General features: G+C 40.5%; 2 protein-coding genes across 2 annotated transcripts in view; both read right to left on the bottom strand.

The window, feature by feature from the left end:
- Positions 1 to 13,550: 13,550 nt before the first annotated feature.
- On the bottom strand, positions 13,551 to 42,936 carry CRTAM (cytotoxic and regulatory T cell molecule). The gene is made up of 10 exons (XM_008569212.1): positions 42,845 to 42,936; positions 32,386 to 32,532; positions 29,244 to 29,396; positions 27,372 to 27,515; positions 26,191 to 26,352; positions 21,156 to 21,236; positions 19,050 to 19,142; positions 17,013 to 17,159; positions 15,391 to 15,477; positions 13,551 to 13,681 (listed from the first exon to the last, which is right to left on the bottom strand). Exons 1-10 carry the CDS (start codon positions 42,888 to 42,890, stop codon positions 13,551 to 13,553), a joined length of 1,191 nt encoding a protein of 396 aa, XP_008567434.1. The 5' UTR covers positions 42,891 to 42,936.
- A 13,044-nt stretch (positions 42,937 to 55,980) lies between these two features.
- Positions 55,981 to 72,089, bottom strand: part of UBASH3B (ubiquitin associated and SH3 domain containing B) — a 19,089-nt gene continuing 2,980 nt past the window's right edge. Inside the window, exons 3-10 of the mRNA XM_008569220.1 lie at positions 69,902 to 70,034; positions 68,437 to 68,557; positions 67,683 to 67,805; positions 66,042 to 66,134; positions 64,462 to 64,606; positions 60,071 to 60,177; positions 58,569 to 58,678; positions 55,981 to 57,384 (exon numbers count right to left, since the gene is read on the bottom strand). Coding sequence (XP_008567442.1) covers positions 57,247 to 57,384; positions 58,569 to 58,678; positions 60,071 to 60,177; positions 64,462 to 64,606; positions 66,042 to 66,134; positions 67,683 to 67,805; positions 68,437 to 68,557; positions 69,902 to 70,034 — 970 coding nt within the window. The 3' untranslated portion in view covers positions 55,981 to 57,246. The remainder of the gene's footprint in view (positions 57,385 to 58,568; positions 58,679 to 60,070; positions 60,178 to 64,461; positions 64,607 to 66,041; positions 66,135 to 67,682; positions 67,806 to 68,436; positions 68,558 to 69,901; positions 70,035 to 72,089) is intronic.

The raw sequence follows: 72,089 nt of genomic DNA, 5'->3' as shown, positions 1-72,089 counted from the left end.
AAGAGGTTAACTGAAAGCATTGGTTTATTCTGCCCAATATATTATGGTAATTATCTCTAGAGCAACTGCAAACATGCAAACAATACCCCAGCAGAAAGATTTATTCCTCATAGCACCTTCCAGAATATGTTATGGAATCTGTGTTGAATCCACCTTCTCATTTAATGGTCAATGGAATTTGATACTGTGGTTCTTCAGACTCTTCAAGTGCTTTCTGCATTATCCAGAAAAGATTTTATTCTGCTTTTCTGAAGGTATGATTCAGGAGTCTATCAGCACAACAGCTACTTGCAGAGACTGAGCTATACGCAGAACATGGAACATACTGAGCTTGCTTTTCCTCCTTCCTCCTCTGTAATGGCTGTCCTGATTATTCTTACCTGGAGTGACTAAAGGCTGGAATAATAAACGTGAGTGGCAGTCAGGGTCCAGTTAGGAAACAGACATCATGCCAGTTATTTTAAGAGAAATAATTTAATATGAAGATTTGTTAACTGAAAAGTTGAAAAGGAAACACGAATATCAGGGGAATTGTAACTACAGGAAGTAGCTTCCACTCCTCTGGCTGGGGGAACGCAGGGACGAACTTGGAATTCACACTTAGAAGCTTGGAGGAGGGGTCCACAGAGCTGGGATCCAGACCTCTGAATAGAAGGATATCTCAAGCTGGTGGGTGCTGTTGTCTTTGAACAGGTATCATGAAGCTGATTCTGGGAGTGCTGGGAAAACTGGAATCAACTGCTGCTGTTGAAACAAAATGAGCTGCTGGGGTGAAATGACACCGTCAAGGTGAGGCTGAGAGGAACAGGATGCTGCCTACAGTCTGGTCCCGCCTGTGGTGTCCTTCTACTGCCCCCTACTGGCAGAGCTCAACAGGGAGTCTGCTGTCAAAGGACAGATGGGGTTGTAGTGGTTGTCCCAGTGTCGTAACCAGAGTGTATGAGTGTGTTTGAAACTGAGAGACAATGGCTTAATAAGCTGCACAGTAATACTCTATCTTCAGTATTCTTAAGGATTATGGAGTGCATACACACAAAATAAAGCCATAAAGTGTGTTGTTTTTCATGGGCCCTTATGGTAATAATGTTGATGATTTACATACAAATAGCACTTCACAGGTCTTGCAAAGTGCTTTTGCATGTATTATCTGTTCAGGATTCAGCTATCAACCTGACTCTGAACTAACCAAAACACAAAGAAGAATGAGAAAAACAAGTCAATAGTGATCAAAATATGTTAGTAATACTGAACTGATTTTACTCCTCTCCCACCCCGCTCAATCCATCCATTCAACTCCCTTTTCCACTTTCTTATACTGTTATTCAAGCTCTGATAGCCAAGGCTTTTCCTCTACCCCTTTTTCCTTCTTGGTCTAACTCCTACTCAGTCCACCAGACCTAGTTCAGTATTATCTCCTCCAGGAAGAATTTTCAGACAGTCCCTTCACACTGTCCTCATGGTTCTTGGACTAACTAGGGTAGTTCTCAACCCAGGGCAGTTTTGTTCTCCAGGAGACATTTGATAATGTCTGGAGACATTTTATTGTCACACTTGGAGGAGCATTACTGACATCTAGTGAGTAGAGGCCTCGGATGCTGCTAAACATCCTTCAATGCACAGGACATTCCCTGCAACAACAAAAAGTTATCAAGTCCAAAACGTGAATAATGCTGAGGTTGACAAATACTGTTCTAGCCTAATGGTCCTTGGTCTGTGGTCCCAAGGCACCTAACTGCATGCTTCTAGTTTTATACATATGCTTGTACAACATTGCATTGAAATTACCTGTTTATGTTCCTGTCATATCCTTACTATACTATAAGCTCCCAGAGAACAAGGATTAGCATTGTGTATGGCACCTAATAGATGCTCATTAAATGTTGAAGAAAAGTCACACACAATACCTTACACTTTAGCACTTGAGTGGAGAGACAAGTGTAGCCCATCAGGCCCTTTAACAAAATTGATAAGTAGCCCATCAAGCCCTTTAAAAAGAATATGCTCTTATTTGGTAGATAACTAGGATGATCAGATCATTTATTATTAAAATCCAGGATACACTCAAGAATTTTTAAAAGGATGCTATTAATTAATTACACCAGAATAATGGGTATAAGTTGAAATTGCCCTGGATAGCCAGGAAGTGTGGTCATTCTGTATAGAACTAACAAGTTTACTTGTCTGGTTCCTTCACACATACATTTAATTAGAAGCAACAAATTAGAAATGGGTCAGGGAGGGCACTCTGAGAGCAGAGATAAGGAACAGTACCAGCAAGTGAAGGGACAGAAATATCACAAAAAGATGACATGTTCAAACAAACAAAGTAACCTGGGATCGTTTGATGTAGGGAACAAAGAACCTTATACTTGAATATCCCATGTGAGAATCACAGTACGAGGGTACTTAAAAAAGTTCATGGAGGGGCTGGCCCGGTGGCACACTGGATAGTGCGCCGCTTGGGAAGCGTGGCGGCGCTCCCGCCCGAGGGTTCGGATCCCACATACAGACTGGTTCCCGCTCACTGGCTGAGCGAGGCGCGGGAGCAACACCGAGGGTTGTGATCCCGTTGCCGGTCCCCGGTCCGGTACGGGGGCAACACCGAGGGTTGCGATCCCGTTGCCGGTCCCCGGTCCGGTACGGGGGCAACACCGAGGGTTGCGATCCCGTTGCCGGTCCCCGGTCCGGTACGGGGGCAACACCGAGGGTTGCGATCCCGTTGCCGGTCCCCGGTCCGGTACGGGGGCAACACCGAGGGTTGCGATCCCGTTGCCGGTCCCCGGTCCGGTACGGGGGCAACACCGAGGGTTGCGATCCCGTTGCCGGTCCCCGGTCCGGTACGGGGGCAACACCGAGGGTTGCGATCCCGTTGCCGGTCCCCGGTCCGGTACGGGGGCAACACCGAGGGTTGCGATCCCGTTGCCGGTCCCCGGTCCGGTACGGGGGCAACACTGAGGGTTGCGATCCGTTGCCGGACACGGAAAAAGACAAAAAGACAAAAAAAAAAAAAGTTCATGGAGAAATAGAAGTAAACGATAAAACAAATCTTTCCACTAACTTTTCGAAGTATTCTAGTATTACAGCAAGCACAAAGATTAATATTCATAATGATTAATTTTTAAAAACATATAGTTTAATAAATAACGGTTTAATAAATACTGACTAGAAAGGTAAAAATCATGTAACATGTTTTATAAAAATTTTTATCCAAAATAATAAAATGTTTAAAATCTCAGGGGATAAACCCTTAATCATCCCAAAATATGTATTTATTTAGAATGCCTCAGCCTTGAGAATTACAGAGAACTGAAATTGTAATAAATATACGTTTGTTTATATGGACAATGCAACTCAACAGACCAAAATACAAGTAATTCTGATACCCTTCTCGAAAAATGAGCCAAGTGCTAGGGAGCCCCAGAGGAGAGAGGGGAATTTGGCCTGGCTGAGATCAGAAGCTTTGAGAAAGATGGTCTGGAAGGGGGGTTCTCATAGACACAAATTAACAAATGATTGATGACAGCCTTTTTTCTTCTTTTCTGTTTCCTTGGTTTTCTCTCTTACTAATAATTTTAAAACATTTTAAATGGAAATTTAAAAACATATTCACACTAGAAAGAAGAGTATAATGAATGAATGAGCATGTTGCCTTCGCCCACCTTCAACAAAGACCAACATGTGACCAGTCTTGCTTCTGTACATACTGGGCTGCATCCCCACCAAGTTATTTAAAAGCAAATCCCAGCTGTCACACAGTTTAATCTGAAACAAAATTAACAATAACTCCTTAAGGCTTAAGGGCCGGCCCGTGGCTCACTCGGTAGAGTGCGGTGCTGATAACACCAAGGCCACGGGTTCGGATCCTATATAGGGATGGCCGGTTTGCTCACTGGCTGAGCGTGGTGCTGACAACACCAAGCCAAGGGTTGAGATCCCCTTACCGGTCATCTTTAAAAAAAAAAAAACAAAACAATAACTCCTTAATATCATTTAATACTCAGTGTTTAGACTCCCCTGATTGGTCTCTTACATGTCATTTGACTGGTTGGCTGGTTTGAATCAAGACCCAAACAAATTCTACAAAGTGATTTTTTTTTTTTAAATAACAGCTTTAATGAGGTATGATTCACACACCATACAATTTTCTCTTTTAAAGTGCACAATTCAGGGCTGGCCTGTGGCTCACTCGGGAGAGTGTGGTGCTGATAACACCAAGGCCACGGGTTCGGATCCCCTATAGTGATGGCCGGTTGCTCACTGGGTGAGCGTGGTGCTGACAACACCAAGTCAAGGGTTAAGATCCCCTTACCGGTCATCTTTTAAAAAAATAAATAAATAAAATGAAGTGCACAATTCAGTAGTTTTTAGTATACTCACAGAGCTACCAACATCACTACTATCTACTCCTAGACTATCTCCCAGAAGGAAACCTTGTATCCATTAGCGGTCACTCCCCATTTCCCCCTTCCTCCAGCCTTTTGCAGCCACTAATCTACTTTCTGTCTGTATGGATTTTCCTGTTCTGGACATTTAGCATAAATCAAACCATACTCTGTGTGTGTGTGTATGTGTGTGTCTGTCTGGTTCCCTCACTTAACATGTTTTCAAAATTTATCCGTGTAGTAGCATGTATCAGTACTCCATCTTTCTTTCTTTTCTTTTTTTGGTGGCTGGCCAGTCTGAGGATGTGAACTCTTTGACCTTGGTGTTCTAACACCGTGAGTACTCCACTTCTTTTTATTGTCAAATAATATTTCACTCTCTGAATATACCACATTTTATTTACCCATTCATCAGTTAATGAACGTTTACATTGGGGTTGTTTTCACCTTTTGACTATTATGAATAGTGCTGTGGACACGTTTTTGTGTAGATGTATGTTTTCATTTCTCTTGGTATATACCTAGGAGTGGAATTGCTGAAATATATGGTAACTCTTTAACTTTTGGGGTAACTGCTGGGTTGTTTTACAAAGTTGTTGAACCATTTTACATTCCCACCAGTAATATATGAGGGTTCCTATTTCTCTATATCCTTTCCAAAATTTGTTATTGTCTGTCTTTTTTTTTTTATTATAACGATCCTTACTTGTGTGCAGGAGCATCTCATTGTGGTTAGTTGGCCTCAAGGTACCTGTCCTCTTACCAGGTTCTTGACTCCGCCACAGGAAAGAATTCAAGAGCAGAGTCACAGAAAGTGAGAACAGGTTTAATGTAACAAATAGTAGATACAGATTTCACAGAGAGAGTGCATGCGACACCACTCCAGAGACAGGGCCCACACCAAGTTTAACACAGAAGTAAGTTCAGTACAGACATCAAGTCTAACACAAAAGCCAGAAAATCGTACTTTAAGTTCAGTACAAAGTGCAGCCTGGCTCAAAAGAACGAGCAGCTGCTTGCTAAAAGTAAGTTTGACACAAAGTAAAATTTGACACAAAGTAAAATATACACACCTCAGCTAATGAAATGCACATTGCCTCCGGGAAAGTGAGTGACGACCAGTCCCCCCACTGGGATTCGGCTTTTATAGTTTATCTAATGAATATTCAAATAAGGGTGTGGCATCAGTTATGCAGCATTTAGTCTTGCACATGCTCAGTTGGTCTCTTCCTGGAGCACATTCATTGGTCAGATCCTGTCACATACACCAAGCATGTTCAAGAATATTCTGTGCTCTCTATTGAGCACGCCCAGCCACTTGATTTGCATAGGCAGCCCCTTGTCTCATTTTTCCCCTGTTGGTGCTGAAAATAGGTCTAATTGGCAACAGTAACTTTCCTCCAGGAGAGAGCTCAGAGGAGGGGGCCTGAGACCTCAGGGAGTGGCTGGAAACCTAGAGGCATGTTCCAAAACCTGAGCCCAGGGAAACTGAGCACCTCCTATATCAATATTGAGCATCTTTTTCTATGCTCATGGTCATTTTTAAAGGAGTTAGTGTCTGAACAATCTCTAAAGGTGATCAACACATGTTCAAAGTATCATATGAACTCTTGAGTTTTAATGTATTTAACGTGTGGCAGGTGATTGATGAATTTGTGCTATGATGAACTCTTGAGTTTAATTTATTTAATATGTTGTAATCTTTACTCTTTTTGATGCTCCAATTGTCCATCTTTGGCCACTGGAAGTACCTAAAGGGAGTACACAGATTGGCTTCTGGGCCCTTTAGCACAGCCCCAGAAGAGTCTTTGATAGCTTTCTCACTTTCTGCTATAGAATGTTCTAGGCTCATCTTATACATTTCTTGGCCTATCCTGGAATTAGCCCTTTCCCCAAGGACCCTTGGATTGTTTTAGTGGAAATAATACCTAGAGACCACAATCAGGGCACTTAATGGATGCTTATTTTATTGCTACTGGAAAGGTTATCGTCTCCAGGCCTTTTCTGTGGAAAAAGTTAGAAAATACTTTCTTGTTTCTTTTTTTTTTAAGAGAAAAATACATTATGAGTGTATGCTTTTGCTTCCAACTCAAATTTAATATTACAGAGTCTTTACTTAACTTCTTTGATTTTATATTTGTGTCTCTTTTCTCTTATGCTGAATATCTTGGTTCCAATAATATTCACATAATCATCTATACGCTTTTTCCTAGACAATATACAGTATACATTCAAAATGTCTGTACCAGCATTGTCACTAACAATGTGACTACTGAAAACAATTAAGATTCATTCCCACTTGTTTTTGTCATTAGGATATATTCTGCTGTATGCAGTCAAATGTGTTTAAAGTAACTTAAACTAATTCTCTGTGTTGCAGGAATTTTTAAAAGGAATTTTAAATTTTGATTTAATTTTTTTTTATTGCTTATGTAAACCATTCACACAGTTTCAAAGTTAAAACTATAGATCTAGGTACATTTAGAGAAATCTAACTTCCATCCCCACTCTCTCCACTCAGTTTCCTCTCAGCTCCTATAGACAATGATGTTTGTTAGCTTTTAGTTTAGCCTTCCATTTAAAAAAATATAATCCAGTATGTATGGATTATACATACCTTTTTCTCAGGATAAATTAAACCTAATATACACTTTCTTCTGCACCTTGGTTATTTTTCACTCAATATATCCTGGAGATCATGGTATAGACATATAAAATAAACTGCCTCATCATTCCTTTTCATAGCTGTCTCGTACTCCACAGTGTGGCCAGCCAGGCCCCTACTGATATTGAGTTGTTGCAGATTGTTCCAGAATGAATAGCCTGTGCACATGTGTATCAGTCTGTTTTTGTGTTGCTATAACAGAATACCTGAAACTGGGTAATGTATAAAGAACAGAAGTTTATTTGCCTTACGATTCTGGAACAGCTGCATCTGTCATGGGCCTCAGGCTGCTTTACTCATGGTGGAAAGTGGCAGGCAGCCGGTGGGTATAAGCAGATCACATGGCGACAGGAAGCAAGAGAAGAGAGAGGGAAGGTGCCAGGGTCTTTTGGGAACCAGCTCTCTTGGGAACTAATAGAGCAAGAACTCCCTCACTACCCCCACCCCCCAGGGAGAGCGTTAATCCATTCACGAGGGATCTGCCCCCATGACTCAAACAGCTCTCAACACTGCCACATTGGGGATCAGATTTCCACATGAGTTTGAGGGGAACACGTCCAAACTTTATCAACATGTCAAATTATAATTTTGCTGTTTACCTTTGGGATAGATTCCTAACAGCGGGATGGCAGGGTGATAAGGTTACTGCCAATGTAATTTTGCTGGATGTTGACAAATTTTCTTTCAAAGAGGGTTTATTTTTTTGCATTCCCACCAGCAACATAAACATATGAGAATGCTTGTTTTCCTATAAACTTGTTCACAAAGCATGTTGTGAAAAGATTGGATTTTTGCCAATATGATAGACAAGAAATAGATATTTCAGTACAGTTTTAATTTTAAATTTTGATTTAATTTTTTTTATGGGTTGGTTCTGATTGTTTTTCTCAAGTTTTTGGGAGATTTTTATACGTTAGAGATTTAACCCTCTGTGATATAAGTTGCAAATATTTTTTCCCAGTTTGTTATTTGTTTTTTACCTTTTTTTTTCCATGAAAAAGTATTTACTTTTATGTTGTCAAATTTATCAATTATAGCCATCCCACTTGCTTTAGGATTTTGAGCCAATATTAAGGAAGTTTATTTCACTCCCAGGTTATAAAACTAGTAACCTATTTTCTTATAGTATTTCAATGGTTTCATTTCATACATTTTAATCTTGCATCCTTTTGGATTTTTTTTCTGGTTGATGATATGAGAAATATATCTAATTTTACCTTTTATATAAGTAAAAAGTTGATCATTTCCCACTGATTTGAGATGCCACCTTTATCATATACAAATTTTTTTTTGTTATATACAAATTTTTGTTATAACATCAAACATATTCCTGTAATTGTTACTGAGATTATTATGAAATGAGGTGATAAAGTTTATTGAAAGTCGTCAGTCCCACTGAGTCTTTCTGTAAAATCTTTAACAACGCTTCCTTCTTGCCCTGTTGGCTTTAAAGTTAAAATTCTGCATATCCATTTTTCAGGGTGTTCTCAGGAAATAAACTTAGTGGCCTAAAGTCCACTGTCTGAAAATAGTACAGGTAGAAAACAATGAATCTAAGGTAGAAGAGAAAAACACTACCACTTTAGTACATATTTACTATGAATCTAATACTAGGCCTGCATTATCTTATCTCACTTAATCCTCACACTAATCCTGAATGCTGAGGGTTGCTATCCCCTTTTTACATATGAGGAAACTGAGGATGCAGGAGGCTATTCTAAGAACAAAACCTTAACTAACCACAATTTGGGAGGAAGGAAATAGAGGAAAGCAAAAGAGAGAGCACGCCTCATTTTACGTAGCATATTTATTTAATTGTTTTATGTTTCCTTCTGCAAAGGATAACTCAACTTGAGAATTTGGGCTGAATAACTGAGGCTCACTAGGGTCCCTTGAACCACATTTAAAGTCACAGAGTTCCAAGTTTTTACTAAAGGGACTTTCTACTTTTCTACAGGGACTCACATTTTGTTCCACAAATTAAGAACCAATTCAAATAAGTGTCCTGTCTTAATTAAAAAGTGTGACCTATGGGCCTGGTGGTGCACTGGAGAGTGCTCTGCTTGGGAGCGCGGCGGCGCTCCCGCCGAGGGTTCGGATCCCATGTGGAGACCGGTTCCCGCTCACTGGCTGAGCGCGGTGCGGGCACAACACCGAGGGTTGCGATCCCGTTACCAGTCAGTAAAAAAGACAAAAAGGAAAAAAAAAAGTGTGACCTATTGTTTCATGGAGTTGAAAAGACCTGGCAGAATTATTTTCTCTTTTTAAGTGTCAACACAGAAAGTTCCCACAATGTTAGGCTTCCCTAGAACTAGGCAAGCTATCTTTCTGTAATAAACTGTGAGGCATTTGGGGAGAATATAAAAGTTTTTGCTGCCTTAGTTTTGGGTTGCTTCTGTCTGAAAACACGACATAGATCAGAAAAGGTAGGAAAAAATTAACATATTTCAACAGGTCTAGAGTAAAGATCAGTGAGGGCAGATTTGCTCATGAATGCATTACAGGAAGGAAGAGAGCTTCTCTCTTAGAAGGTGCGATGTTGTAAAAATAGAACAGATCAAAGCCCCGTTATAAATACAGCAAATTACCATGACTACAACCAAGGAAAGTAACAGGAGATTCTGCTGTTGGGTTGAATTACTGGACTCATTAATGACCAGTAGTTCCAACCACCTTCTTCTATAGGGAGCCTCACTACTCATGGGTGCTCAGTCTGTTGGGTAGTATAATCTTTTCTCTGTTATTTTCACCTAATGATAGGTGGTAGAGTTGATGCTGGAGCCAGAAAATTTAGGTTTTGGTGGGTTATTTTTGAGTTGTTCAAGGGCAAGTAATATAAGTATCCTTTTGACTTAGTTCTCATAAGGAAACACTAAAAGGATCATTAAATAGAGATTTCTCGCTTGTGCTTTGGCTCCATCTTGGAATGAGCAAGAAGAATTGAGCGTGAAATGCCTTCTCAGTGATTTATGTTATATATAAGGGAAGAGGCAAGATCCTGCTTTGATCTCTATAGGAGCCAGGAGACCAAGGTTCTAATCCCAATGTTTTACTAATTAGTTGTGTAGTCTTTGACAGCCGATCAAACCTCTCTGGGCCTTTGTTTCGTCATCTATAAAACAAAAGAAGTGCTCCAGGGATGGCTGGTTAGTTCAGTTGCATAGAGCAAGATGTTAAACACCAAGATCAGTGTTTCTCAAATTGTGTTTCTTAGAACAATAAATTTCCATTAAACAGCTGCTTTATAGTTTAAAAGGCATTTGGGGCATTTTGACTCCCATCCGGGAGTTGAAAGTAATTGAAAACCCAATTCACCTGGCTTAAATAATAGTGGGATCTTTGTCTCGCTTAACAGGAAGTTCTGAAGTATTCAGCAGCTTAGCAAAACCATTAAAGGACTCAGTCTCTTTTCTGTGCTATCCTCACCACAGTAGCTCAGATCCCTTGATGGGGATAAAATGGCGGTTCCAGGCATCATGTGCAGTTATGACAACATTTTGGGGGAAGGAGGGTGTTTTCATTTTAAGTGTCTCTTTCTATCATTAAGACAGACTTTTTCTAGAAGCCCACTAGGAACTTCCATTCATGTTTGAATGGCCACCAAGTTTTATGTGCCCATACCTAAACTAACCATTGGCAAGGGGAATGGGACCACCGTGATTGTTTCAAACTGAGATAGGAGGGCCTCAGTTTCCCAGAGTCTGGGCTCTCGGGCCGCTCCTCTGAGCCTCAAACCACTCCCCTGGAGTTCAGGCCCCTGCCCTGGGCCCTGAGACAGAAGAGTTACTGTTGCATGTTGCACCTATTTTCAGCACAACAGGAGAAGATTGAGACCACAGGAGGCAAACTTGCTCAATGTCAGAGGTCAAGCACGCATGCTCAGACTAGGAGTTATACACAAGAGTATTCACAGGTTGCATGAAAATGTTAGGTAGCCAACTACAAAAGCTGGAAGCTAGAGCGAAACAGGGCTGAGGCTCATTCTTGTGCCAGCTGGCACTTTGCCTGTGAAGTGTGTATTCCTTACTCTTGCTATTAAACTTGCGTTCGCTTTCTACTCTGATTCTACCCTTGAATCCTTTCCTGCAGAAGAGTCAAGAACCTGGTGGGGACACTGTGGAAAGGTCAGTGACCTGACCTCTCCAGGTAACAAAACAAAATTTTGGTTTGGGTTTTTTTTTTTTTTTTTTGAGTCATTCAAAAGAAAGTAATATAAGCATGCTTTTGACTTAGTTCTCATAAGGAAACACTAACAGGATCATTAAGTAGAGATTTCTCACTTGTTCTTTGGCTCCATCTTAGAATGAGCAAGAAGAATTGGGCATGAAATGCCCTCTCAGGGATTTACATTATTTGTAAGGGAAGAGGCAAGATCCTGCTTTGATCTCTTTAGGAGCCAGGTTTTCAATAGGTAGATTTAAATATATACACACACATACACACATATACACACACGCACACGCACATGCACATAAATTATCTTATATTGCCTAGCTCTGTCCACTGAGAGTACTTGAGAACAATGATACTACTAAAACAATGAGCACACCTAGCACCTGGATCTTGGTTCTGAATACCATTTTCTACCAAATGGAAGTGGGGATTCTTGGAAAAATAGTTAATTCCCGGGCTGGGGCAGGGAAAGTTTAAGATGAGCCTGGAATATCTCATACCAGAAAGCAAAAAAGTGCTCAAAGATTGAGGAGGGTGTATCAAAAGGACACAGACGCCAGCTTCCACAATCTGACCATCAAATTAGCAATACATTAATTTGATAGTAACATTTTAACCCATTGAATAACAGAGAAAACCCTGAGTCCATACAGATATAAATAAGTAAAGGAATAACTTAAAAGTTTGGTGAGAAATAGGATATTTGCATAGTTTTAAAGCACCTCCCCACAAAACAGTAACTCATTCAGGAGAAAAGAGTAACTTGACAGTGGAGAAGTCAGGCAGACAGCCGCCTTAATCAGGTGATCAGAGAGAACGCTGCAATAGTGAGATGAATATAATGCAATGGAATTAACATAGCGTCTCTCCGTGAGAGTCCCGTGAAAGTGTGTAACTTGAATATAGTAAAGAGGAAAACCAAACTGAAGGACGATCTACAGAATAATTAGCCTGTGATCTTCAAAAATATTCAGGTCAAAAGAGTAAAGACCAGACTGAGGAGTGGGTGTCCCAAACTGAATAAGACTCAAGTGAAGTGAGATTCGAACTGGATCCTTTTGGACAATTGGAGAAACTTGAAGGGAGTCTGAGGACTGTTGTAGAAACAGAAGGATGTTAATTTCCTGATTTTTGGTGGTTGCATTGTGGTTACAGAGGAGAGTGTCCTTGTTTGTAGGAAATACACAGGAAAGTATTTGGGGGAGTGGTGATGGGCATCATGTCAACTTACTCTCAAATGGTTCAGGGGGAAAAGCTCATTGTGTTATCTTTACACTTTTCTGTAATTTTGCGATTCTTTAAAAATTTTTTGTCAAGAAAAAAATCAGCACAGCTGGATCTGTCCTCTATAATAAATTACAAATTCATAATGTGTGTGCATGTGTGTGTGTGTGTGTGCATTATTTCAGAACTGATTTATTCAGATCCAAACGATGAGAAATACCCCATGTAAATGCCAGGGTTTGCAGTACCTTAAATAAACCGATAGAAAAAAAATGGACACGTCACTTTCACATATGAAAGTGGAAAGTACAACTTGGAATACAACCACTAGAAAAACAAATATATATTCTGCTTTTTATTAAAGTGTTGTTTAAAACCGTCCGCTAGATCAATAATCAGTAAATAAAATTCATTATTTTCTTTTGTACATGTTCTTGCAATAGAGTGTCCAGATAAAAACTTTGTCTATCAGGTCGGTTCATGTGATTAAGAAAGAAAACCTAAGAGTCTAATCTTTGGGCCTACCTTGAGCTAACTCCTGTGTCTCGTGCATGGATCTGGCACCTTCATGTACTCAAGACTCAGTCATTCTCTCTCTGCTCCTCTCTCTGATATTACATGTGCTTGTTATATCTTCTTAAAGTCCGTCTTGAAAGTAACCTCCCAGGATCAGAGATCTTCTTTAGGTACTTTTTATCCCAAGGTTCTTAATTTGGTGACCAGAAGGAAAGATTTTAAAATATATATATATTTTTAAGTAGTTCCACTAGAGCCCAGTATCTAAACACTCCTGTTCCCTTCAAGGTAAAAGATATTAGCTGGTCACATTGACCCTGATCCACAAGACTTTGTAGAATCCTCCTGGCTCGAAGTAGTGTCAGGCTTAATAGGTTACTTCTTTTTCTTTAACTGTGAGCTGTATGGTCATGGTTTGGTCCTCAGGTTGCTGCCCTGACTCTGGGGCAGATTATCATCAGAGGACACTGTCTTGCATTGCACTCAAAGGACGATTTTCATGTCACAGTAGTTATGCTCCTTCCCATAGTCTGCTCCACTGAGGTGACAATGTAGCTGCCATGAAATCACATTTTCTGTTGCAGAGAGCACTACACAATGCTCTCCGGTATATGAATGTGCTTTCCTTTTAATTTTGAATGTTGTGCATTTTCCTTCCCCTTTGTTTTTGCTTCTGAGTAAAGCCTTGTGATGTAGTTCATACAACCCTTAGGGTGGGAAGCTGAAAGAAAAGCATGTTGAAGATGAATATTTATTTTGAACAACATTGAGTCCATTTATTTGAAACACTCAGACTGGACATCATATTTTTAGGTCCATATGGTACTGTCTTACACAAATCTAATGTAAAATTCACTGATGCATATAAATGGTCCAAATCCATTGTTGTACCCTAATTTTTAAAAAGTCTTATTATATAAACAATATGCTAAAAAACCTAAAATAAAATACACAGACACTTCTGCTATAAAATAACGTATGTATTTCTGAAAACATATTGCCTTAGCAAAATTGCATACTAAAAGTAACAGGACTTACAGGAAAAATAGGTTTAGGAGGAGACCACCCACAGCCTATGCAATTGTACAAAAAGGCTAGAGACAGCCCCAGAGAATATGTTTAAAATGTGCAAAACAACACAGTTGAAATGCTAAACTTGAGGGTGCTTAGGCAAGGAGGATGAAGGTGGAGGTCTGAGTCCAAAATAAAGTGTGACTTCCCAGGAACTTGGCAAGCCCCTGAGGATGTACCATTATAGGGAAGAAGCCCTGAGTACAGGTACCTATTTTAAATTTTCTTAAAGTTGAACTGCAAGGGCTTGTTTAGCAGCTGAGCTGATGGCTTTTCTTTTCCTGCTGAAGGTCATAATTCTACTGCCACTGTTTGGTTCCCTTGTCTTGGAAAAATGCCATAGGAAGCAACCTGAATACATTATATTAACACCATCCTCCTATTTGCCAGGTGAGCATGAGATGATTGATATTACAGAAACATGCATTGCAACACAACAGACTGTATGTAGTTTGCACACATTTTCCCCTCCCACCCCCAGTTTTCATAGTTCACTAGTGTTCTGCTCTGCTAGTGCGTATGTTTCTTTCCATTTCACGCTCTAGTAGGTCAAAACAAAAAAGGGCGGAGGTGTTATAAAAGACCAGCTTCCTACAAAAACCTCAACAAAACCAAGAGAATCAAGTGGAAAAGCTCACTGCATTTCATGCAACTCCCACCAGCTAGAATAAATTAATTTGCATGGAGGAAATAAAATGGTGGAAAGTTATAAGATTCTTGCTTTTCTGTAGTTTTAGCTTCTGCCTTTTGGATCTTCAAGAAAACACACATGCGTGCACACACACGCAAAATCTTCCCATCTAGATTCTTTTCTTTTCATTTTCTTTACATATTTTGCATGAGGAATTGCAAGGCATCCAAAATGCCTGAAACATTTCTGCTTAAATTAGTTAAGCCTTGTGTTCATTCATTCAATGCAAATTTATCCCGTACTCCCTTTGTTCCAGGCCCTGTGCTAGGATCTGAAGATATGGAGTAAATCCAATTACTCACCACCTAAAGGACTATTGTGGTAGCTAAATGAAAATACTACAAATTACAATATGGTGTGGGAAGTGCTAAACTGATAAAGATGTATATAGGATATTTTGGAGCACAGGAGGGGCATGTGTCCAGGGGTGGTCCTGTGTGTGACAGTAGGGAGTCAAGGATGGCTTCCCAAGGGGATATACCTTCCACTACATGAGCTTAACTGCTACTATTTGTTTTTTAAGATGAGCTTCCTTAAATTCTACAAGGTGATTTTAGAGATTGACTTTCTAGGGCCAAAAATCAGACTTTGATTTTCTTCCCTTCTCCTGAAAGGCAACTAATTAATGAACCTCCTTTTTCAAATCTCAGGTCACACTGTTGACTTACTTTGGCCATTTTTGTCTTGGGATGATGTTTCTTCATTATTTGACCTTGATCTGTAACTTTCTAGTGTGTGATCTGAAATTTCATTTTCTGCAAGAAAAAAAAATTAAGTTACTAATTTTCTAATTTCTGGTGGCACAGACATAAGATCATACCTCCGTTACTGTACAATGGTAGTCTTATCACACCCCGTCCCCTACTTCATGTCCTCATTAATTCAACACATAGGTTTTTTGTCTTTTCTATGATTTCTGCAGGCACTGTGCTAGGCACTGTAAGACTTGTGGAAGTCAAATTACAGCAGATTAGAATCAAGTATTGTCCTTTGGAAAGGAACAATTTCGGTAGCCCCAAAAGAAAATGGGGGTGAAGCATGAATGGTAGATTTTGAAACTATGCTATGGCATTGGCCTGTTGTACAGGTACAGCTGAAGGGTCAGAACCTTATGTGTCTATTTATAATGAAGATATCAGTCTGTGTGAATAGCTAGATAGAAGTATATTTAAATAGCAGAAGTGTTTCTTTTAAGAGTCAGAGTTATTCAGAGATGTAGTATTTTTCATTGGGACATACGGAGTTCTCTGTCACTGAAGGTATTTGACCAGTATGTGGCTAGATCAGCATTGTCCAATTGCACTGTAATTCGAGCCACATGTGTAATTTAAAGTATTCTAGTAGCCACACATTCAAAAAGTAAAAAGGAATAGGTGCAATTAATTTAGTAATACATTTTATTTAACTAGTACATCCAAGATATCATTAGGTATATTATATTTGTCTGCATGTGTGTGTATACTAAATCTTCAAAATTGAGCATGTATTTTATCCTTAAAGCACATCTCAATAGGGATAGCCACTCATTAAGTGCTCAATAGCCATCTTGTGGCTGCTGTGTTGAACAGAACAGGGCAGATAATCACTCAGAATTAAAGAGGTGATTTAATCCTGGCACATGTTTATGGGATTAATTGAATAGATGGCTATTTTGGATAACTTCTAAGGTCCCTTTCAGCTGTGATATGTGTTGCGTCTGTGTATCTTAACAAGCGTCTTCTATACTAGCTAAATAATACATTTTTTGTTTCCCATGATAACTTTCTAATCAGAATGCTTAAGGAAAAAGTGCTAATACACTATGGTTGAATGAGGCTGAGTGCATTCTTGCCAAGTAGGAATGGAACTGAAACAGTCTTTTATATTCAATCTTTGACTGATCACTACTAGAATATGAATTTCTTGAGAGCATAGATCTGGTCTGTCTTGTTGACAGATGTGTCCCCAGTGTAGGGAACAGTGCCTGGCATACAGTAGGTGCTCAGTGAATGCTTATCGAATGAGTGGATGAATTAGCTCTCCATTTTGTATCCTTTTGTGAATAGAAGTGTCTGCAACTTAATGGCAATTCTTGGAGCTACTCTAGTTGCTGCTGGCTACGGGCTCTGACTATAGTCCCTGGTGATTCACAACTGTGTTTACTAGAAAACAATTGCTTATTTGAGTGACAAGACGTATCAAATAGGTTGCGCAGCATCTAACAGAAAGACTTTCATTGACAGAATTTTTCTTTATTCTAACCGATTGTTTTGGCATCTTAGAACCTCCATCAGATTCTCTGCCCACTCACCTTTTTTCCATATCATGTGTGCTTTCCGCAGCTTCATTATGAAGAGCTGGACTATGAGGAAGAGTATGAGAATGAGGAAGGACACCAGAGTGAGTAGCAGAATGCCACTGTTCTTCCTTGCCAATCCTATGTACTGGGGATTTGCTTCTGTAAGGAAAACAGAAGGATTTTACACGGTTTGGGTTTTGTTTTTGTTTTTTGGTCACTAGTAAGATATACATTCCTTTCACCATGTAGTATGGGCTCACATATGGCTCAGGTAAAGAGATGAGAGAGAGCTTACCCCTGAAGGCAAAGAGACTCATACTTCTATCCTCCAAAAGCAAGCAAACAGGAAAACAAACAAAACAAAGCAAAAAACAAAAACAAAAAACAAAGTAGGGTGATTTGAAAATTTTTTTAAGTTATGCAGATGTTAGACTAGTTGTGTTTCATTTCTAGAGAAAGCATTGAGAAAATTGACTTATAGTCAGGGGATTTAAAATAGCTATAAGAAATGAATTGTTAACAAAGTGTAGTTAAGTAGCAAGAGAGATTGTTAAGGAGTTTGAATAACTATCCAAATAAAATGAAAATTCATTTATCTTGGCTACGAATAACTATCCAAATAAAATGAAAATTCATTTATCTTGGCTACGTTAAATGTGGCCCTACGTGAAAGCATTTGGGGATAAGCCAAATGAACTCTTAAAAGTCTTTTGAAATCTAGAATTCTGATGCTATGGGCTGCAATTTTGCTAAATGTCCTAGTCTCATCTCAAGCAATTAAGGAGTAACAGCTGTGTGCGGAACAGCATCCTTGAAGCTACATAAGATACAACCCCTGTGCTGTGGTGGGGGAGTGTTCTCTCCACATGTAAACAAATAAATTAATAAAAATAAACAAAAGTAAGATATCCTATGTCGAATTCTGGATCTCTATGTGTTTATATCACAATGTGTTCAGGAATTCAGATGCAAGAGTGGTCCCTCAGGGCTGAGTTGGTCAGAAAAGTTTTCAGTGAAAATATTGGCCATGAAGGAGGACTAAGGAGAGGACTGATAAGGTCTCTTCTTCCATCAGGGGCAATCAGGGTAAACAAGGGCAGGCAGGGCAATTGAAATGGGATGATGTTTTCAGAGAAAAATGTGTATCTTGTTGGGCCTTTATGGAGACAGGACTGTAGAGGTAGGTCCTGCTGGTGGAGGATTTGGGGCTCCTGCTCTGAGTGGTAGGCTGCAGAAGCCATGAAGGTTTTCAGAACATAGTTGTGCAGACTGCAAAGGGATGTTTGGACAGTAGCTGCTAAAAATGGACCAGAAGAGGAGAAACTGAAATTACGGTACTTCATGCAGGAGATGTTGAGGGCCTAGGTCAGGGGGTGGCAGTGATAATGGATAAAATACCTGAAGAGAAGACTTAAAAGTCTTTGGAAATGGACCAATTTGATGTGTGTGTGTGCGCGTATGCATATACATACATATAGACATACACATATATACTTGTATACACACATGCAGAGGTTTGGAGGGTAACACTGGAATTTCGGGCATGTGCAATGCTTTGAACAGCTGATTTTGTGGAAAAAAGGGTTTGGTTTTTAGTGATGTTGAGTTTGAGGAGATGGTAGAAAATCCTGGTACAAAACCAGGACTATTGCTCAGGAGAATTTTCTGGAAATACAGGTATAGAAGTCTTCTGCCTAGTAGCAACAGGAACAGTCTTGGGAATGGGTAAACTCTTTATGAATTAAGGAAGGAGCAAAAGATGGAGAAGTAAAATCAGAAGTGCATCCACATTTTGGAAGTTAGAAGGGTAGGTGGAGTTAGCTAGTAGAAACAGAGAAGCAAAGGCTGGCGAAAAATAACAGGACCAGGCAAAATACGTGAGGAAGCCAGAAGGCACTAAATCAAGAGGGGACAAGGGAGTGATCAACCAATGATGTCATGAAGGGCAGAAAGATCAAGAAAAAGGAGGACTGAAAAAGGCCATTGGAGTTTTTGATTAAGAGGTTAAAATGTCCAGTGTCCGTTCTAAATGTGGTAGGTAACACTTACCACTGGTCAAGCCAGGTTCTTTTGGGTCTTGAGTGGTTTGTTCTTTCTCTTCCTTGTCAATCTCTGATGTACTAGAATCTTTCATTACTGCAACTAAGGAAAGAAAGAAAGACATGATGTATGCATACATCATATATATGTGACTACATGTAAGTATCTACTCATACATATAACTATCCAGTCTTTCCAATGCAGCTTTGGAAACCAAATTAAGTGATCCTCATCAAAAACAACAATGAGATCATTTTTAAACTACTGATTTCTTGCAAAAATAGTTGCAAATGGCCAGGCTCACCTTGCCTTATTTTATTATATTTTTTAAGATAAACATTTATTGAACACTTACTCTGTGGCAGCCCTTGAACTGAGCATTTGGTATATATTATTTCGTACCACAGCTCTGAGAAAGCAGAGGTTTAGAGCAGTTAAGTAAATTACCTAAAGTCCTGCAGTAAATAAGTGGCAGAGTCAATACCGAAACTCAGTTTTTTCTAAATCCAGAACCCCAAATTTAAAGCATTATTTTATACTTTTTCCCTGAATCAGGCCTTACAGGAGAAGGACTTTAGGATGCTTCAAGAAAACAATTGAACACTGAGTGAGAGATGGCATCCCAAGCTTTGTGGATAGAAAACCCACAGCCTGAAATGCACAAAACAATGATTTTTATGTTGAAATTTAGCCTCAATTGCCATTCAAACCTCTGCTTGCCTCCCCCTTAGAAGTAAGATGTACTGTGATGTTTCTGCTAGGTAAGATAAATTATAACAGCAAGAGATCACTTTCAGATTTCATTGCTTATCTTTCCAATTTCCTTTTCTCCCCACTCTGCAGTCTCTTGCTTTTTGTTCCATCACGCAGCGCCACTATGTGGACCCCGAGGGGAATGAAGCCTTCCATTCTACTGAAAATGGGTATTATTAACAGTAATAAAATCGTAAAAATTGAAAGCTGAAAGAAATTTTAGGAACTGTATTTCTTATATCTTATATATGAAAAAGCAGAGCAGAAAATTGAGTTGTTTAGTAGTGGTGCAAGCCAATTTAAAGACAACTAAATTCTAAACACGTTTAAAAATATTGGATTATTAAAGCAAGTGATGTGGCTGTTCCACTTTATAATATTTTCAATTTCCATTGTCCTTCAAAAAACTGTATGGTATATATTGTATTTATTGGTGTTTTAAAACCCCAAACATTTACTTTTAAATATTATTCAGGATACAAATTTAAAAAAATGTGATCAGATACTTAGAACTATGAACATGGTAATGATCTGAAAGCACTCATTCCACCAAATGAAATTTTTATAGAGACACTGCATGAAACAGAAAGAGAACATGTACGAATTTATGCCTTTTTGGATGAGGCTAACTGTCTTGCTCAAAACACTATAATAAATTCATTCATTCACTCATTCATACTGCATTTTCAGACACTATGCTAGATAAAATACAAAGTTAAATTAAATATGTGATCATTGACCTGAGTTACCATCTAGTGGGTTCATTGTCTAAAAAACTGGAATTATAATCCAGGCTTTTTAAATTCTTCTGCATTTGTAGTTCAATTCTGTCATCAAAAATGACCTGAGTTCTTGAAAACAAAGTAATTTATGTGCCTTTGAAGGTGGTTTTGTTATTCAATGACAACAATCTCTAGCTCCTGCTTCTTTGCTCTCTGTTGATATCAAGTCTGTGTTTTGTGTTTGGTCTGTTTTAGATAGGAAAACAAAGAAATAAGTCTACCCCATAAATGAATTCAACCTTGTCCTTTATTGCAGAGGAAGTTTAAATGTTACAATCACACACGTGTGTGTGTGTGTGTGTGTGTGTTTGTGTGTTTGTGTACATATAGTATATCTCAAGCAAAACAGCACTCAACTTATAAGGTGTTATGTTACCCTGAAGCCCATCCCACTAAGTAAGTACTCCTGATATGCCTCTACTTCAGGACACTGCAAAGCTGGAGCCAGTTGTGAGGGAGGGGGTCTGTATGATCTTATTAAAAATTAAAATAAAAAATATCCTTAAAACTTAGAATTAGAAAAGTGACAAAGAGGCATGATTTTAAAAAAAAAATTTTTTTAAATGATTTTGACACTTACCAGTACTAGTGGGCTGCCGAGGGTCTTCAGAGGACAGAGAGCTTTTCTCCAGAGCATCTGAAGCCGTCTCTTGATCAGTAACTAGGAAAGGGGAAAAACAAAATTCTGCAACTACAGAGAGCAATTTTACCCACATTATGCTCAGTAAAGTAGATTGGAAAATGTATTTAGCTGCTACCTCCTTGTAGAGGTTGTGCAGAACCTCAGAACTGTGTGTTCTGCAGCTCTTGCTCTGGTTTTTAAATCTGCATCCCGCTGATTACCCATCTGCTAACTTGACTGGCTTAAAACTACGGCTTGCTGGACCTCTGTGTGGTGGTGCATTTGGCATTGGTAGGCAAAGGGTATTCGCTGTCTCCCACCTATTTATCAGTCCCTCAGTCTGTCTGCCTGTCTATCTACCCATCCACATATCTGTCTATCTACTTAAGAGTTAGGAGGCTTTGGAGTCAGGCTTAGACTGGATTGAATTCCAATGCTGCTATTTGCTTATACCCGAGTTGGACAAGATGCCTAATCTCTCTAACATTCAGTTTTTTTCTTATCTGTAAAATGAAAATTCTAACAACATTTATCTTTTGGAGTTTTTTATGAGAATAAATATATTCATTCAGCTGGCTGGTTAGCTTAGTTGGGTAGAGCATGGTGCTGTGAACACCAAAGTCCAGGGTTCTATCCCTGCACTGGCCAGCCTCCAAAAACAAAAACAAAAAGTTCATTTATATAACATGTTCAATATAAAGCCTGGCTATTTATTAAGCACAATGCTTGCTAAATGTTATTGTATATTATTTTTAAAATTGCTTAGAAGTGTTCTCAGGGGTTCCATTTAGTATAGATTTTGCAAAACAGGCCTGCATTCAGGGAGCCTGTTGTAACAACTGTGCCTGTCAATTTTGATACTGACATGTGGCAGGTGGGTAATATTTTCATGAAATTTGTGAGTGGTTTTTGGTGTTTGTTTAACCAAATAGTTTCCTGTGATCTTGTGAATTTATTAGTCAAACATTTAAAATTTTTGAAATAAATGCCTGAATTGTGTATAAAAGTTGTGTATAAATGAATTGTGTATAAAAATGTCTGAGTTGGGTATAAAAGCTCTGAGAAAAAAAAAAAACTATTAAGGAAAAATTAGAGAAACAGTAATATAGACTAAAGCTAAAATGAGCTCTGTGACCACAAAGATGGCACAGAAAATTGAAGAAAGAGGAGAGCTACTGTCAATGAAATGAGGGAAAAGCTTGAAACCTGGTCAAGCAGAAGTAATGGAAGGGGTGGGTAGAAATTGGTAAAGAGCCACAAAAATGTTTACACTGTGTAATGATAAAAAAATTAAAAGGATGAAATATACATATATTATATATATTATATATATATAGCAGAAGTACTGGAAGCAAATTATAAGAGCATAATAAGGGAAATATTGGGGACCCATAGTATAAAACTTATCGATAATGATTAAAATCTTTTAACTCAGTGTATACAATGTGAATTAAGATAATTATATGTTTATGAACAAAACAAGTTATATATATATATTTAAAACTAGAGTTTGTGGGCCGGCCCGGTGGCACACTGGATAGTGCGCCGCTTGGGAAGCACGGCGGCGCTCCTGCCCGAGGGTTCGGATCCCACATACAGACCGGTTCCCGCTCACTGGCAGAGCGAGGCGCGGGAGCAACACCGAGGGTTGCGATCCTATTGCTGCTCCCTGGTCCGGTACGGGGGCAACACTGAGGGTGGCGATCCGTTGCCGGACACGGAAAAAGACAAAAGACAAAAAAAAACCAAACAAACTAGAGTTTGTCCTCTCAAATAACAAGCTGCTAAACAGTTGCATGTAAACCAAATGTTGTTTTGAATAGATGTTGTTGAATAGGATACAAACACATTATGATTTCTCTCCCTAGTTGGTCAGAATGTTATATAGACCTCTACTATTGATGGAGTTTGGATGTATTGTCCTCCTAGAACTCGTGGAAATCTGATCCCCAATGTGGCAGTGCTGGAAGCTGTTTGAGTCATAGGGGTGGATCCTTCATGAATGGATTAATGCTCTCCCTAGGTGGGGGGAATAATGAGTGAGTTCTCTATTAGTTCCCACAAGAGCTAGTTGTTTAAAAGACCCTGGCACCTCCTCTCTCTCTCTCTTGCTTCCTTTCACCATGTGATATGTTTGTACCCACCGGCTGCCTGCTGCTTTCCGCTATAAGTAGAAGCAGCCAGAGGCCCATTCCAGATGCAGCTGTCCCAGAATCGTGAGCCAAATAAACTCTGTTCTTTATAAATTAGCCAGTCTCAGGTATTCTGTTATAGCAACACAGAAATGGACTAATACAGCTATCAAGTATGGTATCCACTAGATACATTGACTATTTAAATTCATTAAAATTAAATAATATTAGCAATTTAGCTCCTCAGTTGCACTAGCCACATTTCAAGTAAGAATTTTGGACAACTTGTATCCACCACTGTGAGCTTGTCAGTTTCCAAATAGTTAAAGACTTCTGATGAGATCAATGACGATATTAATGAATGTGATATTGTGTCAACATTTTAAAGATCTGTATAACCCAGTGAATCAGTATTTTCCAATTAAACTAGTCATGATGTTACAGAATTCATTCCTGGGTAGAACATCCAGTCAAAGTGCCTGATAGTTGGGTAGATTTGAATTGAACAGAGTAGAGAAGAGCATTGATGTGGATCCAGGGCTGACATAGCAACCTTAAGAAACTGCCTCTTGTCAAGTTCTGGTGCAGCATCAAAGAAGAAAATCCACAATTATCTGGAAAGGCTATCAAAATACTCTTCCCTCCCAACTCTGTATTTGTGTGAAGCTGAATATTTGTAAACATTTATTTCAAGCAAAACAACATATCAGAAGACATTGGCTGCTAAAATTACAAGAACTTGTTTTCTGTTAATCCAGACATTAAAGAGATTTTCAAAATGTAAAATAATGCCATTTTTCTCACTAATCTTAGTATTACTAAATGTAATTATTTTTTCATTAAATAAGCCATTTTTGTAAACATGTAGTGTATTTATTACTTTTAAAATAAATAAATAAATTCATATTTTAAAAATTCCTGAGTTTTAATTTCTAATAGGTAACTATTGACAGATATAACTCACATAAGTAAAAGTTCTTTGGGGTCCTCAACTATTTTTAAAAGTCTAGAGAAGTCCTGAAATCAAAAAGTTTGAAAACTGTTGTTTAATTATTTTTTTCATCCCTTCCTCGGGTAAATAATAGGAAGCCAAGGTTCTTCACTTGGAATACTAAAAAGACAAAATATATAATTTCAAAGATAATCTAATCTATTCCAGTCGTTCTAGTCTCCTCCTCCTAGCATCGCTCTGTGGGTTTTTCAAAGGCAGGCACTTCTCTTACTCAGCATGGGGTGCTGGGTTTATTCTCATTTTCCTTGGGTCCTACTGTGCCCAGAGTATAGAGATGAAAGGCATCGGAATGCTTACTTGTAAATGTGTTTTAAAGCATCCTCAGCTAGTACATTTAAAAAACTAATCAGATGAACAAAATAATTGTAATATCTTTATGTCAATGTAGTAACTCATCAAGGGAAAAAGTAATAAACAAATGGAAGCTGCCAACAGCAGATACTGGCCTTCCTCTTTGAGTACTTGTTGGAAATCTGGCAGTGGGTTTAACTATAATCAATAGTTAAACCACAAATAACAGTCAAGTCTTAACCTATTATTGGAAACCTTTATAGCTATGACTTTGAGTTATGTACAACCATAAAGGAGGAGAAACTGCAATTTCCTCCTCCATAGTAATTTTTGTAGATGGCTTGAACAAATTGCAGAAAATAAAAAATATATATTTTTTCCAATATTGTTGGTTCTCTTCTTTAAGAATCTGATGTCTTTAGGAAACATTTAGATAGCTAGTCTCATCCCCCGGGTGCTCCATGCTCTAAGTCCGCTGATGGGATGGAGGCGTGGTGTGGGGAATGAGTCATGAAAGGGTAGGAGCATGTGCGTCTGTGGGTCCTGAGTCTTCTAATGAGGCATCCTCAGTAACTGCTTTTGGTTTGATGAGAAAGTGACCTATGGAAAACATGTGGTAGCAAGAGGGGACTGTCAACCTCAGCAACAGCCCCCACAGGGCAGCTTTCCCACAGTGAGGTTCTGGTCAACAACCTTGCCCTTCACAAATGCTTTTCATCATCAACTATGTCATTTGGAAAAGGAACCCTTTCAATGAATGATCGTCATCCAGCAGTTCCTTTTTCATTAATGTGAGTGATTCCTTGTATGTCAGGAATTTCTTTTTACACTGATAAGTATCTTGCAAAATAATGAAGCTCAGAGTCCTGCTAATTACAGACTTGGGATTCATGGGACTCCTTACAGGATACCCCTTGGCTCAAAGAGTTGTGTATAGTTTGAAAGTTACTTCCTGGACTTTTGGGTGAGGAATCAGAATAGAGAGTCTGAAAATAAGGGCTCCTCTTCACACTTAATATTCGCTGTTTCAAATGGTGTTCTAGTCAGAATATTAACATAGTTAAACTAACATCTTCAAAATAGTCATAACAAAATAAATCTAAAGAGCAATACGGTCTTAATGTAACATGCAATGTGCATATTTTGTATCAAAATAAAATTACGTTAATAAGTTTAGATTTAGTTAGTATTATCTCCTTTTGGGTTGAGTACAAAGTTGCAGAATGATTCATACGATATCTCCAAAAACATGGCTGAAATAATACTATCTAAAGTCAAGTTATGCTAGCTGTCGTTACCAGAAAGCAAGCATAGCACTGTGCATATGGTGCTCTGCTAGGCTTTCTGCATAACTGAGGCTCTTCTGAACGTTGAAACAGTTGCAACCCTATCACTCCACTGGAGAAATTGTAGTCATTACAGGAATTTGCTATTAAGGAGAGCTTTGTTGACAGTAATCTCACTCTAAAGGACTTTGCCCACTCCATTTAGTTTAGTTTGATAGTGCAATATTAAGGTAAATTAAAAATGATTAAAGACAATCATTAGTTCTTCTTACCCAAACCTTCAAATTGGAATGGTGCCACCAGTTTTCTCCCGTGCAGTCCTCTGTGTCGGATGATGCAGGCCACTGTTGAGTTTTTGCCATATGTGTGGACTATGAGTGTGCTGGTGGTATTACATTTCTTCCCATCAGTTTCAAATTCATGGTGGGTTCCACCTACGTAGCAATTTAAAGAGATGTATGAGGTTATGGCTATTGGATGCGATTGGATGGGTTTGGTTCTATTAGAGACCCATGGCCTTGACTTCATGGCAGACATGATAGATTTCTAACCTCATTTTAAACCTCAGCCAGCTGCCTAGTATGTGCCTTGGCTCTGGTCATAAAAGCAAGTAGGAGAAGGAGGGTGAATAGGTTTCTATAAACCCTTCATTACTAGAAAAAAATTCAAAGCTTATAGTGGTTATATGAGAAGGACAGATTGATGTTGTAATACACAAGGACCCAAGAGCTTACTCAGGTTGTATAAATAAGGCAAGTTAAAGGAGAAGTATTATGACGTAAAATTGGCACTGGATTGGGAATCAGATCTGGGTTTTAGGTCTTTTCTCTCTAGAACTCCATTTGGCCCTCAGTTTTCTCAACTGTAAAGGGCCCCTTGTAGCTCTGAAAATGTATGATTACTTAGATATCAAAGGTAATTTCTGTTGAAATGTAAGGAAACTCTAAATAGTTACCAAACATCACAATTAATCCATTATCCTACTTCAATCTAAAGTTCAAAGTTTAGATTCTTTGTTACCACAATATTTTTACTGTCATTGTGGGTATAACACTACATAAGGAAGATCATATCTGTTCCAATTACATGTATTATGTTAAATGTATTTTCAATTTTATGCCTGTGAAAAAGTTTATGCTGAGAGGGAATAGCTATATTATACCTCATATTTTAGGAAATTTTGCCGAATTTTAAGAAGATATTATAAATATATTATAAATATTTCACTTTAGCTTTCTACCTTGTCTTAAGCAAAAACATTTTAATTATCTGTGATTAGCCTTTCAAGATCAAGGCATAATACTGATTGACTGTAAGGATAATTTGTCTAGCAATGAACCCATGAATCATTGAATGGCGTCTTCTGGCACCTCCTGCCACCAGAGGGTGCCAGAACATTTAAAAATCCCTTGGAAATTTAAGTAGGAAGAACAAAGAAGAAAAGTGTCTCTACCGTAGAGCTCCATGTCGTTCTGCAGCAGCCAGGTGATCTGGGGAGGGGGCTTGCTTCTCACAGTGGAGCATTTCAGTACAACATGCTCTTCTCCGTTTTGCCTTTTGATAACTGAAGCTTCCAGGGTTGGCTCCAAAGGAGTTGCTAGAAAGCAAAATTGATTTTTCTGTGCTTAATTAGTTGGTCTACATATCGCAGCAAAGCACAGAGCCTAGTATTCTGTAGGAATTGTTGTAGGGTAGAGTCTAATTAAGAGGCATATTTTTCACTTGAGCTTCCCCAGAATACCATCACATTAAAGGGCTTCTATGTGCTTGCAAAAGCTACCTTGAAGTCAGAATGTTTGTTACTCGGTATGGGATTAGTCCCTGAAAAGCCCCAAACAGACTGTGTTACGACAGCTGTTCTTAAATGTGATACATGACTGTATTTGGTTGGTAAAGCTCTAGGCGAGGAATAAAGACATGAATTCTAGTCCCACCTCTCTCACCAACTAGTTGTAAGAACTTGGGTAAATTCCCCAACTTTGTGGTACACTGTTTTCTTGTCTGTGATATGAAGGAGCTGGCAAATGAGTTGGCTCTTGCAGCTGTAAACTTTCATGAGTCTATGTCTCACCTCAAGGTAAGTTAATTCTGTCCCTTCCTAACATCAAAGGTGCATTTCTCTGATAATGGGCCCATTGGTTCTTTTTCTTTGTCCTTCCATCTGGGAATTACTTTTTAGTAAGCTTTACTTCTTCCTCTTTCCCACTTTACTTCCACTTTGGTCCAGAACTGCACTCTTCCACATAACTTAACTCAATCACCCGCCATCGAGACATTGTAAAGACACTTACTAGCTCCAAGTATGCACTGGATCTGTTATGTGCTGGCAATAGTAAGATGGAAAGAGATGGCCCTTCTAGGAGCTAATAGCCTGGTGGTAGACTCAGCCCTTAAACCATTAATTAAAACATCACATGTGCAGTGCAATGATAGAGGTATATACAGGGTGTTACTGGAATTCAGAAGGGCACAAGCAGCCTATGCCAGGATAGTGTGGGAGGTGACCAGTGAAGTAGGAGAAGACACCCCCTGGAGCTGAGTCCCATTGGTTCTCAAAACCCACAGAGAGCCACCTTCTCAGCTACATTCCCACCACGCCTTTGCTTTATGGCAGGCAGCACACTGTAAGAATTCAGCAAGAAAAAGTCCAAGAAATTCATCTGTGTGGTTATGCTGTTTAGAGATCAATAAAAAGCAATGTTCTTAATTGTTCTGTTCTATAAAGACAGTAAGACGTATACTGGACATAGCTGACCATCTACAGGACTGAGCAAGTCCCAGATGGTTAGAAGGCTGTCACTTCCTATCCGTGCCCCTACTCCACCTCAAACAGAAGAGAGGAATTGTTTTGGCAGAGGATGTGAACAGATCATCTGGTGCAGCTACCTCTGAATTCATTCTGCCTTAGAACATGCTGTCGTGAGGTTCTACTTTATTTACACACGTTTTGCCTTCTCACCTAGTGTGCAAACTTCTTATGGGCAGTGCCCTAGACGGTGCCCTAGAGCCTTCGATTCTCTGGAGCCTCAGCAGACCATGCCTGGCACATGGTCACAGCTCACCAAATATTAATTCTCTTTCCTCTTAGTTCCCCGGAGAGAAAAACTAGTTGACATCAAAGATACATTCCACAAGTTCACAGTTTAATCTAGGGCTTGCCATGAAAAATGCTCTCTTCTGTTTCCTTTCAATAAAAGATGGCTGAGGTTTCCTAGGAAATGCTTATAAGCAAACTTTCTTTAACCTAAAATGTTAAGTTTAAAAATGGTGTACTGTGTTGATAACAACCTTGTTTGCACACCGGGTTTCCTTGCAGGGTACCTACCTATCACAGTCACCTTCACTTCCTTTGTTCTCACGGAGTCACTGTACTGTAAACACTTGTACACGCCTTCATCCTGCAGGGTTACATTGCTCACGCTGATGGAGAGCTGACGAGCCGAGTGGTAAAGGAGCTGGTATTTGGAATTTTTTAAAGCTGTACAAAGGGGAGATAGAGTTGTTATGAGGAAAAGTATCAGATGAATACAGATTGATCATTTACAGGAATAGCTTTTGATTTTCACACTTTAAAGGAATAAATGTCATGTCTTCGACTGAGCTGCCTTCCAAAGTCTAGTGTTACCAGCCGAATGCCTTTTGAAGTTAGTTGAGGAAATAAAATATTTTGATAGTGGTATCTGTGAAATAAACAAATTGCTTCATTTGTGCTTGTGGGAAATTAAGAATGCTATGCTCGGGAAGGAGGAGGTTGTAGGAGGATTTTAGGTTTTTTTTTTTTTTTTTAATGAAAATGCCCCACTATGATTTATCTCTTTGAAATCTGATTCATTTGAGGTCATATTGTCACAGTGAATATGAAAGAAAGAAAGAAGATAAATTCACTGATAAATGCACCCAGCTGGATGCTTTATATTTTTTATTTTAAAAAGTTTATTATTATTTGAAGTTTCCTATAGATTATGACTTAGTCCTTTCAGGTATTTAGTCAGTGACAAACAAGCAAGCTCCAGAAATTTCCAACCAATAGCAAGTTGTATTACTCCATTTTAGTTGCTTATAACAAAATACTTGGAACTGGGTAATTCATAAAGAAAATGAAATGTATTGCTTACAGTTCCTGAGGCCATCAGGTGGTGGCAACAGTGACCCAGGGGTGTCACATTACTAGATGGTGGAAGCAGAGAGAGCAGAGAGAGAGAGAGAGAGAGACAGACTCTCCTCTTCTTTCAAAGCCCTCAGAACCACGCCCCGACCACATTTTTAACCCATTCACTACTGAATGGTCCTACAATCCAATCACCTCTTCAAGACTCCACCTTTCAATTACCATAATAGGATTTCCCACCCTGTTAACAGTCACAGTGGGGGCTAAGTTTCTAATACATAAAACATGATGAGTCGCTTTAGTGAGTTTTGGGGGGACATAATTCAATCCACTACACAAGTGCTCCTCTTGATTGTGTATTGACCCAGGATTTCTGTCTGAAGTCAAAGTTCCCTTAGCAAATCAGAGGCTCCTGAAATGAGTGTTTTTGTTTTTTACCACTAAGATTTAAAATATGAACATGTCTGAAGTAGTTAAACCTTGAATAGCTGACCAAGGAAGGTGATCCTAATCTGGAACAATGGTGTGTGTCCTGGTACACTAATATTATAATGCACTAGAATTCAGGGGTTCTCAATCTATACTCTGTTGACATTCGAGTCAATAATCCTTTGTTGTGGGGACTGTCCTGTGCATTGTAGGATGTTTAGTGGCATCTCTGGCCTATACCCACTAGATACTAGACCACTGCCCCGTCCCCATTTGTGGCAACCACACTATCTCCACACGTTGTCAGATGTTCACTGAAGGGCAGGATCATCTCTGGTTGAGAACCATCAGGCTAGACCAAGCCATTCTGCTGCAAAGATCTGAGAATGCCCATCTTCTCCCAGTTCGCCAAAAACAAAACAAAACTACAAAAAGCATTATTTTACAGAATTATCTCTATTTAAAATTTTTTCTGTCAGAACTTTTAACCATTAGTATCTACTTGTTCTTTTTTTTTTTTTTTCCTTTTTGTCTTTTTTCGTGTCCGGCAACGGATCGCAACCCTCAGTGTCGCGCCCGTACCGGACCGGGACCGGCAACGGGATCGCAACCCTCGGTGTTGCGCCCACACCTCGCTCAGCCAGTGAGCGGGAACCGGTCTGTATGTGGGATCCGAACCCTCGGCGGGAGCGCCACCGCACTCCCAAGCAGTGCACTGTAGCAGTGCGCCACCGGGCTGGCCCAGTATCTACTTGTTCTATTGAATTCTAGTATTAATAGTTGATTTAGTGCAAAATAATATATTTGGTTATTTTATATTTAACATATGAATACTTAATGATGTTTTCAAAGCATATCAGTTTTTTTGGAGGCTCTGTTTCCTAAACAAAAATGAAGTTTGTTTTAGAGACTCTTCCAAGTATTCAGGAGTTAGGAATATTTTTTTTGGACCCGACCCCTCGGGTGGGAGCGCCGCCGCGCTTCCCAAGCGGCGCACTATCCAGTGCGCCACCGGGCTGGCCCAGGAGTTAGGAATATTTTTTTTGGACCCGACCCCTCGGGTGGGAGCGCCGCCGCGCTTCCCAAGCGGCGCACTATCCAGTGCGCCACCGGGCTGGCCCAGGAGTTAGGAATATTTTTTTTGGACCCGACCCCTCGGGTGGGAGCGCCGCCGCGCTTCCCAAGCGGCGCACTATCCAGTGCGCCACCGGGCTGGCCCAGGAGTTAGGAATATTAAATGGAGATATAAAATGGTCTCATTATGAAGGGGAGGCTTTAGCAAAATATCATCTGAAGTCGAAGAGATGAACTAAATGGACTTTTAGGAATCCCTTTCCATCTCAGGCATGTAGCACTCATTTAATGTGGGTTTATGAAGAGAGGAATGACTGTCCTCTTTCCCAAAGTAATACATCTTGCTGATTTCCACTGCTTAGAAATCTCGATTTCATGTCAAGACCAACAGGAGGAGAAGCGATGTCTGGAAGGGGCTTTGTAAAGTGACTTTGTATTCCTCAGGGGAAAACAGAGCAGCTGGCTCCAGATGTGGGTGAGGTGACAAAGGGGCTGTGAAGACAAAGGGCCCCCAAGTCAGTCTGCTGCCTGTTCACCATTTTGCTGTGGTTGTTTCGTGGCCACTGAGAGTCAAAAAGTGATGTGGGGGTGGGGAGGGACATGGAAACGTGTTTTGTAATTTGAGCCCCCTTTAACAGGCATTCTGGTGGGGTTTCCATTTCAGACTTCCTGCCAGAAAAGAGCAGCCATGTGTGAAATAACAGGCTTCAGAGGTGTGATTCACGTGTAACAGTAGGTGGGCTGAGCCCACCCTTTGGGTGACTCATGCAGGCTTTCTGTCCCACCAACCTGATTGGCTGGAAAACCCCTCAGGTGGAGGTCTGGTGGTGATTTTTTCTTTCCTTCTTGCACTTACCAGGATGCTCATTTAAAAAGATGGTGAAGCCTGAAGGGGCCAGCCACTGGATGGAGGCAGTGTTGGTTAGAGAAGTGACACACATCAGAGTGAGCATCTGGCCTTCCTCCACGGTGACAGTTTCCGTGTGGTTAGTCAGAAAGGCCTCTGTGGAGAAAGAGAATTGAGGACGGTCAGGCCGGCAAGGCCAAGCCGCGCCCACGCTGTGGCAGGAATTTAGTCTCAACACAACCTCGTTTGTTCATTCAATCATTCATTACATATTTCTTCTAGAAATCAAAACATAAGCAAGTAAGGAGAGAAGTGGGTATTGTGCATAGTAAGAGCAGTAAAGACACCTCCTGAAGGAGGGGATGGTAGAACCTGGTCTGAAAGAAGGGGTAAGGTATTGATAGGGAGAAAGGGAAAAGTTAAATGACAGTTATTGGGTACTTGCTCTGTCATCTGCCAGGAACTGTGCCAGGTCATATTACCTACATCTCATTTAATTTTCAAAGTAACCCTATAAAGGAAGAATTATCTGTCTCACTTTACACATGAGGGAATAGAGGCTCAAGGTCACTGAGGTCATGGGGCTGGATCTGTACCCAGGGCTGTGAACTTCAGAGTCGATGCCTGTGTAACAAGGTTGGCCTGTCTGATCGATGGGACCCAGAAAATTTGGCGTTCTGCCCTCGGTTTATAAAATGGGCAACTTGTACCTTCAAGTATAAATTGTGTGTTTAGGATTCTAAGAAAGAGTACCCTGTGATGCTTTCACGAATTACAGAGCTGCCCTTCACTGGAAGTAACTAAGCCCCACCTGCTAGAGAACTTCCACCCCAGAGGCAGGATGCTCTAAGATCTCTTCCAATTCAATATTCCACAGCAGCACTTTCTCCAGACAAACATGAGAGTGTAATTTCCCCAAATCACAGCCTCCTGAGAATGATAAACAATTGGTTCTGAGCAGCTGCAAATTTATCCCCCAGAAAGGAAATTGTTGTCTTTACTGCTGATTTGGTACATTTATTGCCATTCATTATTTCTTCAAATTTTAAATTAAAATTTTTTTTTCCTGAGTATAAGACAATTCTTATCAATGAAGGTATAAAACACTTTCATAAACAGAAGTATACCATAGGGCTATAAATTATGAATAGCAAATGTGACAAGTTTCACTGCATCATCTTAAACCTTAAAAAACCAAAAAGCCGAAAGGGAGTTTATTTCCTTGTGCTAAATTTCAAGTATTAGGAACAGTGCTTTGGAGAGCTCTGGGAATTAATTGCAGACTTCTTTGTGTGTTCCATTCCTACGTCGTTAATTTCAATCTAGCCTCCAGCAGTAATAACTCAGAATTATTGTATTGTGTTTATATTGACTTTCATGGGAAAACAGTTTGCTAGAGTTCTAATGGAAAAAATACCCACATCATCAAGCAATACTATAATGAAAAACAAGTAGTCAATAAAAAGAAATTTGTGTTTTCAAAAAAGCATTGAGGCATAAGGCCAGAATTCTACTTAGGTTTGGTCATTTGGAAATATTCTCATCTATAAAATCGATCCATAATTGAGTAATAAGGGTAATATTAATAGAGATGCTTTGAAATGACAATGTGATTTCTTCTAAGGGATTTTCATTAATAATAAAGATCTGGTAAGCCATTTAGTCCCTTTTCTTGTGTCCTCATGACATCCATTTTAGGTAGGTAGGAAAACAGTGGTCCTGAACCTTGGCAGTACATTAGAATCACCTGGGGAGCTCTCAAAAACCCTGATGCCCAGGCTGTACCCATTACTAATTTTTAATGTGAGAGAAATAACAGCACATTTGTGTGCTGATGAGAATATCCTCCCCCAAACGTGTTCTTGTCCTACGTTTTCCACCTTTTCATTTTGGACCTTTTGTGCCAAGGGTGGAGTTAATCAGAATCCCTGGAGGTGGGACCCACACATCAATTCTCCTGATGCCCCAAGTGCTCAGATCATTCATTCCCAATGAACACAGTTGCAGTGCAATGAATAATTAAAATTCCAGAGACCCACTGATGCTCCTCAGGTACTTGGGGCCAACACTCTGCTTCTGCAAGAACCACATGGAACAGGAGGATGAGTATCAATCTTATTTTCAAAAACTTCCAAAGAAGGACCTTCTACCATCCCCCTGTATCCAACCCCTTATGCCCCTAGCTGGACTGAGTATTCTCTCAGTAGGGGCCTCCTAAATCTACCAAGGAAACAGTGAGCAAAAAGAGACCCTGACCTTGAAGTCATCTACCCCTTAAGACAGGGCATGGGATTGGGGTGGGAAAGATGATGGTGTCAAGGAGGAGCCAAAACCTGTCTTTTCATAACTTTTACATTTTGGTCTTAGTTGTTTCTGTCCTCTGAAAATAGACTAAGTCTACTGTCTTTTCCATAGCATGGTCATATAACTAAAGAAGATACGCCTTTAGAGTCATTATCATTCCCTCACCCCTCCCCACCTGCCATACCTGAATCTACTGTCTCTGCCTGGGACAGGGGACTTAGGTATCACCTGAGCTGGCCAGAGCACAGGGGACATTCACTTGTCTCACCATGGGCCCTGTGGACTCCCTTTTTCTATTGAGCCCAGTGTAACAACTCATTAAGCTCATGTTGAGTCAGTGGTCACCAAAAACACCCAGACCTTTTTCAGAGAACTTGTGATCACATTATGTTTCCGTCATCCTCTATTGATGCATTTCATTTTGGAATCAAAGTTCAGTTTTCACATTCTCCCCAGATCGGTCTCATTTGGTTGGTTTGGACTGAGGGCTCAAGCTTCCTAAGAACATTTTGGCTCTTGGTACTCTTATCTGTCATTAGTCCCCTAGGCTTGGTACCATTTGAACTTGTTGCAGAGAGGAGCTGTGTTCTATCCATATCTCTGTTCCTCACATGTGTGGTAGTATGCTGCAATGGTTAAACACATAGTCTCAGACCAAGTTGTCAGGACTAGAATCCTGGCTTCTCCACTACCAACAGCACAGACTTGGGCAAGTTGCATGTCTCAGTTTTCTTACCATAAAAACAGGAAGAACCATAGTACTCATTTCATAGAGTTGTTGAGATGATTAAATAACATGTGAAGAACCTAGAATAGTACTTAGTACATAGTAAGCGTGATATACTACTATTACCTGGTAAGTAGTGCCCAATAATTATTTGAAAAACTGAACTGACAGGCCGGCCCCATGGCTCACTCGGGAGAGTGCAGCACTGGTAGCGCCGAGGCCGCAGGTTCGGATCCTATATAGGGATGGCCGGTGCGCTCACTGGCTGAGCGTGGTGCAGACAACACCATGCCGAGGGTTGCGATCCCCTTACTGGTCAAAAAAAAAAAAAAAAAAAAAAAGAAAGACTGAACTGACTCTTGCTTTAAAAAGAAAAATTGAAATGGTCAAAAAAACTTGTAGTTCTGCAGCTCTTCACTAGAGACCTCCTTCCCAAATGTTACATGACTATTTATTACTAAACATTCTGAGGTCCTAGTAGACATTAAAAGAAGAAGTAGTTACAGTCAAAATAAACTTGTTGCAATTGGAACAGCTCAGGAGAATTAAGAATTTTAAGGATCATATAGTGATAATGAGTCCTTTATATTTTAGACCTTAGGTGCCAAGGGTGGAGTTAATCAGTTCATGGCACACTATCATTAGTAGATGGAAAGAGAGAGAGGTGTCTTAGAACTCTGTGGATCAATAAAATTGTAAAATTGCTTCCCACTTCTCTCATCACATGAATTGTTTGCTACTGAAACATTGATTTACTCGCATACATGTGCATCAGGGTTTCTCTAAAAAATGTGTTGCTCCCACCACCAAATCCAACCTACTTGCTTTTCAACCCTGCCTGCTCCAGCTGACTTATGTCACTACAGCTGGACTGGCCTCCATGGGCACCCACCTCCATCCCATTTTTTTACTCAAGGATTTCCCTCCCACACTGCCGCATCTCTCCTCCATCATCAGTTTTTTTCTCTTTTCTCTTTAACTGGACTCGCTATTTGTTGGTGGTGGAAATCTAGGACAGGAATAGGTTTGGGGGAGGATATCATTCTCATCAGCACACAAATGTACTGTTATTTCTCCCACATTAAAAAGCAAAACAAAACATGATGTCATATTCCCCTCCAGCTACAGCCCTATTTTCCTGTCTTTTATTGCAAAATTCTACCAAAGCATTTTCCAGACTTGTTTGTTCCCCTCTTCCTTTTTTTTTTTTTTTTTTTTTTTTTTTTTTTTTTTTTTTTTTTTTTTTTTTTTTGTGACTGGGTAAGGGCTTGGTGTCGCCCGCACCACGCTCAGCCAGTGAGTGCACAGGCCATCCCTATATAGGATCCGAACCCACAGCCTCCGCGCTCCTCCCAGTGCGCTGCGCTCCCAGTGCTGCACTCTCCCGAGTGAGCCACAGGGTCGGCTCCTCTTTTCCTTTCTTAATCAGGTTTTCAACCCTGCTACTGCACTGAAGTTGCTTTTTGTCAAGGTCACCAAAGACCTTCACATTGCCAAAAACAAGGATCTATTCTCAGACCTTATCTCATTCAACCTACTGTGTGCTTTTGCCTTAGCTGATCACTCCCTGCTCCTTAAAAGTGTCTTTTCCTGGTTTCCTGGTTTCCATCTCTCTTTGTTCCCCTCTTTCAGGTTCTCATCAATCTGCCCTTCTGCACCATGGAGATCAGATGTTGGATCTCTACTCTTTTCCGTCTATATTCACTCTATAGGTCATCTTATCTGGCCTTGTGACCTTGCTGGTGACTCCACTTAAGTGTTTGAAAGACATTTCAAATCAAACAAAGCAAACTCTTGATTTCCTCCTCCCAGATATGTTCTTGTCCTAGATTTCCACCACCAGCAAATAGCAAGCCAGTTACTCAGGCCAAAAACCAATAACTCTGTAAAGATGGTATCATTATTCCCATTTTACAGATGAGGAAACCAAAGCAGAGAGGTTAAGCAGCTTCTAAACCAAGATCTGAATCTAGCTCTGTGTAACTTCCATTGACGACTTGCTGTATCTCTAATTCTTGTGTATTGTCTTGTTTCCCATAAATAGATTGAAGTTTCTAGGGTGCAATGACTGGGTTTTATGTTTCTCTAAAATTCATCCCTTACAGAAACCATTACAATGTGAACTTGAGAAGTACTGGTTTAATGCCAGTTCTCATGATGGCACTATGATGCAGGCAATGAACAGATACTTTGTTTTCCTACTGTTCGTAGGAACACTGAGAAACAGGAGGGAAGTTACTGGAAAAAAGCTATGTGTTGAATCAATGTTAGAATAAAAACTAGTGTTAAGAAATATGCCCTAGGGCCGGCCCGGTGGCGCACTGGATAGTGCGCCACTTGGGAAGCGTGGTGGCGCTCCCGCCCAAGGGTTCGGATCCCACATACAGACCGGTTCCCGCTCACTGGCTGAGTGAGGCGCGGGAGCAACACCGAGGGTTGCAATCCCGTTGCCGGTCCCCGGTCCAGTACGGGGGCAACACTGAGGGTTGCGATCCGTTGCCGGACACGGAAAAAGACAAAAGACAAAAAAAAAAAAAAAAAGAAATATGCCCTAACTTTATCCTTTGGGGCTAGAAGTTTACACTTAAAAGTTTTGACAATGTTTTTACCTTTGGCAAAATGATATAAAATGGGAGTGGTGAGATTTATCTGCAGCTTGTTTAGGAATAAATGTCTTTATTTTAAAGATGTATATGTTATTCGTCTTTTTCTTAGGCTGCATGCTTATGAATTAAAACGTCATTTAACTCTTACAACATCTTAAAAACTGTGCTGAAATATAGTATGGCCTTTTAGCGTAGACTAACGTAGTTTATGCCCTAAGATTAGTGTTTGCTCTTGCTGTTGAGAATTCGAATCAGGCTGCTGACCAGACCAACCACGCTGCACATGCTTGACTTTCACATATGAAGGGTTGTGTTTGAGGCACAGAAAATTAGTTGTTTCCTTTGCTTCTTGCCACAAGCCTTGCTTTTAGCTTTCCAGTCCTATTTATCTTGCAGTATTGTCATGTAGACCCCACGTCTGATTTAGAAACAGGAAAATCATTGTAGAAAGGAAGAATAGTCCCTGTGAGAAGCCACAGACCCACCCAGCTTTGCTTCAACTGTAGTGCTTAAAACTGTTGTTCAGCATGTCTAGGTCTTGTTAAAGGGTGAAGGAAGAGTATGCCGTGCCCAAGTTTTCATGGCACATCTTCGAAGGAAAAGTTCCCCACGATCCTCTCATTACCATTGGAAACAAAATTGGAACTTGTCTTTTTAATTTTCTTTTGCCTCAGCTTGGAGACAGACTTTCACCTGTGCTGTGAGAGGGATGGGTGTGACGTGCTTTCTTTGCTCACTATTTCCTCCCCTGTAGGCTCTAAAGACATGGACTTGTGTATTCTGCTTCACCCTTATTCTTTCTTGGATAGACCCTTGGGCCTACTTCCTAGTTCTCCCTTTCTGGGCTTCAGAGTTCCTATCTGCCAGTTAGCTCTACACGGCTCCACACATGCTGAGCATGCAGAGCTCAACAGTGAATGGTCAGGTTGTCCCTCCTGTGAGGTCACTGCCTCCTACTGGTAGGTCATGTTAACTGAGTGGATTATTGACTTCTGGGCCTGATCATTATCTCCATGGCTGGATTCATCCATTTGCGCATGGCTATGTGTTATGAGACTGTTAGCTGAGCCTGGGCTATAGACTGTGACTGGTTTATATATAGAAATGGAACCTGTGACCTTCACCATCTTCTCCATCCCCAGTTCCATGAACTAAATCACCCACCCTGTCAGTGGATGGCTTCATGCAAAGGCACATGTGACTGACTCTTGAGCAAAAGGGTAAGCAGCAGTCATAGCAACCTACCGAAGTACATATAGATAAAACCAGTGCAGTTCTTAAGAGTCCTTGGTCTTTCCCAAGATTTTGGGAGTTGCTGTGTGTGCTTTACCTCTGCTATAGGTCACCATAGTAGACTGAAAAAAAAAATTCTTTCTTTTTCTTGCCTTCATAGCCTAATTATTGCATGCAACAAATTTAAACCAGAACAGAACAAGTCTATCCCACAGGGACCCCAAACTAGATGTGTTCAGTTAGAACGCATTATCTCTACTGTCCCAATACCCCACCCATCTCTAAAATGTATATACCACCTGCTCCATTCCAGTGTTCTCTTATATTAATTAATATTATCACCATCCACTGTATACCAGATATTTGAGAGGTGCCCCAGTCTCTTCTCTCTCCCAAACATTGCTTCAATCAATTCATTCCTCTTCTTTTGCTACCATTGCAGCCTTAGTTGAGGCCTCCATCGTTTCTTTCCTGGACCATTGCAATAACTTTCTTGTAGTCTCTCTTCCCTGTAACTTTTTATCCTCATCTACTTCTAGAATTACATTTTAAAAACATAAACTTGTTCATGTCTCTTTCTTCATTAAAATGTTTGCTATGGCTCGCATTCGAATCAGGACAAAGTTCCAGAGAACTTGACTTCTATGTTCTCCTGTAGTGTCATCTGCTGATATTCCCTTCCAGAGATTCCATGCAAATAGCCACTTGCTGTTTCTAGAAAGTTCTAGGCTCAGAAAATACTTTGCCTTTGTCTGTGCTGTTCTCTTGGCCTGGAATACATTTCTTACAAGTTGCCTTTAAGACTCAATCCCAAGACTCAACTCAAGACTCAACTTAAAGAGTCAACTCAAATTGTACCACTTTTGTCAAAATTTTCTAACCAGGCCTTAGCCTCTCTCCTCCCCACAACGACTCACTTACTCTCTCCTCTTGATTCCCAAAGGAATACTTCTATTATAGCAGTTAGTACATTATTGTATAATTTGGCTACAGATGTGTCTCTGTGGATAGATTACAAAATCCTCATGGAAAAGTGTTTGCCATTCATTCATTTTAGCACAAAGTAAGATTTTAGATATTGGTTGAATTAATGGATAAAAATGAGTAAATGTATATATTCAGAAATAAATGTTTTAATTGAATGCTAACTTTGCTCTGAGTTTGCTATATCAAATAATAAAAACTAGAGAGAGCTAAATTAAAACCAGAGACATACAATGAGTTAATTCTCGAGCCAGAGCCCTATTTACGTGACTGCTATGACGTATTAAGAAAAAATGTGCTTCAATTCAGATCACTGCTAAAAGGGAGTTTTATTGGTTTTAGATAAAATCAATAGAGAAAGTTACAGGTGTGAAATAAATTAGACTTGTCCAAAATCAAAGTATTTCCAATATAGCTTTAAAGAAGCTGTCTCAACAATGTGTCATCAGACATGTGACTTTTCCTGGTTAAAAAAAGTATCACAAGAACTACTCAATTTACAATATTTCTTCATATTTCTTGCATCCTACCCTCCACTAAATAACCAGAATAGAGGGTTCAAAATTTGGTGGATTTGATGTTTTTATTGCCCGATGTAGGTAAATGGGATGAATTTTGAATAATTCATTATTCTTACTGTGTTTTACCCATCCTAGAGACTATTTATTTCAGGGGTAGCCTTGAAAAGAGGGCAAGCACCAAGATTATGAGAATTTTTTGTCTATAAATTTTTGACAGCCATAGAAGTTGCATAGTGGAAGTAGTCATAATGATCTTCCTGTAAATTAATTAGCTGAAATCAACGGACAACTTATAGCTTTTCCAGAAATGATGATTTGTTGCTTTTTTGCTGACAAGAAAGTAATATGGTCAGTTTTCTTGGTGCCCGTTTTGGACTCTGATGGGCCTGAGCAAGTTCAGGTGGGCCACTGCTGCTCAATGTCATTGAGTTTAGATGTTCTCTGGGTGGCCCCTTGGATGGGTTTTCAAATTGGGATTTTTCAAAATCGAATCTTCCAGATTGTGGAAGTCAGTGGCTTTCAAACTTTTGATCCACTTTAAGAAACACATCTGTCGCAACCCAGTAAACACATATTAATTAAAAGTTTCATGAGATAATACTTCTACTATGCACTTTGCAGGCTGGTTTTTATGTTGCCATTTACTAGCTGTGAAAACTTGGGCGTATTATCCACCTTCTGTTAGCCTCAGTTTTCTCATCTGTAAATTGGGGATATCAAACCTACCTCAGTATTTTTGCTAGGATTAAGTGTAATTAACATAATGCCCAGCACAGTGATGGCACAGTAAATATTTTTCCTCTCTATATAAATAAATAGCATTTAAATAATTTGTATTCTAGAGGACTTGTCTTTTTAACGTGATTTTTCTATTTATTTAAAAACTTATTTTTATGAAGTATTATTTTATGAGGCAATAACTGGAAGCCAGGAAAAGTTAAAGTCAGTTAAAGGCTTCAAACTTAGGAATAATTGAAATCATTCTAATTTTAACTGTCTAGAGGTACTCTTCCTGAATGTATTAGCTATTCTTTCAGCCACTTATTGAAGAAGCTAATATTATTCATTACCAAAATTGAATCCTTGTTAAGTGCCTCAGGGTACAGGGACCAAAAAAGAAGGCACTAATTGAAGTGTATAATATAGGGAATTGAAATACTATGAAAATCTTGATTTTTAAATAGTGTCCTTCAGATGCCTTCTATGGTGAATGCAGATTTAGAAGGATAAGTTCGTTTCATGAAACAGAACTACAGATTCAATGTTTGAAAACAAACTAACAAACACATGCAAGCAATGAATTTAAAAGTGGTTTCCTTTACATGAATCTGACACATGTTGCAGAGGCTCAGGGACACCAGGAGCCGCTTCCTATACCACTGCGCCTCTTTTTGGTAGGAATAATTTGATTTGTGCTAAAAAGGTAACTGTGTCTCTCTTTAATTTTCATAATGCTGCATTAGAATTAAACCTCAAAAACCAAATTTGAAAATAACTTTAAAAATAAGCACAAAGTTTTCACTGGGGCTCATTAATATCTCTTAACTAAATAAGAGTTAGATACGCTTTATCATTTTCAATTTGCTTTCACATTTGAAATTTGATCTTTATAACAATCAGGGCGGTTGGTAATTCAAACATTGTTATCAAGATGCAGAAACTGAGTTTCAGAGAAATTAGATTATTTAAGATGTGTATAAAAAAACAAAACAAACAAACAAAAACAAAACAAAACAAAACAAAACAAAAAGATGTGTATAGCAAGGAAGTTTTAAAATCCCAAACTGATGTTCTTTCAACTGGTATGCCTTTCAAAGACAGAACTTAATAAGCTTGTTGCATTTTGCCATAACACAGATCCCATAGAGACACACTATAATAATCCTTTCTATACATTTAGCAATCGAACAAGAGATTAAATAAATGCAGTGACATCCCTCAGATGTGTGATTTGGCATGGCTTGAAAAGTATTAGCAAAGTTACCTGGGTTGTCTTCTGTATAGCAGGTCCTCCGTGACTGCCACTGACCAACAGGTAGATTTGGAAAGACAGGTCAGCTGAGCAACAAAAAACATTCACACCAAGTCCTTACCTTGTAAGGGGAACCAAGCCAGCAAGCTGAAAACTCTCCACCACATATTGTGCTGGGCTGCTGTGACACTTTGTCAACTTCCTCTAGATTCTGAAATAAATGGAGCTGAGCAGTTTCTTTTGAAGGGGGAGAGGCAGTAGCTCTGTGACCTCATATCTGTCAAGTCCTCCATCTGTTCTGGGAGCCCCTTTTTAGTTAACTGCCCCCAAAACACCCCCTGATGGAACATTTTGGGGACCACATGTCCTCCATTGTGGAGGTGTAAGTGATATGTTGATGACAAAAATTGTTCTACCACAAGTAGGTAGTACTGGTAAGTCAACTAGTTGCAAGGCTTTTGGGGGGAGGAAGGGTAGGAGAGATACTAAAATGTCCCTGTGTAGTGATGTCACCCTTATTTTTACTTTTCCAGTTTATTAGGTAATGATAATTAGACAACTTTTGCTCAATACTTGTGAATATTTTGTATTTCTAACTCTGGCAACAATTTCTAATGGTGATCAGTGGACAAATCTGTTCATTCATGTGTTTACTCATTTTTGAAATCTGTATATCCATCCACCCACCCACCCTTCCTTCCACCTATCCATCCATCCATCCATTAACCCAGACATCCATCCATCCATCCATCCATCCATCCATCCATCCATCCATCCATCCATCCATCCATCCATCCATCCATCCATCCATCCATCCATCCATCCATCCATCCATCCATCCATCCATCCATCCATCCATCCATCCATCCATCCATCCATCCATCCATCCATCCATCCATCCATCTCTCCACCTATCTAACCATCTAACATGCACTTCTCTAAGACGTGATCAGATATAAAACATAAATTCCCTGTTTTTTAGGAGAATATGATGTGGTGGGGGAGACAATATGCAAATAAACAATTTAGGTATTGAATTCTCAAAAACTGAGCAAATTGAGATAGGTAGACTTTCTTTCATTTTTTCCAAGGACACGTGGCAAAATACTAGCAGACTTATGTTTAGAGAACAGAGGTCAGTCTGCAATGTTTGGAAAATTATAAAGGAAATACTACTTACTGATTTTAATTGAAATTACTGTTAATATTCTGTAAATGTTTTGATAGTTTGGGTAGGAAAAATTTTACCCACCAAAAATGTCTATCAAATATTTTGCCTAGTTTAACAGGTAGAAAGAGAAAAGAGGAGATCAAATAGAGTTTAGCAAGATATAATGTAATATTTCTCAAATTGAGTGGTGATATGAACACCTTGGGCCTTTAGCTAAAAAATACAGATTGCTAGGGCCCACCCAGGTAGATGACATTGGAATCTCTCTGGAATGAGAGCACCTGTATGTTTAACAAACTGTAAGGTATCGTAAGGCAGGGAATGAGTATCTTGCATTGTATCATTTTTAAAAATGAAGAATTAAGGAGTTTGCTTGAAATGACACAGCGAGTCAGTGGTAGAACTGAGAATACAACTGAAGACTTTTGAGTCTTTGGTCTGATATATATATGAATACGTACATACACATATATCATGTACATTATTTATGTTTGTTTGGTTTTTGCCCATGAGATTCCCTCCCGGGACTTCCAGTTCTTATATATAATGGTCTGTGAGTGTCTAAGCATTTGATTTTCCTGTTAATGCCTTGTCCTTACTTTAGGCGGATGCTTTATTTTTGTACCTTGCTCCCTCCCTACTCCAGAAAAGAGCATAAAATTTCTCTTTGAGCCTCCCTGTGGAGGGTGTGAATTGCCTATAGCTAGTTAATAATGTCTCACATTTCCACCTAGAAGAATGGTCTTCTTTGTAGGATTTTCTAACACTTCCTGTCAGGGCTTTGCTTCCACTAGTCTCAGCTGTAGCATTATGGAGCCAGAAACATGTCTGGACAGAGGTTTTGGTAGGTTTCCCAAATCCTGAGTTTATCATCTAATGTAAATGAAAGAGGAAGTCAAAAATCACTTTTACAAAAGTAAAAGTGTCATCATGGGACTTCTCACTTTAAACCAGTGGAAAAAACTTGGACCAGTTCTGTGCTAAACCCAGGTAGGGGCCTGAAGAAAGGTTGCTTTGCTTCTCTCTTTTCCAGTTGTGGTTTACTGTGATTTTTCTCTATTTGCTAAAAGTGCACAGAAACATAGGTAAAGTAACAGAAGGTATACAGAACTCAGGTGACTACAGAATAAAACATTCTGAGGTTAAAACCCAAATTTACAATGCAGTCTGTCCCAAATCTATTGATTTAATGTGGTTTTAGTGCAACATCTGTGAACCAAATGGCGTGTTGTTTGAGAACGGAGTCACATGAAATTTGCCAGGTGTTCATTTAATTGTAGCTGGGTAGATTTTCTCTTTCCTTCCCATTCTCTTACTAAGACACAAACCTGATTATGTCATTCTTCTGCTCAGAAATTTTTGCTTCCCTTTTCTCCAGAGATTATAGTCCAAACTCCTGAGCAAATCATTTGAGGCCATTCACACACTGACCCCATCCTAGCTTTTCAGCCTCCTTTTCCACCATCCCCCAAAATACACCCATGGAAAGTTGCTTGTCATTTTTCAAGCATACAATACATTTTTATAATTGTAGTTCACACTACTTCCTCTGTCTAAAATGGCCTTCTTTTCCTGGGAAATTCTATTCTCTTCCAGTGATCAAGAATTATGAACTCTGCAACCAATCTGTCTGGATTCAAAGCCTCAGTCTTCTCACCTGTGAAATGGGCATAATGATAGCACCCACTCATGTGGTGGTTGAGAATTAAAGGAGTTAATGTCCTTAATGTATGGTATACAATAAGTGCTACAAAAGAACTACCTACTACTATCTTCTGTAGTTCCAGAAAAATCAATTCTCCACTTTTCTTAGCTCACATAATATTTTCTTTCTCTTTGTTATGCTAATTTTATTCTCATACATATTATATTTAGTTAAATATCCATCTGTCTCCCTTGCTAGGTTCTGAGCTCCCTGAAAGTGGAGTTTGTTTCATATTTATCTAGTACATCCAAAGGCCTGTCGTAGACCTTTTCATAGTAAAATTGTTTTTAAAATATCTTTATTGAAGTATAACTAACCCAATGAACTTTACATATGTAAAGTGTACAATGTGATACATTTTGACATATGCATACACCTATGACATCATCATCACTATGAAGATAGTGAAGAATCTGCTATGGTCTGAATATTTGTGTCCTCCCCAAATTCACATATTGAAACTTAATCCTCAGTGTGATAGAGTTAAAAGGTGGGGCCTTTGGGAGGTGATTAGGTCATGAAGGCTCTGCTCTCATGAATGGCATTAGTGCCATTATAGAAGAGGCCCATGAGAGCTTGTTAGGCCCTGCCCTTCTGCCGTGGGAGGACATGGTGAGAGGGAACATCTGTGAGGGATGGTCCCTCACCAGACACCGAGTCTGCTGGCACCTTGATATTGGACTTCCCAGCCTCCAGAACTGTAAGCAATAAATTTCTATTGTTTATAAATTACCCAGTCTAATGTATTTTGTTACAGTAGCCCGAATGGATGAAGACAATATCCATCACCCTCCAAAATTTCCTCCTGCCTGTTGTAATCCTTCCCCCCACCCTTCTCCTCTACAGCAACCACTGAGCTGCTTTCTCTCCCTATAGTTTACAATTTCTACAGTTTTATATGAATGAACTCATACAGTGTCTACTTTTTTTGTCTGGCTTCTTCTACTTGGTATAATTATTTTGAGGTTCATCCATGATGTAGTATGTGTCAAGAATTCATTTCTCTTATTGCTGTGTAGTATTTCGTCATATGAATATATCACAGTTTGGTTATCCATTCCCCTGTAGATGAGCTTGTGAGTTGTTTCCCATAGTATAGTTTTTAATAATTGTTTACTAAATTGAATCATTTGTAGGAGAACTTTAAATAAAGGGAATCTGGTAAGTTCCCACATTCGCTTTTTGTGATGATCTAATTCAGAGAAAATATTTAAGGTTAGCAGGAGTAGTTAAATTAAGTGCTAGGCCTTAGTTGCCACTTGAGATGTATATTCTGGTTTGATATCCAGATTCCCCCTTCAGCATGGAGGCACTTGCTCTCCCAGCGTCTGGAAGGATGAAACAGGTCAGCGGGGGGCACCCCTCAGTGGAAGAGACCAGCTCACCCATGGTCACATCTCCTCCATGGAGTGCCCATGAGGGTCTAAAGGTCCTGTCCCCTTGCCTCAAGGTGGAACAACTCTGAATGGAGAGGTTCCAGCTCCAGAGCTCCCCGAGGGATCAGGGTCAGCTGAGATCTTTGTTGACTGCATCTCAGTTCAACTTCTCTCTCTGCCGCTTCTTGCTTCTGGCTCTGCCCAATCTTGCTCCTTGCTGTCACCGAGAACATGCTCCTGTAAACTTCGACACACAAATCTCTGTCTTGGCTTTTGTTTCTCAGGGAACCTGACCCATGACAGCACTAGAATGAGGTTGTCAATGAGGAAGTGAATGAAAGAATGAATGGACTCTCTATTTGAGATGTAAATGCTAAACTTGGTGATCTGAAGTCTAAAAGGGTGTATGACATGATTTTCAAGAAGAGCTTACTTTAAGTTGTAATCTGAGCAATGGCGAGTGAATATCACCCACAGGCATGATATTTAACTAGTGGGAAACCTCGACAAATGTCATGATAGTCCACTGGACTCAGAGATTAAAAAGAGTCTGTGGGAGAAATGCTGCAAGGCAGGCTTGTGGGTGACATGCACTTGTGGTTTGCACGGTCCTTCCTACTCTCTCATTACCCCCACCTCAGTCTGCAGCCCGCAGGGGGCTCAATAGGGGAGGGCAGCAGGTTGTGGCTGCTCATCGGTGTGGAAGGGAAAGGTGAGGTTGGAGCATAGTGGCCGGAGATGACTTTCTACCTGTTTTCTAATGGAAAAGTGTCTGCTGATCACCTCAAGGGGAGGCCTCGCAAATGACAGCTGATTTGTCATGTTGATCCCCATTTTGTGAAATCCTCACATTTTGTTTTAATACCAATAGGAAGTGACATTTGATGGGGTGGCAGAGGGCAAGCAGATTTTAGAGAAATAAATAAACATCCTCTCTGTTTCTCATCATCACCCTGATCAAACTGGGTTGTCCGGTGGAGGGGGGTGAGACTGAAAAAGGAGACATTTATTAAATAGGTGAAAGAGTGAGTGTTTTAAGGGTCAGAAAAGATAGGGGATTTCCCCATGTGTAGAAGCCACTGGGGTTTTTGTTACTTTACAAGAGGGGCCTAAACTTTCTTCTTGACCTTTCGTGGCTCCTGTGGAGAGTCGGGGCCTTCCCAAAGGCCAGCGTAAGAGGTGGGCTCGCCTGCATTTCCCAGCAGATGCCTCGGCTCGTCCACACCCGCTGTCGGGATTCTTTGAGCGCTGTTGTAACACTCACGCACTTAAAACTTGCCCGTGGAGTTTCTAAACCAGAGCAGCAGCCTTTGAAATTAGTCACTGACTCAGAGAAAAGTTTCCTGGGAGCAGCAAAATTTAGGGGGATGAGTATGGGTGTGGGAGGCAAACAGACCTGGGCTTGTCACCTGGGCCCTGTCACAGCTGCTAAGCTATGTAGCTTTGAGCATGCTACTTGCCTCTTGGAATCAATTTCCTCATCTGTAAAATGGGGAAATAATTACAGCTGAAGGTGACTGGGACTCAATACAGTACTCAAAGCGCTCAGCGCTGTGGCACAGAAAAGATCCTCCATAAATCTGCAGCCCTCAGGGGCTGCATCTCATCCCCACAGGAACCCTGGTAGGTTAGGTGTGCCTGGAAAAGGAAAAGGACAAGAAAGCTTTTATTCTTAAGGCTTCTGCCTAGAAATCCTACCGTTGTGAACCTGGGCTTTTATGGGGTGGGAACTTTATTTAAATTGATCAAATGGATCATTCTGAAAACAACCCAAGTGAGAGCTGATTTCAGAAGGAAACTGTGGTTTGGGGAAGTGTGCCACAGAACAGCAAGGGCCAGCACCAGGTCGCAGCTCGGGGAGCTCTGCTGGGACAAGTGACTACCCCTAGAGTCACCATCTGTAAACGCGGGGATTAGATGAAAGCTGTGTTTTGAAGAACCCAAACATCCCCCAGGTGCCTCAGACTTCTGAATAGTTTAAAATTTCTCTAAAAATTTTTTTAACCAGGCATACCAAGGTTCAAATCTCAGCTTTTACACTTACGAGCTGTGTGACTGTGAGCAAGTTATTGAATCTTTCTACGACTCACCTTCCTCTGTTATAAATTGGGACTAATAGAAACTGCTGAATAGGGTTGTCAAGAAGGTTAAAGAAGTTACATGTGTAACGTACTTGGAAAAGTGCCTCATAAATACAAGTGCTCAGTAAATGCTGCTATCACCGTTCCAGTCCCTGGACACCACCAATCTATTAATTTGCTGTGCCGGGTAAACTGGTTTTTGTGCTGGACTCGCTGGACTTAGAATAAAATTCAAATGCGTCATCATGATCTACAATGAGATTGGCAAACTTTCTCTGTCAAGGGCCACATAATAAATATTTAAAATATTTCTAGTACTCAACTCTGCCCTCGTATCCTAGAAGCAGCTATAGACAATATGTAAATAAATGAACAAGTAAAACTTTAAAAGATACTGGAAGTTGAATTTCATATAATTATCATGATGTGAAATAATATCCTTCTGGTTTTTTTTCCCCCAAACATTTAAAAATGTAAAAACTGAATATTCTTAGCTTGCTTGCGGTACAGACAGACTGTGGGCCACATTCTGCTTGTGGGTGACGTTCTGTTCATGGGTGATAGTTTGCTGACCCCGTCTGAGACCTCGTGTCTTTGGGTCTGCCCGCCTCCCCCACTGTCCCCCGCTTTCTGTCATGTTTACTAAGCTTCAGCTCCCCAAGCTCTTCTGTTTTCATCTAGCTAGTTCCATCCCACTGGGGGACTTCTGCACCCAGAGCTTCCTGAATCCCTCCTCACTTACCAGGACCAGCTCCTGCTCAGCCTCACTTGTCAGTTTAATTGCCACCTCCTGCCCCTCATCCCTCCCAAAGCTACCCTCTATCATATTACCCAGTTTATTTCCTAAATAGCATCCATAAAAGTCTATACTTATTTATTTATGTATTCACTGTCTGTGTCCATGCTCCATGAGAGAAGGGACCTTGCTTTCTTATTCGCCACTATAGCAAACTATGTTCCTGCTACCCTGCTGGAAACATAGTGTTCAGTAAATATTGTACAATGATGAATCAATCCTCAACCTCACTATCTTAGTTTTTTTCATACAATGAGTCAATAGTACCCAATCTCCTTACCTTGTGAAATTACTATGATGATCAAATGAGAAACGTGTTTAAGTTATAAAGAGTTATACAAAGAGAAGGTGATAAATCCTCAGGGCAGCCTCTTAGACAAAATCCAACAGCACACTTACTTTCACCATGCTCCTCTTACAGCAGAAGCCAAGTTGCGAGAATGGTCAAGTAGTACTAGTATGAATGAGACCATTTTTATTCCTCATCCCTGATATTCCGCATAGACAAGTGGAAAGCCTAGAGGTTCTTGGGGCCCAGAAAGCAATACCCCAAAGCGAAGGCCTCAGAAGAAGCCTCAGAAGTCAAGTTTTCCTCTGAACCTCTCCTGCCCTCCTGTCTATCAGCCTCATTTTCCCCTGAGGCAAGCCATAGAATCTGGAATCCCTCTTCCCCAAGAAGGGTCATGGATAACCTCTAATCTTCCCCTCTGCTTTTTTTTTTTGTGTGTGTGTGGCTGGCCAGTACAGGCCAAACCCCTGACTTTGGTGTTACAAAGTCCAAACCGCTGACTTTGGTGTTACAAGGCTGTGCTGTAAGCAACTGAGCTAACTGGCCAGCCTTTTTTCCCCTCCTGCCTTTCTACCTTGGAGCTGGGCATAAAGAAATTCTCTGACCTATATTGTCTGATTGTAAAGCGTCCTGCCCCATATCCTGGAGGAAGGAATGCTACACAGAGAGGCCAAGAAGACTGAACGGACAGGCCTGGTTTTCCCCACTCAGTCATTATCATTAGATCATACTTTTCTTGTCCAATCACATTTCTACACGGCTGCACCTGCTTCATAGAACCCAAGTGTAAATATAAACAATTTTCCCCATATCCTCGGATCTTCATTCTGAAGTTTCCCATGTCACGTAGAACTATGATACAATAAAATTTGTTATGTCTTTTCTTCATATTAATCTGTGTTTATGAGGTAATTTTTCAAAGAACCTTCAGGGGGTTTAAGGGAATGTCTTCCTTTGGCCTCTATGAAATTTAATCTTGGCCTTAGGAAAAGCAATTATCTATTTTCTGGCATGTAGTATTGTATCATTATTAGCATATGGTATTAGGTATTTTATATTCATTACTCCATTTGATTCTTACAACCATGCTGGCAAAAAATCTTTATTATGCCCATTTTACAGATCAAATGAGTTTAAGGGATCTAGTAAGCAGCTAAGCCAGGATCCCAGCCCTGCTCTATCTGACTCTGGATGTAAGGCTTCATTGTGTAACATGAGGTTCTTCTCCAGAGACACAGACTTTCTAAATTGCTCCAGTAACACAATGGCAACCAGCAAGCTAAATAAACCATGGCATCTTTTAATGGCCAGGAGCAAGCCATCTGGCTTTCACATGTTTATTTCTGACAAAATGAAGTATTCTATTTCTTCAAGAGGAAGATTGTTTTTTCGTTCTCTAACAACTTTCAAAAAAACCACACACACACAAAAATAAATCAGACATTTTGCTGATTTAAGCTTAAATCCAAAGTACGCTGATGCATTTTCTCTGGATGGGCAGGCTATCTTTACATACATTACAAAAGGGCAAAAAGAGTTTGGGAATCTGTCAAGCAGAGAATAGCTTAGAACCAGCCAGAAGGCTAAACATAGCTGGGTCTTTTGTCAGATATGAACATTAGCTGTTGTGTTTCCTCAGGAAGTAAACTCTGCCAAAGTGGTAGATGGAATGAAAGTCTGTATTCATGTCCTGGGCACAAATTTGCATCCAAGGCTTATTTTAAAATCTTATTAGCTTAACATATCATTACCTCAAAACTGTGTTCTATGGCTTATAGAAAGTAGAAACTAGTTTGAGCTGGATTTGCCCTCTCTCTTACCCAAATTCTTACTCTACAGATCATTTCTGGTGCACCTCCTTGAGGCAGGTAGGGGTGAGGGATAAGGCTCTGATGGGGTTTAGGGCACGCTACCCCAAAATATGGTACCTAGGCATATTAAATATTTTAAGGTGAAGGAATTGAGAAAATGACAGAAGCAGGAAAGTCACACTGACCTTGTCCTGACCTTCTCCCCTGAAGCAGGTCTTAAACTTGGTAAGTTCTCTGACCTTCCCCTGAAGCAGGTTATAAGACCCTTATGTGAGAGATGCCCTTCCTATACCCAGAGGAAAAGACCGTCCTTATCTCTGAGGACACAGGGACACAGACAAGAGTGTGAACAAGCAGTTTGCCCTATCATATGTCTCCTTGACTGTTCACGTTTCATTAAACTAGCATAAAAATACTCAGGTTTGTTTAACCAGGTTTTTTTCCCCCTGGGTCTTCATTCCCTATGAAGGCTTCCATGTCAAGTAAAAAATAAATTTGTGTGCTTTTCTCTTGTTGATCTGTCTTTTGTTAAAGGGAACTCAGCCACTGACCTAGCATAGGTAGAAGGAAAGGTATTTTGTGTCCCCTACAGTCTGCACATGGGACAGTGGAAGCATGTCGGAGCTTACTTTCTCACTCATGGGTGGGTTTTCACCTCCCCAGTCTGGATGACTCAGAGGCTTGACGCCTAACCACAGGCACAAGAGACCACAGTGCTGAAGGAGCATCCTCCCTCTTCCATCAGTAGCAAATGACCCTCTGGCTCTCTGAGATAAGAATTGCACTCTCAATAGACATTTACAAAATAATAATGACCACGGTAACATCTGAAAACATGATAGAATAGAGACCACTCAGAATTTAATATGAGATTGCTCTGGATTGACTAAGGACACATCTTTATTAAATCATCTATGAGCCATTTAAACAGAGATGCTCCTGGAATGGAATGACCTAATTACAGTAGTGCCATAGCTGTATCACAGGGGAAGAGCTCTCAGCCAGGAAAGCACAAATGCCCGGGGTAGTTTACAAGGAATTTGACAGTACAGTTAGATGTGTTTTTTTTTTTTTTTTAATAATTACAAACTTTTTTCAAATAAATATACCTTATTCACATAGAAAAAAAAATGATACAATAGCCTTATAAACAAGAAACTGGTATACTTCCCCCAAGTAGCCTGTTTAGAAAGGTCTATGCATAACCAAAATGCTTTGGGATGGTGTTCCCATCTTGAGTGGCATTCAAAGAAAGAACCAGTACACATTTCCCATTATACAGATGTACCCTGTACAGAGTCCATGATTAGTTGAACAGCTACAAAATTCTGATTTTTGTGTGAGTAATGGTAGCTAAGTGGTACCATGTAAAATATTTGTAAGAACTGACTGATTGTATATGAAGTTTGACTACTCACCACTATAATTTTAAACCTACTTACACCAAACCTAATATTACATGCATTTAAAAATCAAGTTATTTCCTCTGCATTTAGTGGCAATTTTTCCCCCTTCTCCTGAATTTTCATTATAGCTAGTCACTTTCCTAGGAAAATTCAGTATGTTGAAAAAGAGAAACAAATCCGATTTTAATCCTATTTCTAAAAATGAAAAGCATCTGCCAACACCTAAGAAAATATCCCCCATCACCTTTGTAAAGTGAACATTAACCTAAATAGATGTTAAATCGCTCCTTTTCTCACCCTCCTCTGCTAGTCTCATCTCTCCCTGCAAGGCAGCCCTGTTGAACCAGTGCCTCTTCTTTCTCACACGTGTGCTGGATTACAATTTAAATGCAAATAACCCTGAGCCTTTTTATCTAAATTCGTGCAGATTCGGTACAGTTGACTGTGCTGATGCCTGTGAAAATTAAACGAAGGTTCATCTGTATTCTAACACATGCATTACTTAGAGTAAATTCAAAAGAGCAATTCATCACCGCTTTTAAATGAAACACTGGAGTTGCAGAGTGCCTAGGTTACGGTGGAATGCCTTCCTTTTATCACACAGGGAAGCCTTTCTACAAAGGCAGCAAGATAGGAACTTCTCTTATTGTAGCTGTTCAATTAGTTCCCAATGACATTAGGTAATTAAAATGAGACTTCATTTTCATACGAATACAGCTAGTTGAGTGGAAAAGATACATTTATGGTAATGCTAAACACGACGGGAAGACAATCTCTATGCATTCCAAATACCACTGACAAAAAAATTATCAACAATGATTTACCAAACTGACGTTACTCTGGAAGATATATTTTTAAAAATTTTTTTATTTTTTGCAAAATCATCTTTCAAATATAAGGTTATTTTAAAATAATTCTTTGGTTAAAGTATAATTAAAATAAAAAGTAGAAACTCCTCCAAGCCTTTCACTACAGGGTGAAAAATATCCCCCCCTTTCAGCCATCAGATGGCCATTTAATCAGCCATTCAGATTCTGTGAATCTAAATGTAATGGAAAACACTGTAATCTGAACTCCATACTGGGGTGAAGCAATACGCTCCTACCTACCAATGCGGTGATGGTGAAGTGAGCCTGGGAAAATGAAACCCTCAGCTTATGCATTAAAATGTGCCAATTACTCCAGTCCACGGAGGAATAGATGTGGCACTTTAAAATCACGGAAAACGAAATCCTATCTATGAATAATACTGGGGCATTAGCGGATTGATATGGCACACTTGTAGAAGCAGGAAACTGTTTTAGACTTTCAATCCCAGATTAAATCCTTTAGTTAATTTCATTTCACCTAGTTTATTTCAGCTAACCTTCTAGTTAAGAAAAAAAAAAAAATCCTCTGAACAAGAAACCATTTGCTGCTTATCTGGCATTTCCTTCCTTTCTTTTCCTTCCTTCCTCCCCCCCCCCTCCACACACACACATCATTTCTTTTAATAGCATCGACCTCAGATCAGAAAGAACCAGGTTAATATTCAGGTTGTAAATATCAACGTATCATTTTTGTATGAATGTGAAATTGGGTATTGTGGTCTATCTCTTATATTACGCATAGATGCAACATGATTTCCAAAGAATTTCTCGGTTGGAGTTCAAGTTTAATTTTTTAAGTAGGTACGTGTGCAATGAGAATTGAATGTGAATTTAGATCATTTAGGCCACTTTGATAAGCAATTTGGATAATTATAGCAGAGGAATAAACTCTTTCTTAATTATTCAGAAAATTATTTCAGATCTCTGCCTCTTTTTGCTCATGTAGACCATTGCCTAAGGCTGTGTCCCTGTTGGACTAAGGACAAAGAATTGTAGTCCAGTCAAACTGATTTATCAGGTTATCATAGGACTGTGACAACTGAGAGAGATGGAGAGCATAACCTATTCAGGACTCTACTTTAGACAAGTGAAGACACTGCCCAGAACAGACTACTACAATTTCAAGGAAATCTGATGTGAGGTGTTTAAGCATTATCCTGTGCACTCAAAGCCATGAACGCTTGTGGTGGATTTAATTATGGATTGGATTAAACAGTAGATTCATTTCATTGTAAATACCAGAAGAATGAATGGCAGCAGCATTACATTAGCTGTAATGTGACTTTTAAGACCTTTAATGGGAGCATTTCCTTCCCAGACATTTTAAGGTTAAAACGTTTATATTAACATGTCGGTCAGCACAGGGTTATTTCTATACCCAGAAGCTGCATCAGTGTTTGTGCAATGCTAGAAGAAATCACAATTTATTTCTTAAAATGTCAAATTCATGACACATTTCTCTAAGTGACTTAAAAAGATACAGCTAGAATCCTTTTTCTGATATAGCCAGCATCCTTCCCCTTCCTCTTATTTCCAGGGGTCATCAAATTCCTGTTTCAAATACAAGCATAGATTTATTTTCATACACCATATGTTTTATGCATGTGGGTTTTGAAACACCATACATAGATTTGTTTTATGCTAACTAATGTTTTCTTTAAATGGCTAAGATTTCACTTTGCATCGCAGACCATCGTCTGGGGCCGTCAACAATCAGCTAGCCACACAATTAAATAGACATTGATCACTGATGTTTTGGTTTGATTGTCATTTATTTTTCGTTTAAATAAACTCCGCCTAAATGCAGGAAGTAGTTGTAATGAGAAACGACAGGACATGGCTCTCCAGCTTTCCTCAAGTAACCCTACCTCCATATTTTAAATTATCATAGAAAAACAAACAAACAAAAAAGGCAGCACAAGTGCAGTCATGACTGTCATCATTTAAATTAGTTCCCTGACTTCATTACACATACCTGGTATAATTGATGCATGTGTGGGCGTTCTGTTATGGTTGACATGTACAGCAACCTGACCCTTGATATGGTCTGTAAAGATGTCCATATTGCACAGAATGAGATTCTTCCTGACTCAAATAATGTGTATAACATACATCCTTTCAAAATGTCAACATCCTTAACTAGTTAACATTGTATATAAGTCTAGGGGCAAAGACAAGCAAATGACGGTAATATAGAAGTGCCACGGCTCATTAGGCTACAACACAGGTAATCCCAAGCCACTTTATATTTTCTAAGTTCTCTGCACCTACACTATAATACTTCACACATTTATCTGATCTTCCTCTTGAGTATCCAAAAGTGCCTTGGGGAGCAAAAGCTCTTTGTCTCCCCATTTCCCAGCTAGAAGCAAGGGAGAAGGGCCATAACAAGAAGGGCCAGCTGCTCTAGAGAAAGAGTGGCACCAGGGTAAATGCTAGAGTCCTCAAGCAGGTGTCTTGAGCCAGTGACACTGGTGTATGAGGTCTATGGAGGGTAGAATCTGATGTGTAACCTAAAAATTCTGTGCAGTGCATGTTTTCTAATAACCTTAAAAGGATTTCTCAGCTTGGCTTTGCACTGGAAAATGGAGTTCAAAAGAAAATCCCATCCCCAAACTGGCAGCTGAATGTCCCCCCAGCTGGATTCTGGACAGGCATCTTCCTCTTGCCTCCCTCCACAGAGTGGGCCAGCAGTTCTCTTTGGGGGAGTGGGACTCCTTAGGCACACACAGACGGAAGGAAGAAACATTCTCTGTTACAGCAGGTGCCCCGATTTAGGAAGACAATTCTCCAAAGCCATGTTAGCTAAGCAAGAGTCCAGAGAGAATGATTTCTTTCCCTGAATCAAGTCTTTTTCTCATTTACACAGTCTCATCATAAGAACTTTAAGCATGAAAGGAAATATGCTAAATTATTCTGAGCTGTCCACTTAGAATATGGTGCGGATTTTTCCACTGTTACTAAACACACTAAAAGATACTTTTCCAAAAGGCCATTTCTTCTTATTCACGCATGTGGTTTATTCTTGCAACAAGGTCTCTCTCCAGTTGAAGCCCCCAGTTGGTCCATGGGTAAGAGGAAGGATGGGTGGATCTGTCAGCTGCCATATTCCAGTTTCTCCTAATTCTTCACAGGAACAAAACCCCAGGTATGGGATCTGAAGCAAGAGTAGCAAAGAAAGGGAAAATAGAAGACAGAGGCTTTAACTTTTACCACAAAGTTGAGGTGGCCTTAGAGAATAACAGGAATGAATAAGGGCTTGGTAGAAATGCATCCCCTTCAAGAATCAATAAAGAAAATGAAATAGGTAAAACTGATAAATTAAATGGAAGAGTATTTACATAGCAAGAGGATTCATCAAAAAGATCCATTAAATGTTGAGCTCCCCTAGCGCAATTAAGTAATTGATTATAGATTGCTGCTTAATAGGGTGGGAGAAAAGAGGACAAAACTATATAATGCTAAGGTGCCAGGAGTTAATTCCTAATTGCAAGTCAATTTAAAAAGGCAGCTCAAACATTTCTGAAATTATACTTAGACACAATGGAAGATTATTCAGTTTTTAAAAATTCATTTCACCCCTGCTTTATTTTATTTTTTGCATGTGTGTCAGTAACATTCAAAGCTGACACTAACATTCAAAGCTTCCTATCTTCAATAGTCATGGCAATTTCAAAACTTACTTTCGTGAATGTGTCCAGAGCTACATTCATAAACAAGACAAAAATCTCTGCCCTCCAGCAGCTTACAGACTAATGTAAAGGACAGATGTGTAAATAAGCTTTTTTAAAATGACAGAAGTATTTCAATTGTGATTGCACTGAACCAGGTTCTCTGGTGGCAGAGAAAGGAAGTATCTAACTTGCCTGAAGGGAAGTGTGTGGGAGGCCGCTGACCAGAAAACCTCTCCCACAGGCAGCCTCGTGGCCTTTCTGTCTTGCTGCCTTGTTCCTGGGTTTACCTTTCAGAACAATCGTTTTAAATTGTTGCTTTCCTCAGCCTACCTGCGAGGACCTCTCTGCCAGCTAAGCTGTGCTTTGGACTCACCTCTGTTCATCCAATCCAAGGTCCCTAAGGGAAATTCAGACATTTGCTTAGAATTCTTCACTGCTTCCTAAATTTTAGCTCTTAGAAGCTAACACCTCTTTTTCTCTTACACCAGGCCTAATAAAGTGCCTTACACAGAGTGCCACTCAATACATCTCGGTAGAGTGAATCAATAAGTGAATGTTCCCAGCTCATTGTAAACACACGCTTCAAAGAACTTCGCTATCAGCCGGTCACTGCATGGTTATACATCTACCAGCCATAGCAGGCCCCATAAATGCAAGAATGAGTTACCTTTCGGACCATCTGTACAAAGTCCTTGGAGTTCTGAGGTGACAACCCCTGAAGCTGGCAGGTACATGCTTCAAGGGAAGATGCGTGGGCCACGATCAGAATGTTATTTCCTGAGGAAAAAAGGCAAGGAATGGGAAGACTGTTTCCACGAAGATGTATGTAAACTTTGTAAATTCTGGAAGCGAAGTGTTCTGGCGACTTGGACAAATATACTCAAGAAGAACACAATACGACCAGGCAAAATTGCAATATTATGAAAATGCTTTATTATTGTTAAATTTTTAATTGACAGCCTAACTTTAAAAAAAAAAAAACTTTTCATCTTAAAATAATTATAGATTTACACAAGGTTACATGCACACACACACACACACATATACATATGAGGGTACTTCAAAAGGTTCATGGAAAGATTCGTATTGGTTCTATTTTGCACAAACTTTTTGAAGCATGCTCATACATACCAGGGAGGCCCCATACACCCTTCACCCAGCCTCCCCCAAGATAACATCTTATGTAACACTGCCAAACCCAGGAAATAGACACTGGGACAGTCCACACGGCTTATCAGACTTCACCAGGTGTGCATGCACTCATCTGAGTGTATGTGAGTACATAGTTCTATGCAATTCTAACACAGGTATGGCTTTGTGTAACTGCCACCACAATCAAGATTCAGAGCAATTCTGTGTCCGCAGGGCTCTCTGTGCCATCCCTTTTAATACAGTTTTAATGCTGCCACTGTCAAATTGTGAGCATTCGAAACTTTCTGATAATAGATGATGTTATGTGTTGCATATCTGTATGGTAGTGAGTGGCTTATGAGAGAAAACTGGAAGGTGGGAGTTATCTGTAATATCCGTAATGCCCAGGGCTATGTACTGTTAACATTTTTGTGTATATATAATTCCACTCTTTGTTCTGTGCACATAAATATTTTAACTTAAAATAAGGGATAAGAATATGCACAGTCTTTTGCAATCATTCTTTTTCACAAAAAAATTGATAGGTAACGATCAGTCCTAGATATCATTAAATATTTGAGTGCAGCATCTAGAAAATTCAACAGCAAACAGTCGTGAGCCTTGTAGAACACTGCTCTTGGTTGGTGGTAGCAGGTGTGTTTGTGTAGGTGTGTTTGTGTGTGGGTGACCATGCTCCTGGATCAATTACAGGCAGAATAGTTGTATGCTGGAGAACTTTTGGAAATTATAATAGGGAATCTCCTTCACAGGGAGCAAGATGAATAGCTGTAATGAAGAATCCAAGTCATTAAGTACAGTAACTACGTGTGGTGTGTTCTGCTAGAGTATTTACCATTTTAGGTACTCAGAGCATATTACAAATTTAATGTGAAAGCATCTAGAAGAGAGTCTAGATATCTATGTCTCTTCTATTAAGCCAGGCTGCCAAAGCAAGTTGGAACATCTTGAGTAGCTTGTTACCCATGATGGAGAAATGATCACATGTTTAAGTAGGAAGTCCAAAATAATACCACCTACCTTTGCCTTTACATTCGCTTATTATTTCTTTTGTTACTTGGAAACTTCTACTGATATAAGTGTCATAGGATTCCGAAACCACTAATTTGCTGACTGGAATGTGAGGTCTGTAATAGAAAAATGAACAAAGGAAATGAAAACATTTTGATCCTGAGACAAAGCGATCGATCTCATGCTAAACTTTTATTTCAAGACCTTCCCAAAGTTCTCATGTATCTGTTTGCTCATTTGCCTAGAAAGGTGAGAGACACGGGGAAGAGTATTTCCACTTATATGAACGTGAGGTTGAAATATACAGAAATAAAGGCTATACATACGGTGTCACAGAGACCAGTTAAAACATGAGACATTCAGCACATGTTTTACTCACAGGATAACATGTAAGCAGTTTGACTAATCTTACAGACCATCGGTTATTGATGGTCCTATCCCATAGCTAATAGGAAGCGAAATAGAGTTTAGATCTAACTACTTAGATCACCAGGGATTTCCCAAACCTCTCTTCAGGAGCCTTACACACGATAAGCAGCAAAGATAGGTTTTAAAAATAGATGTTAGGTCCGTGTGACTTATGAGCTTATGAAAATTTCACCAGTCTGTTCCTTTTCTTTCTCTCTGATTTTAAACACAGATCATACAGCCAACAGGAGGAGGAAGGGAACACAGTTTCTGTACTTCAGGAGCTGTCTGCATGTGGATGGGGTGGGGCAACTATCGATGTGAATGATCATTATGACACCATCAAAGGCATTTAAGAGAATGATCAAAGCAGGGCCATCTTGGTGACCCCACACATCTCCAGACCCGGTCGCCAATGCTTCTACCACCCTTTGGTATTTAGAGTGTCAGTGTTGTTTCTGGTCCATGAGATGTCTATCTTGTTTTTGAGTACAACTGTGTCATTTAATGTTTCCGTTTTCTTATTGTATTAAGTCAGTCTCCGTTGCTTATAACAAAATATCTGGAACTGGGTGATTTATAAGAAAACAAAATTTATTGCTTATAGTTTCTGAGGCTGGGAAGTTCAAAGTCCATCTGGTGGTGGTGACAGTGACCCAAGGGTCTCACATGGCAAGACGGTGGAAGCAGAGAGAGCGAGAGAGCCAGAGGCAGACTCTCCTCTTTTAAAGCCCTCAGAACCATACCCCAAACCTTCATTTTTAATCCATTCACTGCTGCATAGTCCTACAATCCAATCACCTCTTCAAGACTTCACCTTTCAATTACCATAGTAGGATTTCCTACCCTCTTAACAGTCACAGTGGGGGCTAATTTTCTAATACATAAAACTTGGGGGACACAATTCAAGCTCCAGTGTGTTTCGGAGGGATGTTATTCAATCCACTACACTTATTTTATCTTTCCTTGCCAGGTCGTCAGGGTATGGTGGAGGTGGTGGTAAATTCTCAAATAGAATTTATGTGGCATCTTGATCAGAAAACATTACTACTACTACGATGAGTACTAAAAATTTTATTTACCGAGAGGTTCCCACGTGTGGACCATGCGCAAGCGCCCTACTTGCATTCTTTTGGTACAATCCTCCTTGCAATCCTTTTGTAAATCATGAGTTTACAGATGATAAAACTGAGGCTCAGAAAGGCTACAGCTGCCTCGCCTACATTCACACCGTTGGCAACTCTTGGAGTCTGGATTTGAATGTGGCTCTGTGATCTGGTCTGTGAGCTTATCTTCCATACTGGACAGCTTCTGAAAGTGTCCTCACCAAGGTCATCCTTCTGTGTGCTTGGACTTACTGTCCAGAGAGGAAAGATGCTGTTCCCTCTGAAGGAGCTTGCCCCTCTCTGACATTCTTTCAGCTGGCATGTTTCTACTCGGAATCTCACAGCACTTGGGGGACAGGTGGAGACATGTCTCACCACTTGTTAAGGCTGTACCTCATTGTTCTGTAGCAAACTCTTCCTCTCCTCTTCTCTCCCCATCCCCATGTCTCCCCCAGTTCTATTACCATTTACATCATCTGGTCCCCCAGGACACCCCTCTGCCATGCTGTGACAAAAGGCCACTTTGTATGGCCAGGGAATCATTTCAAGGGCGAGCCCACATTGTGATGTGAGAGAGTTATGTAAGTGAAGAACGGGATAGATGCTGGGGTCTAGTTCCTTCTGATCAGTTCTTGCCTTTGGCGTCTCCCAGAACCTTGAAATTGAACCTGTAAATGTCTCCATTGCCTAACCAGTCACGATGGGCATGGGCCAGAGTCAAAGCTTTCTCACCCATCAGCAGGATGTGTCAGCTGCTAGCACAGCTGCAGGGCCCTTGTACTGTCCGCAGAGTCAGGTGGGCTTCCAACCACCCACTAACCCTGGAACCCAGTGCTCCTGGGACAGTATCCTCCCTAGAACTCTCTCCACCCCACCCTGCTTTGGTCCTCTATCTCGAGCCACACACCAGAGTTTGATTTGTTGCCTCCCAACACTCCAGATCCATGCTCTCCCCCCAAATCCCTAACCTCCTCCAAGTCAGGCCCTGTTCTGGAGCCCCACCCAACTGATGTGTATTTTCTTTTTTTTCCTGCCTTGCTCCTCTGGCCCAGCTCCCTAAGACTAGAGCTGCCTTCTCCATCCAGCCCCTAGGCTGCTCTTGCTGCCTGTACATAATGCTTAGATATTAGTCAGCAGCCTGGTTAGTTTCTCAAACTTGACTTCTAGTCCCACCTCCCTCCTGCTCTCTGCCCGCCCTTGTTGCCAGGTAACAGGACTCTTTAAGCAGAGCTCCCTTGACCCATGCTACCCCAGCTCTCAGGGCTTGCCCCTCTGCCCATCACCGCATGCCTTCAATCATTTGGGTACCAGCTACTTGCTTCAAAGGGCCTGGTCATGTGGCATCATTCATTTCATAGGGAGTCTAATTCTAGGGCTGGGTCTCTCAGTGCTTTAACTTTGGCTTTCTCAACTGATTTACAGAATTAGAGGCTTCATCTCCCTCTCTCCCTCCACCCCCAACAGAAAATGGTTGAGTTGAATTTGGGGTTTCTGAAGAGGATAAGAAAATCTGGAGTAAAGACTGCCCTGATCCCCAGGTTCTTGGGCATTCATCCTTCTGCTTGCACTACTGATGGGGTCTGCGTGTGCAAGCAAGGCTCCACTCGGATGATTCTGGAGACCTCTGCAAGTTGGCTTGGAAAGCACTATAGAATGCACCAAAGGGGGACGCTGAAGACACAGTTGGCTCTTGTTGGCCTGGGTGCGGCCATGTGGTGAGTGACAAAAGTCACTTCCCCAATGTTGGCAGCACCTTGCCCTCTTTCCAGGACAGAGGCATGATGGCTGGGATAACAGTTTATTGTGATTTCCCCCTCAAAAAATAGAAAAGCAGTGGCAGAGAGGGTGTTGAACAAAATGTGAAGTGTATTAGTAGAGAGTCCAATTGATTTAATTTTATTTTTGAGGAATGCTAATTCCTTTAAGGCAAGAAGAAGTAGCACATAATTAATTAATGGCATTATCTGAGGTCTTATTTGCAGAGCAGAAGAATTAGTATGAAAACAAAGATATTGTCTCCTGCCTTAGTCAGGAGCTCACCTTGCTTCATTTGTGGTTTGGGTAGATATTTAAAGTGAAAGCTCAACAGATATCACAAAGAAGAAAGTTCTGCTTATGTTGGTCATTTGTTTCAAATTCTGCCCTAAGAAATAGGAGTTTAATTCCCCACTATAATGGTCCCTCCTCAGAGAGATTTTACAACTATATTATTATTGGTTAATTTTTAACTGTGTACATGTAGATTATTCACCTCTGAGCAATCTACAAACACTTTTTTTTAAGTCCCAGTACAGACAGTCTGGTCTAATGGAAAAAGCAAAGGAACAGGAGAAGACTATAATGCAGATTACAGTGCCTGACAAGCAGAAAATGATCAAGGAAGGCTAGTTGTCATTCCTATCGTTATTGCATGGTCACTAAATGTATAACTTTAGGCAAGCCACTCGAACTCTCTCATATGTAAAAGTGGTTTGCCTACATTCTGAAGTTATAAAAATCATAAATGAAGATAATAAAGAGAATTAAAAGTGTTTTGAAAAATTAAAAGTGAAAATCCAAGGCAAGACATTGTCATCTCCTTTATCTCCCAACAAGGAGCTGAACTGCATGGTCAGTAGTTGGTGCATGCTCCTGGAATGGTTTTATGATCACATGGTACATATAATGAAGTCAGGAAAATCCAACATAGGAGTGGGGTGGGGAATATAATTCACACTAATGCTAAATACAAGGCAATGACAGCTTTGCTCCAGTTTTGGTTTCTGAAGTCATAGCGTGTCTACCACCAGAAGGAACAACTGCCTGTAAGCTACATCCTCTGGCCTGGTGAGAGTGTGGAAAGTATTTCCACATTGGCCTCAGGAGGCAGCAGTTTCGGAGGGTTACCTGTAGGTTGTATCAACACTCAGGCTTGCTGCAGCTAACTCTGATGGAGATATCCACGCAGGTAACGTGTTGCCAGCCACCCATTTCGTCCACTCAAATAAGCCAGGCTCTATGCGGATCTTCAAGTGACTATCTTGTTGTAAACCTTAGAGGTAAAATAAAATGAAGATGAAGGAGTGTCACCATGTTCTCAGTGGAAAAATAAATTATAGGCCAACTTGTTACAGAAATTCTGAATAAATTAGCCATTCTCTTTTGTCTTGGGTGCTGTATGGTGCTAAAGGAAAGTGGAAGCATATGGATCTGGACAGGGTTTTCAATTTTTGTATGTTACAAACACATGAGATTAATACCCCGTCCATACCCCCAGGATGTAGGCCAGCTCTAAGTGGTATCTGATTTAAGGGGAAAAAACACAAGCTATTATTCATATAACTTATTCACTTCTATGACTATTATAATTCCTCTTTCTAAAGTAAATTCCATGATTATCTTACCAAGAAACTTCAGATATTCTCTTCACACTCACTACTCTACAACAGCTTACATTGTATTTGAATATCATGTAAATTATTCGTTTTCTTATCAGAAAACCCAGTGTTGAATATTACATGTACGCGTACACGGGTCCTGTGTTTTATTGTAGTGCAATTACCCTCAGAGTCGGGACTGTCCCTGCTTTGCTCTCTTTACATTGCATGTGGCCTCGTTTTTCTGTGCAAATTTGATACATGAACACCTTCTGGTAGTGAAGAGAAGGTTTACTTAAGAATAGGAGACTTAACTATACTGTCAAATTCTTTGTTGTCTTGTCTATTCCTGGCTCATTGGTTTGGTATAAGTGAACAGGTTGACTCTGTTTCTTTCAGTTTTCTTTCCAGTGAGATGAGAATGGGGATGCCTGTAACTCAAACTTGCACAGATTTTAGGGTGAAAGTGGAGTATCTTTATAGCAATGGTTCTTTTAAAGTCTTTCCAACTAAATCAAGAAACAAGGATGAGGCCGGCCCGTGGCTCACTCGGTAGAGTGCGGTGCTGATAACACCAAGGCCACGGGTTCGGATCCTATATAGGGATGGCCGGTTCGCTCACTGGCTGAGCGTGGTACTGACAACACCAGGCCAAGGGTTGAGATCCCCTTACCGGTCATCCTTTAAAAAAAAAAAAAAAAAGAAAAAGAAACAAGGATGATTAAGATTTGAGACTTCCAATAGTACTACTGCTGCTGGAAACAAGGCAAACAACAGATCAAAGCAGGGGAAACTATTTGACTATTTAAGTGTGAGGAAAGGATCACTCTCTATAAGCTCTAAATATTTTGCAAGCCTACAACTCATCCAAGAAAGCTTTAAATTCTCAAGAAAAACAGTATTAGTATACTCTCTTTTATCTGGGTTATGCTGCGAGAGTATGATTTTGTGTCTTGTGCAAGGTTGTCTTCTGAAAGAATTCTTGCTAAAAATTCCAGGTTCGAAGCTTTCAATTAGCTAATGTCCCAATACTCTAAGATAATTTGGATGTGGGGCTGCCTGGATACAGAAAGATGAAACAGTTGACTCTAGTCAACCTGAGAGTCTTACCTTTCAAGATATTGTGTGCAGTCTGAACGCAGCGTAGGGATGGGGAGGAATAGACGTGATCAATAATGGTGTTACTTTCTAATAAGGCTTCACCTGCAAAGAAAACCAAAGAAAAGTCAGTCTGATGGATTTACACAGCCTCAGCTTGATCCTCCTAGCGAGGGGTGCCCAGCAGACCCTGTAAGCCTCTCTTTCCTAGTGGAGGCTCATGAGGAGTCAGTAGTGTCAGTCTTGTTTCCAGCGATCCCCTCATCAGTGTTTCTATGCCAGAGGCCAAGCAAGAGACCCCTTCGTGCCTTTTTCTTTCCTTCTCTCTGGTGCTAACAAGAGGTAAAGTGTCCCTCTAGGAAAGACCTAGAAGCAGAATAATGCTCTGACTTCAAACAAGATAATGCTCTAACCTCTATCTTGTGATAAAGGTGAGAGGGTTTATATTGTGAAAATTAGGCCTTGTTTTAATTTTATTCTGTGCTAAACAAAATCTCAACTTGTCATATTCTTGGACACCAGAGATAAATCCCAACACCCGATACTTCAACACTTTCCTCATGGAATCCACTTCTGTTCTCTACCGGATAGAGTCCAAACGCCTTACTGGGATGATCGAGGTCTTCCCTGAACATGTCTTTATCTGTCTCACCAGGCTCATCTCTTGCCCTGCCTCACCATTTACACTGTAGAAACAAGACAGGCTTCCCCTGTCCTTTCAATGCTGTTTCTCACTTATGACTTTGTTTATGTCATCCTTCCCACTGAGAACGCCCTCCCTCCCTCCTGCTCCTTCTCTGCCCCACTCACTTCTATCGCAGGTCCCAGCTCACCTCTCTTCCTCTCTTGTATGTCTTTTTTTTTTTTTTTCCTTTTTTTGTCTTTTTTCATGAATGTAAAACTCTATGCATAGCTCTATTACTAAGTATACCATATTGTATGATATTTATGCACGCATAAGTTTATTTCCCTGAGGGTGGGGACTCACATTCAGGTCCCCAACTTCTAGCCCAGTACCTTGCACAAAGAAAATGATCAATAAATATCTGTGAAATGACTGAACAAGACAAGGTGCTGTCTCTGCATGGCAGGTAGGGAATGGGCCTGCAGAGACCTGAGCATCTGAAAGTATCAAGTGGCCTCCATAAATTCAGCAACTCCAGGGCTCCCTCTTCCTTGCCCTCGCCCTATTCTTCTTTTTCCTTTTTTTTACAATTTTACCATTTTTATTTTATTTTTTTGCAAAGTACATTTTTTATTGGTTGTGAATATTCATGAGATGCAAAGCTGATTGTCACCACTCATGCCCAAGATGTGATGGCCAGACCTTGTCCTCTTCTTACAGCTATGTTGGCGGCTGCTGTGATCTTGAACTAGAAGCTGACCTGTTCGCTACACCAGTGACATAAGTAAACCCAGCCTGACCTTCCCCGTCCTTGGATCGTACACTCTCCTTGATAGGGACCACACCTTATTCACTTTGGGAAACCAATCCAGTGCTGAGCACAGTCTCCTGAACCGAATTGTTGTGTAATAAATTCCATTTAGATTGGGAAAATATATTACTTCTAGGAAAGTTATAGAAACCCCCTAGTGGCACCAGTCTTTGAAGGAGGAGCCAGGACACCCTGTGCACCACTCCAGGACACTTACCCACTAGTCTTGCTTGCATACATCCGAACACGGTGATGGGGGCATCTTTCTCGTAATCCCGGAAGCCACCACTGCGCGGAGGTAAGCTGAGAGGCATGTTCAGGTTGGTGCGTATGTAGCGGCCTGGGGAAGAGAGGGTCAGACGTGGGGGGGCTACAGGAGTGTCTCGTTTCCTTAGGACTTCCCTTGCTGATCCTGACACTTTCTCCACCTCCGTTCCTCCTGACCAAAGAGACCAAACTGAGCTGTCTGGAGCTGATGGAAAACATTGAGACTGACACTTTCTTCGGTAGAGTGACTTGGAATCCACTCTTCCATTCTGCTGACAAAAATGATGAAAGTAGTTTCTAAGTGATTAAAGTAACAACCAGACACTCTAAAGCAGGTGGGATTCTCTGATAAACAAGCCTCTCTATCTTAAAATGAAAATGGAACAAAATGAGCCAAAGCCATTTAATGGAGGGAACTCTGGCCATGGGATCAGGACATGTCTCTGAGGCTGACTTTGCCATATGACTGTGGGCAAGACATCTACCTTTTTTGGTCCCTGGTCCCCCATTTTAGATAGTGGGAATAAGGACACTATAACCTCTTCCCTCAAACTCAAGACAACGAGGAAGGACTTCCAGATTACAGGCATTTTCTATAGCACACAAGCCCATAAATGACTCCATCTGGATAAATGTAGCTTGACTATGCCCCCTAGAGGCCATGATGGGTATGCCAATGCTGAGTAGGCCAACAAACCACTTACCTTTGGCATCAAAGCACTGGGACAGCCAGTACTTCCCAAACACCACATCCATCCTCTCACCGTGCCGACATACGAAGAGGCATCGCTTTTGAGGGCCAGGCTGGCTGTTGACCCTCAGGGGCTGCAGAGAAAAAAGAGCTATTAGTGAGGAAACATGTGGCAAAGTAGGCATGTCCTGGAGCCAGGTGCCAGGTGAGCTGAGCTCTGGTACAAGTTATGCTGAGGTAGGACCTGGACAAGCCCCATAACTGCCTTGGATTTAAGTTGGCTTATCCGTAAAATGAGGGTGGGAAGACTCATCCTACAGACCTCACAAGTTATTTTGAGGCTCAAATGAGATAAACAGGTGCTTTGCAAAATAAGAAGGTTATAAAAATATTATCATTGCTGCTGTAGTTGTCATTAGAAGGAGTAGAATTTGGCCAATACTAAAATATGAAGGTCACTTGAGTTACAGCTCAGAGACACTAATGTAGAGATAGTGTCTAGTGGGAAGCTTCTTTCCCAAAAAGGACACTTCATCAACTTGTTCAGGGAACAAGGACTTCTGTTGTCACAAATGTGTCCTCCTCATCTCTAAAGGCTACCCAGACCACCACATGGTCGTGGTCTGCTCCAGCAACGAGGCCCTGTTTTGTCTATTCTAATCACCACGTGGGCTCTGTTGTCTGACTACATACACGTTGGTGTTCCCAGAAACGGTTCATGAAGGACAACTGCCACCTTCTGGGTGATGAAATAGGTAACTCTGGTCAAAGGAATGTCCAAATGACTTTGGTGTCTGTAACTGCTGGGTGGAACCTTACAGATGTTTCTACATTCTTCTTACTGACACAGTCAGCAGTTCCCAGTTTCCTCAGTGTTCCTAGGTCAGCGTTGGCCAGCACTTTACATTAGCTTCTAGTTGCTCTAACAAGGTTAATGTGTAGAACAGTGGCAGGAAATGTCCTATATGTTTCCCTTAATTCAAACCCGGGGATCCAACCAAATGGTCTACTCTCTTGATCCTCAACTGCTTGAACTTTCAACTTGCCTTTGTCTATGCTGTTTAACGACTACTCCCCACTCCCCCATCTCCAACCTTTCTTGGAAAAGCTAACATATATGGAGCACTCACTATATGCCAGCTATTGTATTAACAGCCTTATTTTACTATTTCCTTTAATCTTCATGACAATCTACAAAATAGATACAACTATGGGCATTATTCTTACTTTAGAGATAAAATCTTCTTCTCCTCTCTCTGTGGAACAACCTAGACTCAGGTGCTGGATGTCACTGTCAGTCCCACTCATCTGGCTCTTCCTCACCTTGAATTTATGTATCTCTTTTATAATCTTGTGTACTTTCTCCCCCAGAGATCAGGGACCCCTTGGAGGCAACGAGGACAATGCCTCATTCTTGTAAATAGGTTCTCAGTCAACCTGAGTAGAGGTGAGGGTGGGACCCTGACGATCAGCCTTACCTGCATGGGCTGGCAGATGATAGTTAGGGGTGGCGTCTCCCCCAGTCCCTGGTCCTCGTACTGCCGTCTCTCCAATGCTCCATCACCAAATGTGAGAGAGTTGGACGATGATGTATTTAAGATCGAGTAAGACCTGCGGAGGAAGGTAAGGAGATGTTAACTGCTCTGGTCAGGAGTCATCAGCACTTCATCCTGGGGCCCATCGGGAGTGTGGGAATGTGTACAAAACACTCTCTGGGTAGTGCCATGGCTGGGAACGCTGAGCGGGGGGCACCCCATTCCTGGGGAGGAATATCTAGTTTTACACTAAAGTTAATAAAGCAGGAGTAGACGGATTTTCATACGGAGAACAGATGTGTCATCCCTGTGGGCAGAGATGGGGCACAGTGATTTGTGTTTATTAGGATACCACGGGCGTGGCTGGCACCAAAGGCATGTTTCATAAGGAGGTATCAATTATGGACCATTGTTTCCAGCTATTTTTCTGGCTCAAAAGAAATAAACAGTTCCTATTGCCTTTTATTTTTTTCCATGGTAATTTTCATCTGAAGTGAAAGAGCGACAAAGGAACGTTACCACCTCCACTACTTTTACCTGTGGCTCAGCATGGTCAGGGAAACTTCAAGGCCATTATCCCCTATTCCACCCTCTTCAGTCTCGGAACCCTATCTGCACCTCAGCAACACCTCCAGCAAGATGATTAAAGACAGAATTGTGGCGGAGCAGAGCATTCTCACCAGATGTTTAGAGCTGTGAGCCAAGAACTCTCATTTCTGAGTGTAATGCTGTAACTACGGAAGCCCCAAAGAGGTCTTGCTGAAAGGAAGACAGTCAGAACATGCCACGTTTAAATCATCGTGAATAGTAAGACCTCCAAAAAGCTTTATCTAATAAACATTGCTATTTAAATATAGTTTTTAGGCAAATCCAATGAACCTCTTTTGTATCACTGCATAGCGTCAAGGCAAAGTGTTTAAATTTTAGATTTCTCGTTTCTTTACAACATGGGTAGCCATATGTCCCAGTTTGCCCAGGACAGTCCTGGTTTGTTTCCATCGATCCAGCAATCTGTCCAGTTTAGCACCTGTTCTGGATTATTCATTTTTAACACTGTATAGTATTATTATTAGAATTTTATATTTGAAAAGAACTTTTCATATTCATCAATGTGATAAAACTAACTGGTTAGTAAACTTTTTTCAAAAAATTATGATTTTAATATCTTAGCACCCCTTAACTCTCAGAAGTGGTCCTTTGTTGGCTATACACAATAGACTCATTGTACTTATAAACAAAGGTCTCAAAAGCCTCATAACCTGAAAAAGTGATTTTCAGTCCTTGTGTATATGAAAATCACCAGGGGACCTTTAAAAAACACTCACGCCTGGGCCCTACACATTGTGATTCACTAGGTGTGGGGTGGGACCCAGGGACCCATCCTTCAGCAAAGCTGCATCAGTAAGTCTGATGTGTAGCCAGATGAAACCTGTTATGGTAAAATTAAAGTAACGGTAGCCCCAGGAAATTTTGGCCACTCACACAGTCTAATAGACCGGCTATTCTCCTTTATTTTAAACTGAGATTTTTCCAAACATCACACAATTAAAGAAAATTCAGTTTTACTGTCTGATTCATCAGAGCTTCAGGGCTCAGCGTGTCTGGCTCTCTGGAATCGTGCTGACATCTTGCTCATACATGTCTCTCATTTCTTTATTTCAGCCACGAAGACACGAACAGGATGCCTTCTCTCCCTCCTGCCGCTCACTTGGCAAGGAGAACAACAGCCACCTTCCCTTCTTCACTGTCATTGTAATTAAAGGACCTGACTCACTCTGGGACAGCTTGGACTGTCAGTTCCAATAAGACAACAGTCAGATGCTTTATGTTGAGAGCAGTGTAGGAAGGAAGCCAGGCCTGACACCGGAGCATCTTCACAGGCCCCCGGGAGGTGCTATCTCCTCCCTATAACACACTAGGCCGGTGATAAGCCCAGAAGGGCCAGGTGGCTCCCCCTCCCTGCAGAGCACACAATGGGGCTTCACCAACTAACAAATACCTAGAGATACTCAGAATCAGGCAAGACATGCAGTGAGGATGGCAGGAAAATACTTCCTTAGGAGGGACTCAGAGAGCTGAGAAGCGCTGGATGGGGAGGGGTATGAAAGGTCATTGACTTGAAGTCCCCACT

Source organism: Galeopterus variegatus, unplaced genomic scaffold (genome assembly GCF_000696425.1).
Source record: "Galeopterus variegatus unplaced genomic scaffold, G_variegatus-3.0.2 Scaffold478, whole genome shotgun sequence".
NCBI lineage: Eukaryota > Metazoa > Chordata > Mammalia > Dermoptera > Cynocephalidae > Galeopterus > Galeopterus variegatus.
This window is presented reverse-complemented; position numbering and strand designations above follow the sequence as displayed.

Coding starts and splice junctions, on each gene's coding strand:
- CRTAM (XM_008569212.1), bottom strand. CDS start 42,890: ATGTGGTGGAGAGTTTTCAGCTTGCTGGCTTGGTTCCCCTTACAAG. Junction 26,353..27,371: donor GAACGACATGGAGCTCTACG/GTAGAGACACTT, acceptor ATTGCTACGTAG/GTGGAACCCACCATGAATTT. Junction 13,682..15,390: donor CCAAGACAAAAATGGCCAAA/GTAAGTCAACAG, acceptor CTTTTCTTTCAG/CTTCCCACCCTAAGGGTTGT.